The 60,948-nt window shown below is 51.3% G+C and overlaps 2 protein-coding genes across 2 annotated transcripts; both read left to right on the top strand.

Moving 5' to 3' along the window:
* Positions 1-10,106: 10,106 nt before the first annotated feature.
* On the top strand, positions 10,107-13,110 carry LOC120691079 (heptahelical transmembrane protein ADIPOR3). The gene is made up of 3 exons (XM_039974042.1): positions 10,107-10,517; positions 11,398-11,722; positions 12,214-13,110. The coding sequence occupies exons 1-3, from the start codon at positions 10,267-10,269 to the stop codon at positions 12,865-12,867; spliced, it is 1,230 nt and encodes a 409-aa protein (XP_039829976.1). The 5' UTR covers positions 10,107-10,266; the 3' UTR covers positions 12,868-13,110.
* Positions 13,111-15,485: 2,375 nt separating this feature from the next.
* Positions 15,486-17,580, top strand: LOC120693399 (lecithin-cholesterol acyltransferase-like 1). The gene is made up of 2 exons (XM_039976823.1): positions 15,486-16,235; positions 16,451-17,580. Exons 1-2 carry the CDS (start codon positions 15,871-15,873, stop codon positions 17,340-17,342), a joined length of 1,257 nt encoding a protein of 418 aa, XP_039832757.1. The 5' UTR covers positions 15,486-15,870; the 3' UTR covers positions 17,343-17,580.
* Positions 17,581-60,948: the final 43,368 nt, after the last annotated feature.

The raw sequence follows: 60,948 nt of genomic DNA, 5'->3' as shown, positions 1-60,948 counted from the left end.
AGTCTTCAATAGCCTCGCACATATCGTTCGCTTTGTCTTAATAGTGCTCAATGCGCTGCTGCAGCCAGTCTGCGTTAGACCGGTCTGGGGCATCGGTCTGACCGGTCGGCTTCGGCCGGTCTGACCGGTCAAAGGAAGCGGTCTGACCGGTCAGCTCTGTGTCGTTGCCCTGCTGCATCATAAAAGTAAATGTTGCCGATTCTCCATTGACTTTAGGACTGCAGAGACAAAACCCTCCTTGGTGCAACTGATCAAGTCGTAATCGGTCAAATCCACTTGATGTTATCATGTGCACCAACAAACTCAGAATCGGCGGTACCAATGAAGGAAGAGTCATCACCATGCACAACCTCAACCTCATCGCCGATTCACTGAATAAAAAACTGGTGCAAGAAAGATGGTACACACTGATTGGCATGAATCCAATCACATCCAAGTATAAGGTTGAAGTTACCTTGAACCTCGGAGATGAAGAACGCCATGGCAACCGTCTTGCTCCCAATGGTCAACTCCATCGAAGTAACCCCCTTGGCTCCGCCTACCCTCGAGAGCGAAGATTGACTCCGCCTCGCTCGAGGCAACCCCTCGACGGAAAGGACAAGCGGCCCTTCCACTCGCCCGCCCGCCCGCCGTACGGAGGCCTTAAATGCCAACCACTCCTCCGCAGCGCCTGGGTCAGACGATGTCAGGCCTATATTCCCTACAGTGGCAGTGATCGGAGTCCCGTCCGCTAACTCCGGTCACTGCTCCGCCATTCCGGACGCTGTGGCGCCACTGTGGGAACCTGCGATGCTGTGCGAGACGTGCTCGGCACTGCTCCAACCACTGTGCTGCCAACTCCCCGTACTTCCCTCGTGCTTTCCCCTCCGCAGAACCCTCGAACGGCATGGGCACGGCCCTCGGAAGGGGCCCCGACCTTGACCAGGGCAGGACCCCCGCCTGCAGGACCATCGGAGCGCCGCCACGCCATGCCTGGAGGACGGTACCCTCCACAGCAACCACCACGCCACCCGCTGGAGCTGGTAGGACGCTGGCGCGATCTCCTCAAGGCCAAGGACGACGCCAAGGATGACTGCCATGCCAGACGCCATACCCCACAGTGTACTTTCTACATTGCTCGACCACTGCACCCCCGCGATTCGGGGAGAAGACGACGACTTCCGCGATCTCCCCGTACATGTACACCGCCCCTCCTTGTGTCTATAAAAGGGGGAGGCGGGCTATATCTTATCCATCTGGGCAGAACACTCCACTCAGCACCACTCACAGAGCACACACGCTCTTGAGCCCCGATATTGGCACTCGCCTCAATCAACTTCTCCTCTAGTAGAGACTTGGGAGCTTCCCTCCTTCTCTCGCCTCGCTTGTACCCCCTATTACAGGCACTCCGGTGCAAGATAGTACAATGCACTCGTACACTCCTTTGCTGGACGTACGGCCCCGTGGCCGGAACCAGGATAAACTCGTGCGTTACTGTGTTGCCTCTTGCATCAATCATCTGGGACTAGGGACACGCAGCATCATCACTAGTTGGTGTCGGACTGGCGGGTCAAGACACCGACACCTAGGCTGGAAGTACTTCTCCTTGTCTTGCTCCTTGAGGTTGCTGCTGCTGGCCTCATGTTATTGGCCAACACAAGCTTCTGAGAAACATTGACCGGTTTCTCAACGATCACCGGTACCTCTTGTGCATCTTGAGCTTTACCTTTCCCGTCTTCAACTTGCACAACCTTGACTGGAGCCTTCTCAGAATCAACTTGCATTGGCACTGGTTCGTCCTTCTTCTCTTTGATACGGTATTCTTGGCGCACAGGACGAAATTGGGCCGGTCTCTGCAGAGACTGGTCTGACCGGTCGGGGTAGACCGGTCTGACCGGTCCGGGGTCCTGCCTCTGACCAGATTGGTGCTGACCCAATCGGTCGTGAACCGGCTGTTTCAACCTATCAAATACATGTCCTCTGGAGCTTCCCCCCTGGAAGTGTGGTGGATACGGCATCGGATAGCATTGCATCCAAAATCGCCCGTTCTCCCATGCGGGAAATTGAGAATCCGATGCCGGTGGAGCCCATGGCATTGTAGCATATATCGGATGCATTTGCTGAGGAGGGAACAAGGTAACCACATCACCCCTGCGCTTGCTTGATTCTCCCCTAGGAGATGGAGGTGCATCTTGACGCGGAGGTGATCTCGGTCTCTTTTTTATGGGCCGATCATTTCGAGCGGTCTTTGAGTACTTGTTCAACAGTTGGCCAAAGGTAGGCTTCTGATTTGCAAGCTTGCCCTGCACCTTTGGCTGATTAGTCTTCCATGTACCCACTTCCGGACGCTTCGGCTTGAACGTCCGGGGTTGACCACTAGGGCGGTCTGACCGATCGTCAGGACCGGTCTGGCCGGTCTGACCAGTCGGAGAAACCGGTCTGACCAGTCTCGGCTGAGTAGCAGAGCAGTCACCTGAAGAAGAACCTTCTTGCCCCCTGAGCGTGCGAGTCTTAAGTATGATTCTCATATTCTTCTTCCCATCAGGAGTCTTTTCCTGAATTACCACCCTGGCCAGAATCTTGTTATCAGCAGTCAACGGCCTATCATCACCAATGATCACATTCTTGTCCTTTGCCACTTCGGCTTGATCCGGCCGAATCAGCACCTTTGCATTATTGAGATCAATGGTATGAACTGAGAATGGAGCTTTATCTATCTTCATCTCTAGAAAGGCCAATCGTCCTTCATTTATGGCTGATTGTACCTGTCGATGAAATACATTACAATCATTAGTTGCATGAGATGAAGAATTATGGAATTTGTAATATACGCGCCGCTTTAACTCCTCAAGCGGTGGTATAACATGAGTAACTTTCAAATGCCCAAGACGTAATAATTCATCAAAAATGCGACCACACTTGGACACATCAAAGGTAAACTTCATCTCCTCTTGCCGATTCTTTTGAGTCGGCTTAAGAGATGTACAAGTAGATGGTTTGGCCAAGGCGGGCCAAACAAACTCAGCAGCATATATCTCTTTGTCCTCATTGTCCGATGAATCGGAATCATATTCAACAACATGGGTGTTTGAACGATGGGACTTGTAGGTATCCTTTTCTTTTTTGAATTTAGTTTTTTTGAGTCAAAGCTTTAGCCTGAAGCTGATTTATAGAATAAAAATTCGAACCATCAAGCTTCTCTCTATAACTAGAACGTAAACCCACAAGAGCCAAATCAATCAAATCCTTTTCAGAAAGCGACAAATTAAAACTCGTCTCTACCCTGTCTAACCGATGTCAAATACGTCAACTTAGTTTCCTTATCCCCATTATAAAAGTGATCATGAAACTTTTGCTCTAATTCATAACGAGAACGAATCGAGTTAGGAGCTAACGACGAAAACCAAGAAAAAGCCGTTCCAGTCAAAGATAAAGAAAACACGCGAACGCGCAAAGACTTGCTAGAACTGACTTCTCCAAGTTGAGCAATATATTGGCTAATATGCTCCCAAGTGGATCGGTTATCATCACCGCTAAATTTGACAAAATTGGGAACACGACAACCAGTGGGGTAAGGAATCAAATCAAAAACATCGACGTACGGCCTACGATATAGCCAACTCCTACCCGCAACAAAACTGAGTTTTTCTTTAAACATATCGGCCAGATCTTCTCTCATCCTAGCAAGATCGGCCTCATAGTTACCCGTAAATGTTTGGCCAAAACGATGTGTCATAGGATCAGTAGTGGACATTGTTTGTGCGGCATACTGCGGATTGGCCCTAAGCCAATCATCCCAAACATCCTTGGGCAACGGTGGAGGAAAAGGGGGTTCAACGTATGACTTTGTAGTATACGGCGGTACAAAATCCGCAATTCTCGCTCCAAGCTATAATCAGCCGAAACAGGAGGAGGCGTGACTTGTGGCTGTGATGCAGAACCGAGCACCATGGCACCGGTCTGAGTGACCGGTCTGACCGGTCCGCCCGCCGGGGCACCGGTCTGACTGGTCGGTACGACCGATCTGACCGGTTCGGCCTTGGACGGCCGAACTGAGCCCGGCGGGGGCATCTGTCCCACGAAGTAATTTGGCGGCATCCCATACTGATAATTCTCTGAAGGTGCGGCCGAAAGACTAGGATTAAGGGAAAAATTGGAATATTCATTGATAGGCTTTTTACCCTTGTTTTGCACACTCAAGTCCAAGGATATCTTGTGTAAGCTTTTGGGACTGTTCGAATCTACTCAAAAGGGTATCGGCAAACTGCTTAATAGAATCAAAGGTAAAACTTACCTTGCTTGGAGTGGAAGCAGATGAAGCAGCAGCTGTAGCCATAGTAGATGGGTTCGGCGGTGGCGATGTGAATGTGGGCATGCTGAACTCCTCCTTCTTGAACACGCCTTGCCGAGTCTTCCCGAAGCATGCAAGCAATCTATTCTTGGCATCCTCCTGTTCCTTCTGGAACGCAGCCTCGAATTGCTTGCGCGTCTCCTCAGGTATGTCTTCATACTTGATGTCGATGGGAGTTGCATCTACCTTGGGATCAACCTTCTCACCGGCCATTACGCCCGATGAACTCAAATATATCTCTAGCGGAGTCGCCAAAAAGTATGTTGAAGCAGAATTGGCCAACACATAAGCGCTAGAACGCGCAGGATCGCAACGATCAGAACCGAATGAAGCTCTCCGGCGACGCCAACCGGTCAAACCGGTCGGGCGCAGAGAAGCTTCACGAAAACCTAAAACCGCGAGCTCGGGAGGGACCCCGTCGGAGCTCGCAGATCTAGGGTTGTCTTGAGGTTGGCAGGCCACCCAAGACGCCCTTAAACGCCGTAGAGATGAGCAAAGAACAACCTCAATCGGCTATGACCTTTATATTTATAAGCTGGGGAGGACGTACCCCTTCCAAATCGAGTTATAAACGGACTCTATAAATCAAATCTAACCTGATTCGGATTACACAGGACCAGACCGGTCTGACCGGTCGGCCTTCGGCATTGCCAATTTTGACGGCCAACATACATCTTCAAAAGAGAGCAATATTAGTTTATTTTGTAAGGCAAGAGTTTGTTGTAAGGCTACTGGACTTGCACATAGGTCAGAATTCTACAAGCATTGTTGTCCCATCGTCCCACGCTACTCTGCGTGGATAATCACCAAAGAAAGCTCAATGAATCCAAGATGAGACATGTTCTTGGGATAATGGGAATCTCAAGTGAATGCGTGACGCATCAACAGCAACTTGAATAGTTGAATTCACTAGATACCGCTTGTCAAGAGACTTGGATAATATTGGCTTCATAGAGTCTCAAAGGCAGCATCGCATATGCCAGATATGTCGCACTGATATGTCCGAGCGGTATGGAAATGGAACATAGGCGACAGACACACCACCGTTTCTGAATTTTCAGAGTTTGTGGATCTGGAGGGCTGCAACTTGCATTGTGTGGATAATCACATAAGAAAGCTGAATGAATCCAGGAGGAGCTATGTTCTTGGGAGAATGCGCGATGCCTCAGATCTTGTTTAGTTCTAAAAAAATTATATAGTATCCATCACATCGAATATTCAAACACATGCATGAAGCATTAAATATAGTTGAAAAAATAACTAATTACACAAGTCAATTATAAATGACGAGACGAATCTTTTAAACCTAACTAGTTCATGATTGGACATTAATTACCAAATAATAACGAAAGTGCTACAGTAACCAAATCTAAAAAATTTCACGAACTAAACATAAACATGACCGTCACCAGAATCGGAATCCACTAAACATGACCGTCACCAGAATCGGAATCCACTAGATTCCACCTCCCGAGAAGACTTGTACAGTAGCAGCTTCTTCGAGGATTCATCACCTGTAGCAAGTAGCCGGCTGCGACGAATATGTCAGATACGTAGCACTGATCAGATCTATCCTAGCAGTATGGAAATGGAACATAGGCGACAGGCACGCCATATCTTGAATTTTCAGAGTTTTGTGGGGCCGTGTTCAGTTGGGGTGGTAAAATTTTACATGAAAACTTTTTGGTCATTTGACCACTAATTAGGAGTATTAAATGAAGTCTAATTATAAAACCAACTCCACAACTATAGTTCTGTAGCAGTTGCTGTAACTAATGAGATCTTTGACCATATGATTAGGTGATGATTAGGCGTGGTTACTGTAGCATCACTGTAGCTAATTATGATGGAACTTGACTCATTAGATTCGTCTCGAAAAGTTACTCCCATCTATGAAAAAATTTCACAAATAAACTTCGTTTAGTACTCCATGCATTCGTCTTTTTGTATAAAATTTTATCTGAACACGGTCTGGATCTGGAAGAATGCAGGTGGCACATACACGGCATCCGGTTCGTTCTGGATGCTTCATTCGCCCGCCTGAATAAAGAAGGGCACCACCACGCAGAACAAACCGAAAGGAGGAGCATACGCTGGTTGTGGCTACTCTACATCCACATCGACGTGAACAATACTAGCATTTGTTATTGTTCTTGCTCCTTCCCTGTCAAGCAGCACTAGCAGGAGATGCTTTCGCTCGCCAGATTCTGCACCTGCTGATGTCATCTGTTGCTCCTGGTCCTGCAACTGGCCGCTGAACATCCTTTTGCACTGGCTGTCAGGGACATCCAACAGAGGCATCTTCTGAAGATTGGAAAGGTAGAGGTACACTTCCTATTATACAGCGGGGATAATTCAACAAAAAATTAAGCATGGAGGCAAAGTGCACTACCAATGCACCATTGAATCATTTGTTGATATTATTGAGTGCATATATTTTTAAATATTTTCCGCATCTATGTGTTTTTTCCATCTAATATTTTTCGATGATATAATATTATCTATTATACCTTTGTATTCTTCCTCCCGACGTCCTCCTTACAATTTTATTTTATTATTACTCTTTTTTATTTTTCCTCTTTTCTTCTAATTCTGTTAATCTATTTAGTTTGTTTCCTTTTTCTATTTATTTCTTCCTCCTTTTCTTCCTACCGTCACTCCATTTTTCATTTTCAATGTTTTAAGTGTGTGAGTCATATCAATAAATTAACATTTTCTTTTTACTGATATGTTTTTATCTTTATTTTATTTAGATTTTGTTCCTATCTATTTGTTCATATTTAAAAATTGATCATGCCTAATGTATACCAATTTATTTGCATTCTAGATCATCAGTTGGTGTGTAAAACAATTTAGTATATACTAACTTGTTTAGCTTATGTTCATATTCCATTTGCATATAAGAATAATTTATCAGGTGGGTGCATTATTCTTCATATAAAATTATTTATCTGTGTGTAACTAGTTTGTTCGTAATGTCAAATTAGATGTTCGTATTATTGACTAAATTGTTCCATGATGCTAACTCGTTTGTTCGTGCTATGCATTTTTTATTACTTATCCTATATAATCAAATATTCATAATGTTTAATATTTTATTCGTCATATATTATTATTATTTGTCATGTTTAGTTTTTTGTTCAAAGCAAATAATTATTTGTTCATTTTGTGAAAATATTTGTTCCCCAGTAGCTGAAATAAATTATTTAATATTAAAATTGTTTTTAAAAAATATTGTGCAAAATAGACAAGTGTGATCTTATTTTGAAGATCTTATCATAAAAAAGATAATGATATAATTGGAATTTAATTTGAATGGATATTTTGAGATTTATACCTTTTTTTAGTTTGGAACTTTTTGCACGTGGGTGATGTCATCCACTTGGATGCATGCATCTCTTTAGGTGGTGTTTGGTTGTCAAAGGTCTCTAGACTAAAATCTTTAGCCCCTACCTATTTGGTTTTAGGGACTAAAGGTCATTAAATGAGCGCACAAAATACCATATTACCCTTAATCCGCATCCATCCAAGAGGTGGGAATCGGGGGAGAGGTGGAATATTAGATTGCATGTAGACTTTTAGTCCCAAAAAACTCCTCAAGAGGAACTTCTGATTCTTTAGCCCCAGCTAGCACTTTAGTCGAAAAAAATCCATCCCGTTTGATTCTTTAGGAATTAAAGTACCAGAAACTTTCGCATAAATCCCATGAACCAAACACCCCCTTATTCTCTTCCCTCTCATAGAGTGCTACTCGGGTTGATTGTTAATGAATGAAATAGAGGATACATATTGTTATTGGGCTAACGGTCCATTTAAACCATGGAAAAATTCTTCAGGTGATTGTTTTTCGATCGTATCGCCCTCTTGCGATGTATAATCGCGCTCGCTGCCTGCTGCAAGCGCAAGCCTTCAAGCACCGGAAGGGAAGATGGCTATCGAGATTTCGTGCCGGACACCGTTGACACTGGGAATTGACCGGGCTTATAGATGGGCGACAAGTCCATCAAGACGTCAATTGTCCCTCAAGCCAGCCCATTTCAGCATTTGTTTGGTCCAACAGCACAACGATGGCCCAGATCTACTTCTGGCAATCTGGCCGCATCGTCCTCGCCTCCTGCACTCCTCGGATCCGACGGTCAGAAATAATTGTTTGTCCTCGTATCATCAAAAATCGCTTTCACGTGTCAGGGACCTCGGCGAAGTCAAGTCGCGACACGACACCACGTCCTTTGCGTTGCGGCCACTTGGGGACTCCCGCACGCTTCCGTCTTTTCCCAAAAAAAAAAACGAGCGGCGCGCCAGATCCGTCAGGCTTGCCAGCCAGCCCTGCCCACTCTCCGTTCGCACCATCTCGGATTCACAGCAGGCGAGCACACGCGTGGGACGACACGCCTCGATGCCGACGGGCGGAGACACCGAGCGAGCCAGACGAGACGGCAGGGCACGCCGGGCACGCGGCCAACGCACCCACCGACCGCCCCGAAATCGATCAGGCCCGCACGCACGCCCGCCGCGCCGCCAAAAGCGATCCCTCCCCGCGGCCTTTCTTCTAGCGTGTGTTTGGTTGGAGAGCGGAATAGAATGTAATGTCGCCATCCTATATTTTTGGAGTGAAATGGCTCCAATAAGTGTTTGGTTGGAGGAATGGAGCCATTCCATTTTGTGTTTGGTTTGAAGAACAGAGCTATTCTATTCTTTATTTGGTTGGAGAACAAGAATGGCGACTTGTATCTGGTCACCCACTTCTCTCTTCTGGTGAGTTTACCACCAGTGCTCAACCATAACCCACATATAAACAATAAAATAATAGTATACATCACAATTACACATATATCATAGTTACATATATAATTAAGAGATCATGACATATGATATATACTTAATTAACCCACAGTGCATATACACATATTCAGATTAGATTACCTCAAGTGCTGCAGTTCTTTGGACGATGGAGAAGATGGTGTGCTGCTACTTCTATTGTCCTTCGCTGCTGGTGAATCTAGCAATATAGGGCGTCAATCTGCCGGAAAAAATAGAATATGGCCATTAACAATTGTGGTTAGAAAGGGACGATGGAAGAGGAGGCCACCAGGATCCAATTTGCTCACCTGAATCAGCGGACGGTGGTGTCTTGTAGCTGTAGGAGGAGATCGGACGGGGGGTGCTGGTGGTGGCGAGCAGGGACCTGCTTCTGAGTTTCAGAGTGGAGGGCGAGTCGGGGCCGGCACTGCTCGCAGAGGCAGGGGAAGTGCAAGGAGGAGCCTGCGCAGTAGGGTCCGGCGGCGAGCCTGCTTCCTGCGCGTTCCAGGGAGGGGGCGAGTCGGGGAACGGGATGGAGGGGCGCGGACGGCAGTGTTTCGAGGGGCAGGGGAAGTGGAGGGAGGTCCGCCGCGGCTGGATCTGGCGGCGCTGTTTCCCGCGCCCCGCGCGGGAAGAGGATGGCGCGCGCGGGAAGAGCAGGCAAGGAGGGCGCGCAGATGGAAACCAGGAGGTGGAGTGGTGAGAACAAGGGTAGGAGGTGGTGACTGAACTGATAAAGCGAGCGTGAAAGGAGCGAGACGCGCCGGAGCGGCTGCGTTCGACCGAATTGAGCGAATGGGGCGGTGCAGGATCTTTGAGGAATATTCCTATCTAGGAATACCTCCGCTCAGGATGTTCATGAACCAAATGATATAGAAATTAGTATAAAGCGGCTCCATCCACCCCATCCCTCCAACCAAACACACCCCTAAATCCGGCCGGGGCGAGAGGAGCGAGTCGTAAACCCCCCGAGGCGCGGCCCCCAGGCCGAGACCCACGGGCCGACGCAACCCAAGGAAGAAAGGAACGAAGCGAGCACCACCGACCAGCGTCCTCGCCCCACCCCCCGGCGAATATTCGACGAGGAAGCCGCATAACCCGTTCCGGCTCCCGTTCTCCCTTACCCCTGGCGATCGATGGCGGGGGAGGAGGCGGAGAGGTTAGCGGCGGCGGCGGCGGCGTGGGGGGAGGCGGAGGAGGGGGAGGGGAAGCAGCGGGGCGCGGGGGCGAAGAAGAGGAAGCGCTACGGGCTCGTGGAGTACCGGGCGCTGCCGGGCTACCTGCGGGACAACGAGTACATCCACCGGCACTACCGCTGCGAGTGGCCGCTCCCGCAGGTGCTGCTCTCCGCCTTCTCCATCCACAACGAGACCCTCAACGTCTGGACGTACGTAACCCCCTCTCCCTCCCTCTCTGCCCTCCCCACCTTCTCGATTTTGGCCGTGACCCTTGTTACGGATTCCAATGCGCGGAGTTGCTCGGTAGATTTGATTTCTGGGCGGTTCTTGTCTGCTTGTGATTAATGCTTGCTTATGTTCCTGATCAATTAGGATTGGCGAAATACCTCGCCGTGTTTCGTATTCCTGATTCCTAGTTTTGATTATCTGTTATGTATTATATGTATTTGGCAATTGTGATGGCTCATAAGAGCGTAGAATTCGTCGAGCTCTGCCAGTATGGAAAGTATGGGTAGCGTCCTTGCCCTGTTCATCTCCGGGAAAACGACATTTTCTTAAAAAATCGCATGGAGAAGGACTGGACCGCCAACTAATTAAAGAAGCCATCTTTCGGTGGGGCATGCGTTATTTGAAACTAGTTGGTGCCTTGCTGGTCGCCCCTTTTATTGATAGTGTTCCTAAAAGGAGCTAGGAAGTAGGAACTTGGATGGAAATTGACCAAAATTTATCACTGCACTCAGTCCTGACTGCACTGCACTGCACTAGCACCTGGTATCTGTTTAGCTTTGATGGGAAAGTGCGGTACTGAATTGGAGTTGTATGTTTCTGAAACTTATGAATGACAACTACAATGAGATGTTACTTTGTTGAATTACATGATGTACTGTGTTTTCCCCCTAAATCTTTCCATCTTTTTTCACAAATCCTGTATGTACGGATTTGGGTATATCAATAACCATCAGGGTTGGTGTTAATCCTCCCGCACTTCCTCTCAAATATTTTGTTTCTCATTATGCTGGAGGGTATTCATGATCTGCTATGTGTGCTTTATTACTTACTAAAGGCCCCAATTGAATCTGTACATTTCAGGCATTTGATTGGATTTTTCATCTTCCTAGCTCTGACCATATACACGGCAACTCAAGTTCCAAATGTAGTAGACATCCAGAGCCTACAGCACTTGCCAGATGTGCTGAGAAATGCTGATATTCATAAGATCCAGGCGGAGCTTCTGTCATGCCTTCCATCACTACCTCACCTTTCTGATTTACAAAAGCTGAAGGATGAGCTGAAGAGCTCATGGAATTCAATGGAAGTTCTTCCATCTCTGTCTCGTTGGCGTCTCTTGGAGTTACTCTCAAATTGCTTGCCCCAAAGATTTAGCCATACCAATGAAACAAGTTTGTCTGTTCTTGTAAGTAATCTTTTAACTTAGTTTCCTTTTTCACTTTGCTACTAGAGTACTACTGGTACTTTACTGCGTTATTCAGCATAGTTAATCTAAGTTGAAGCTGACCAACGTTTCACTTATAGACAATCATCAGTGAAAAAATAGGGAAATTAGTTATTATTAGCAGGTACCTGTAAAAGAAGTATCATCCAGGAAGTTACCTATCTTACCTGTTCCTTTTCAAAAACGAAAAGAAAAGAAAAGAAAAGAAAAGGGAAGTTGCATATCTATGAGATTGAGAACATTAATTAGTCCAGTCACTACTTACCCCCAAATTTACTGAAGTTTATGTACTAGTGTTGCGTGTTCGTGTTCAGAGAACAAGTTATGATTTGAGTCTATCCATTTTGGTCTCATTTCAATTTTTGTTTTCAATTTCACTCAGTTCCCTCAGATCTGACCTGTAGGTTGAGAACTTGAAACCTAACAAACGTTCTTGTTTTCCTTTTGTGCAGCAAAGCATGAAGGAGGAAATAGCAAACATGATTGCACCACAGCTGATTAGACCAATTGCACGATGGCCATTCTACGCCTTCTTGGGAGGAGCCATGTTTTGCCTTCTTGCCAGCAGCACTTGCCACCTTCTCTCGTGCCACTCTCGCCGCCTAGCATACATCATGCTTCGACTTGATTATGCAGGCATTGCTGCTCTTATTGCAACATCCTTCTATCCTCCAGTATACTATTCATTCATGTGTTACCCCTTCTTTTGCAACCTGTACCTGAGCTTCATAACCATCCTAGGGGTGGCAACTATCGCGTTTTCTCTGCTCCCAGTCTTCCAGAACCCAGAGTTCAGAACCATCAGAGCGTGCCTCTTCTTCGGCATGGGAGCATCAGGTGTGATCCCTGTTCTTCACAAGCTGGTCCTTTTCTGGCACCAACCAGAGGCATTGCACACGACAGGATACGAAGTTCTGATGGGGCTCTTCTATGGGCTGGGAGCACTGGTGTACGCGACCCGTGTCCCTGAGCGATGGATGCCTGGGAAGTTTGACATTGCCGGGCACAGCCACCAGCTCTTTCACGTCTTGGTTGTCGCCGGAGCATACACACACTACCATGCAGGGCTCTTGTACCTCAAGTGGAGAGACCTGCAAGGCTGCTGAAAGTTGGTGCGTCGTCAAGGCTGTGGATAGATACTAGGATCCAGGAGTTCGGACTGAAGATCGTGGTCCATTGTAAATTGAAACAGTAAACATGAATAAGTGCTGCAATGTATCGGATCAGTCAGTAATCCATTGATGATTGGTATTTATAGCTCCTGCCTAGCTGTTCCTGGTCGTGTGACCAATGTGACATCAGTCCCCGTCATTCTGGGAAGATTACAAAGTGAGGCCGTGTTTAGATAATTTTGCCAAAAACTTTTGGAAGAGAATCTTGCTAATTTGGAGTGTTAAATAAAATTTATTTATAAATTTTTTGCACGGATGGGTTGTAAATCGCAAGACGAATCTAATGGCTCTAATTAATCCATAATTAGTGGCTGGTTACTATAGCATCACTGTTGCAAATTATGGAATAAATATGTTCATTAGATTCATTTCGCGATTCACAACCCATCCGTGCAAAAAGCTTTGTGAATATATTTTATTTCATACTTTATGCATATGTTCAAACATTCCATGTGACGTTTTTGAGTGTAAAGTTTTGGAATCTAAACACAACCTGAGGCTCCTCCTTCAGTCTGTAATTCGTCGTTACATCATCGGTGTTGTCGGTCGCCTGTCAGGCAGGAGTTCTGGCAAAATTACTCGGAGAATAGGCAGAAAATACGAATAAACTTAGTATCCAAGTAATAACTGCTACAAAGAAAGGATCCGTTGGTTCAGGATGAAAACAAAACCATTCACCAGAGTTTGGAGCCACGTTCTTTTCAAAGAGTTTGGAGCCATGTTTGCTGCAGATTAGACATAAAACGCCAGGTTACAATCAAGCATGTTGGTGTTGCTATTATCGCCCGAACAAACCAGTGGGAAGCATATGCTACACAAAGTTGCAAATCTCCTTGAACTATTCTCAAGAAAGATCTGCTACCCCTAGGTTTCCAGAAATGGAGGTGAGGACTGAGAAGTCTTCAGCGGCCGGGTTACCTGGTGTGTGGCTGGCTCCGCCACCGCCTCAGCACTGCTGCCGCCATACCTGCTGCATCTACGAACCTGAACTTGCTTTTGCTAATGAAGGGAGGAACATGACAAGGATGTGGAGAGCGAACTGGAAAAATCCGGACGCACATGTAAAGGAGCGGCATCTCCGAGTCCCGCTGAACAGCTGCCCGTGAGTCGTGAAGCGTCGGAGGCGCCGGTCAAGTCCCGGCGGCGAGCGGGCGGGCGGCGGGAGGACGAGCGAGCAGCACGGGGGTTAATGTGTAAAGGAGCAGCACGAGAGAGTCAGGCGCTGGCGTCCGGGCGGCGCCGGTGTCGCGGCGGCGCGGGCGAAGCAGTGTCACGTAGTTCCGTCTCCGGCGAGCGATGGATTGGTACCTGGTTTTACGCTCCATGGGCGACCCTAATTGCGCACGGTGGCGGGTTCCTAGGCTCCTAGCGGAGACACCATGCGGCCTCGCGCTTCCCGTGATCGCGCGCATGCAGGTTCTGTTCCAGTTTTGGGGTGCATACAAGTTCATCAGATTCGCTTTCATGGCGTGCGAGAATTGAAGCTGGTGCTAATCTAATCGGATTGGAATGGTTCGTGCTGTCACTCTTGACCTGAAGAAAGTTGCAAGTCTGAAACATTGGATGGGAAATGTGCAGCTAGCTTGGCACAGGCTATCCACCTGATCCAGGGTTAACCATTTCGTTTTCGTTGCAAATCCCGGTGTTTAGCGGAAACGAAATTTCGTTCCGAAATTTCGGTAAATTTCGGCGAATTTCGGTGACTTTTGGCCGAATTTTTTTGAATTTTGAATTTTCAAACGAAATTTTCCGAAAAATACCGAATTTTTTTTCCCGGTAAGTAGCGAAAACGAAATTTTTCGCCGAATTTCGGCGAAATTTCGCCGAAATTTAAAACCCTGACCTGATCCAAGCATTGGAGTTGGAGGTTGGAGCTCAAGAGGTTCAGCTTCAGAAATTGCTGCCTGAAGGTGCACGGACGAGATGGAAGCAGTGCCAATGTCAGCCGAGCCATTTTTAAAGGGCAGCAGCTAGCTCCATCATCTAGATCAGGCATCTTGATCAGGGTCTGCTTGGACGGATTAAAGTTAGGTGCTAAACTTTTTGCGCACACATATTAGCACGCATACATATATTAAAGTTTTAAAATCTTGACTGAAGTTTAGTCTACTCTATCAGTACTCCTGTTTAGATAAATTAGTGCTAAAGTTTAGCACTTGAATCGAACCTCACTAGTCCCTAGAGCATGGCTAATAGCTGCGCTGACCGAGCCGACCACCATCATGATGGTGGACCCCACTCTCAGCCAATAGCAGCAGAGACAAGATGACTTCGCCAGCTTGTGGGTGGTTCGCGAGTGCGTCCGTCGCCTTCTCTCTTGTTCCACGTAGATTCTCAGACAGCTCTTGACTAGCCATCATACTTGCTCTTACTCGATTACCTTTTTTTCCCCTTCTTGCCTCGAAGGATTAGGTGTGCCACTGCGTCAGCGCGCACATGAGCCCATCGACACCGCGAATCATTCCAAATATCGCAAACGCGACATCCTCTGTCATATCCTGCTGACCTTCATGCGCGGCGCGCGCATCCAAATTGCAACCATTCTCCGAAAATAACAAAGCCGTGTGATCTGAATACAGCAACTACAAATAGCAAGCGATTACTTCATCCAGACTGGAGACAGAGGACGCGCGTCCGAGGATGGACACTGCGACGTCCTCGCTGCTGTCACCGTGTTGGAGAGCAGACAAGATCTCCATCGGGGCAGGTGCCGCATTGCTATCATGATTTGTGACACGCGACGCGAGGCGCATTTGTAACACTACCCGCCACGTATGAACTGCGGCAGGGCAGGACACGGTTGTTCGACGCCGATCCCACGGTGGAAGCAGCGGCGTGGCGATCTGGACGGGAGCCAGTACAACTGTCGCCGGCGGCCCAGCCGTAGAAATATCTCGAGAGACCACGCTCCCATCAGAGAGTATCAGCGTCAGACCCATGGCTCTCGTCCCTCCGCTCCCCGTCGTGGCGGCGCTGCTGCTGCTGCTGGCCCAGCCGCTCGGGAACGCCGCCGGGGACCTGCACCCGGTCGTGCTCGTGCCGGGCTACGGCTCCAACCAGCTGGAGGCGATGCTGACGGCGGCGTACGAGCCCCCGGCGCCCGCGTGCGCTGCCGCCGGCGCGGACCGGCAGGGGTGGTTCCCGCTGTGGCCCAACCACACGGCGACGCGCGACGCCAGCCAGGTCCCCTGCTTCGCCGACCAGATGAGCCTCGTCTACGACGCCGGCGCCGACGACTACCGCAACGCCGACGGCGTCGCCACCCGCGTCCCGTCCTTCGGCTCCGCGCGCGCCCTCATCGGGTACTGTTCGCTCCTCTCCAGTCCCCACCCACCGCACACTTGTCTCGCGTCACTTCCAGCCGTGCTCGTACACCGTCATCGTCGCCTCGTGCTTGCTTCTAGATTCCTACTAGTCCACTTGATGATGACTTGAATGCTTGATGCGCATAGACAAATGATTGACCTGGACTGACAGTCTGACACACGTGCGCGGTCGGTTCGTGCTCGGCTGGCAGGTGGGACCAGCTGGTGAGGCAGCTGGAGGGCATGGGCTACCGCGACGGCGAGACCCTCCTCGCCGCGCCGTACGACTTCCGCTACGCCGTCGCGCCGCGGGGCCACCCGTCGGCGGTGGGCAGCCGCTACTTCCGCGACCTCGGGCGCCTCATCCGGGCGGCTAGCCTCCGCCGGGGCCGCCCGGCCATCGTGGTCGCGCACAGCTTCGGCTGCGCGCTCACGTATCAGTTCCTCCTCTCCCGCCCGCTCCCCTGGCGCTGCCGCTACGTCAAGCACGTCGTCCTCCTGGGCTCCGCGCTCGGCGGGTTCGCGCCGGGGATGTACGGGCTCAGCGCCGGCATCGACTACGGCCTGCCGGGCGTCACGCGGCCGGCGATGCTCCGGCTGGCGCGGAGCCAGCAGAGCACCCTGTGGCGCCTGCCCACGCCGCTGGTGTTCGGGGACCGCCCGCTGGCGGTGACCAGGAGCGGGACCTACACGGCGCGCAACATGTCGGCGTTCCTCGAGGCGATCGGCTTCCCCGACGGGGTGTGGCCGTACGAGACCCGGGTGCTGCCGATGTGGGAGGCGCTGCCGCCGCCGATGGTGCCGGTGACCAGCGTCATCGGGGTCGGGATCAGGACGCCGGAGACGTACGTGTTCGGGACGGACGGGTTCGAGGGGGAACCCGAGGTGACGTACGGCGACGGGGACGGGGATATCAACCTGGTGAGCCTGGTGGCCGTCGAGGACTGGGCTGGGGTGGAGGGGCAGGCCATGGAGGTCGTCAGGCTCCCCGGCGTGAATCACAGTGGCTTCTTCAGCGTCGATTCCGCTGTCGAGAGGGTGGTCGATGAGATATGCAGGGCAGGAGGAGGAAGCACAGAGCTCGATCGGAAATTTAGTATCTGAGCGATACTACAATAGAACTTGGGGCAACTGAACAGTGCGCCGGTTATCATCGTCCGTTTGAACTGAGGATCCATCGTGATCGGCAATCGAGTGGCTCGTGTTTGTCACGTGCTGATCTTACTAGTTTGGTTTACTCACCTACTCATGTGCTATTTTCAACATATGACACTATGGAAATGACCATAGGTACGTGTTTTAAAAAATAATAGATAGGATATTTATATATATACAAAAGACACACCAAACAAACCAACTTTCATTTTATTTAAAAGACTGCAATCATTTAGTGATCTAAAATAAGATATTTATTTCTGGATGAATTGAGCTGGAATGCAGCGAACCAACAAATCCTACCACCACTAATACGCTAATCTCAGCACCATGAGGCTGTGTCATAGTGCATGATACTGATTTTATTCTGCTTTATGTTGGTATAAAATGAACTAAGATGGTGTACTTTTGTTCTAGAGATGAGTTATGTTTCATGTTCTTTCATTTGGGCTATCCGTAGCACCTTATATACATGAGATATAACATATCTAAAGGAAAGTATCAACACTTCAATTAATCAATCGCTTAATTAAATATTTCCATAAGCAACACAATAAAAAAATACATGCCCATCGCCTCAATCAGTTGTACATAAGAAAATGTTTCCTTTTTGCATGCCAACCATAGTTGTAAGAATGCTCGATCATGTACCAAAGCATTACATGAGTCAATCACTTAATTTAATATTTCCATAAGCAATACAATAAGAAATGAAATACATTATCTCTCCTAATAGTTGATTATAGCTAATCGGCTTTTCATATGACACCCATGATTATTGGCCGTGTCCTCTCTTGCTATGATCAATTAATATTAATATTTTCTAAATTAATATTGAAGTTGCTTAAATAACACATAATAAATGTGATAGGTCGGTACGCTGATACATAGGAGAGCCGTGGTGAGAAAAATTAGAGGTTTTGGGTAAAAAAATTTTACAAACTAGGTGATTCTCCGCACATTGCTGCAGGATTTGAGAGAGTTTTTTTATAAACTATGAGAGGCTGGGCGCCTTTTTATAGTTGCAGGAATGAAGCAGAGAAGTGAGACGATGAGCTGAAAAAATATCAATAGTGACACTCGAGTTATGATCATTATTATGGGTGCTGTAGTGGAGGATTATGATCATTATAGTTGATGCTAGTGGAGGATGATGGGGGATGATATATGGATGGATGGATTTAGAGGACACAGATGATCTGACGATAATAAAAGTGACGTGGCTTAATGTGATCGCAGAGAAATAGGAGTAAATGACCCTTAGTGTGTTAGGTCTATATAAGTTATACTTGTTGAATACTCCGCGCATTGCTGCGGGATTTCTGAACAAAAATATTAAAGTTGAGTTTGCTGAATAGCTAGAGTTATAAAGTTGCAGCCAATTTTAGCATTGGAGATATATATGACGTGCTTGTATATAAGATATACTTAAATAGTGAAGACGGATGAAGAGTACACATTAATTCCTTATTAATTTGAGAACATAAGTACGTACAAATTCAAATAGAATTAGTTATTACTCACATCTAATACTTCAAGCTATGCTATCGTATCAATTGGCAATTGCATCCTAGCAACATATGCAAAAGGGACATCAGATTATAAGGGAACCGAGGAAAACCAGCATCATTGTGCCAATTCATCCATCAAAAGAACATGAAACATCAATTCATATGAACCGAAAAACCTGCATAGTTACAATGAAGTGCAACAAAAAAAAATCCATCTTACTATTACTAATTGGAGGCTCTTTTGAAGTCTCCACATGAAGCCACCTAGGATCCTTGGTGGACACTCTAAAAAATTAGAGAAATCCTATAAATTCTCACAAAAATCAGAAACATCTAGCCATCAATCTAACAACTCTAATTATAACATCCATTGGATCTGTTATCCTTCATTATAAATTACCCACATTTGCCATTATAAAAATAGACTAAAGTAACCCCTAAACATGTATCTAAATTACCCACCTATGCCATTATAAATAAATCTAAAGTAACCCCCTAATCTTCGTGTAAATTACCCACATATGCCATTATAATACAAATAGCCCCCTAAATTTGCATATAAATAATCCAATTATATCATTATCAGAAGTTAAATTACTCCTAAATCTGAATTTAAATTGTATAATTATAATAAAATATTAAAGTATCAATATAAAAATCTAAATTATAATTTCTATCATTACTGATATTATTGTTTATATAAAATATTACCCACGATGTGTCACCATGTATTTATGTATGATGGAAGAGATAAGACTACCAATTCACAAACAAATAGTTCAACTAAATATATATATCGAATACTTGTGGAGGTATGATGCAAAATGAAATCTATTGTAACTAAATAGTGATAAATATATATTTTAGAGTATGTGTTAGAATATTTAATTGATGAAAAAGTGCGTGAGATACGTAATTATAATTATTGACATCATTCTTATATTAATTTTAATTAGTCCGTGTGGGAGCACGGATTGATAGGCTTGTATGCAAAATGAGTAGCCACATTAAAATATTGAGGAACCAAACATAGATCATAACACAATGAATGAACATGTAACACCGAAGAGAAGAGGTCTGTCGGGTACCACGATTAGGGGCACCCTAATCGGGGTACTAAGATCACCCTAAAAACGCAAAACACACATTAGGCAACTGGGCCCACGTGCCCCTCCAAGAGGGACGCACAGCACCTGCAGCCGGAGTCCCGGACCTGCCCCCTCGAGGGGTCCGGGACCTCCACGCAACCCTCGGACCTCCTTAGTGCGCCTGCCGGCACTTTGTCCAGGGGGGTCCGGGGTCGCCACGTGCCCCGTCAACACTGGAGCATGCAAGACCCTGGCCTGCGGGGCCCACGGAACGCCACCACGCCACATTTGTAGCACTGCACGCCCTACAGCGACGACCATGCCGCATGCTGGCATCGACAGGACGCCGGTGTGATCTCCGCGAAGTCAAGGACGATGTCCAGGATGACGGCAAGCCCGACACCATACCCCACAGTGTACTTCCCACAGTACTCGACTATTGTATTCCCACAGCTCAGGAAGAAATGACGACTTCTGCAATCCCATGTGCATGTACATATCTCTCCTTGTGTCTATAAAAGGAGAAGGCGGGCTTCCCTTAAAGGGGTCGGTCGATCGGTCGTTTGGCTCTCTAGGCATTACATCACTCACAGAGCACACACTCGCTCCTAGCCCCAACATCACTACTCGCCACGCTCAACTCCTCTTCTAGCAGAGACTTGGGAGCCTCCCTCCCTCTCTCACCTCGCTTGTACCCCCTACTACAAGCACTCAGGGTGCAAGATAATACAGTGCCCTCGCACACCCCCTTTGCTGGACGTACGGCCCCGCGGCCGGAACCAGGATAAACTTGTGCGTTACTATGTTGCCTCTTGCATCAACATCTGGTATGAGGAAACACGCAGCATTTACTAGTTGGGATCCGGACCCCTGGGTCAGGACACCGACAGTTGGCGCGCCAGGTAGGGGACGCTGCGTGACATTTTCTCTTTTGTTCCCATTTGATCTCCAGGGATGGCGAGCAGATCCAACCCATACCCCATGGGTGTTTCGGATCCGCTCTCAGCAGGATTCATGATCTGGTTCGGGATTATTGAGTTCAGAGCAACCGGCAATGGCTACCTTATGGAGCTCCTCTCGCCCAGACTCAACCCCGTCACACCGACTTCACTAGCCCGGCGTAACAGGCGCTCGGACCAGCATTCGCGACCAGCACGCGCGGAGCGGCGCCATGCGGCACGCCACAGCTCCCCGCGTGGGTTGAGGCTGGTATGTCGCAACTCAGCATCGCAACCGACGGGGCCATCGCTTCGTCATCACGTGCCTCGACGTCGGCAACGCCGGTACCATCACCGGCTGCAGCGCCAGTGCCTCCTTGGGGGGGGGGGGGCGACTGCGGCGTCGCCCTTCCCCATCGGGATGCGCAACGCTGCGTCCTACGCTTCTTCGTCCAGCACCAACTTCGCCGAATATGAGGATCTGCCGGGTCATCATCTCCTGTCAATCCGCAACCTCATCGCGTCGTCTCCTGACGAATCCTACCCCGAGACAGCGAGCTCGATCATCGACGACATCAACTTCTTCGTGAACAACTTCACGGCCGAGGAGGTCGAGGACTATTCCGGGGTCCACGACCCCGACGCTTTCCGCTCGTTCCAGCTCGTGACGGCTTATTGCCTCACCTGCTCTGAGGACTCCAGTGAGGGGGAGTACAATCCCACTCGGGAGTGCTTCATGGCCGATATTGCGGACGAGCAAAACGACAACGCCCTGAGCGGCGACGGGGACGACGGGGCGGACGCACAGGCGAACCAACCGGTGGTGCCGCCTGCGGCCCCTTCTTCTTCATCAAGCTCGGCGGCGCGGCAAGCACAGCTGGCACAGCTCAAAGAGCTTCAAGCCAAGCTCGACGAGCAACGCCGACAAACACAAGAGCTGCGCACCACGCTCGAGCAGCAGCGTACCGCGCGTGGTGCACATGCCCAGGCGGCGGCGCGCATTGCCCGGGAGCGCATCCTGGCCGACGACAACATCGACAAACCTCCGGAACTGAAGATGGCCGGCGAAAAACTCGTCGCCGTGGCCTACCTACTCCAAGCCATGCCCGAACCATCAACACCTTCGGGCCGCAACTTGCGCCGCGAGGCATAGGTGCTCATCGAGCAAGCTGCCGTGCAGCAGGCCGAGAGCTCTGCGTCTCGTATGCGCTCGAAAGCCCCGGAGCAGCCCGGTGGGACCGCGCATCAGGACCATGAGGCTTCTGTGCACACTGCACCAGCAGGAAAGGGCAAGGCAGCCGTAGCGCCCAGTGCGAAGGCACCCTCGGTGCTCGACCGCCTCGGAAAGCCTCCCGTAAGGGAGCGACTTCACGACACGCGTGGGCATGCCGGCGACGGCGACGCCCGCTACATCGTCGGTGGCAGGAAATACACCCCTCGACGGGGAGGACGTTTCGACCCCGAGCACGATAGGGGTGAGTCTCTGGAGCCTCCGGGCACCCGTGTGTTCAGCCGGGAGATTCGAACTGCTTCTTTTCCCCCGCGCTTTCGACAACCCACCACCCTCGTCAAGTACTCAGGCGAGACCAATCCTGCAGGCTGGCTCAACGATTACCGCCTAGCGTGCCAGCTAGGCGGTGCGACAGAAGACGTGGTCATCATCCGCAACCTTCCTCTTCATCTTGCTGACGCCACACGAACGTGGCTCGAGCACTTGCCCGCGGACCAGATTCACAACTGGGCCGACTTAGTCAAGATCTTCGTGGGCAACTTCCAGGGCACATACGTGCGCCCTGGGAACTCATGGGACCTCAAAGGGTGTCGCCAGAAGCCCAATGAGTGCCTGCACGACTACGTGCGGCGCTTCTCCAAGCAGTGCACCGAGCTCCCCAGCGTCACCCAAGTCGAGGTCATCAACGCTTTCCTCGAGGGTACAACGTGTAGGAACCTGGTGCACGAGCTTGCGATAAGCCGATCCGCTAACACCAACGAGTTGTTCGACGCCGCCATCAACTATGCTGCCGGCGAGGAGGCTGTTGGTGCCATCTTTGATGACAAGCCGAACAAGCGCAAGGACGACACGCCCGCGGAGGGCAGCAACGTCAAACCCAACGCCCCCGTCAAGAAACAGAAGCGGGGAAGGAAGGGAAAGAAGCCGGTCCCACCGAACTAGCGCGGATCAGGGCAGGCAGAGGACTCCGAGGAGGCCTTCGCTGCCGCCCCGGACCGCAAAGGACCTCGAGGCCCCCCTCGCGGCGGTGGTGGCCTGTTTGACGACATGCTTAAGAAGCCGTGTCCTTACCACAAGGGCTCGGTCAATCATACCCTCGAGCAGTGCGAGATGCTCCAGAAGTACTACAACCGCGTCGCGCATCGCGACGAGGATAAGAAAAAGGATGCTGGCGACAAAGGTGAAGATGACGAGTTCCCCCCGGTGGAGAACACTTTCTTCATCTTTGGAGAACCAACGACGAACATGACCTCTCGGCAGCACAAGCGTGAGCACCGGGAAGTCTTCTCCGTCACCAAGGCCACGCCATCCTACCTCGACTGGTCGAAGGACACCATATCCTTTGGCTGCGAGGACCACCCCGACTACGTCCCGCATCCGGGACGGTGCCCGCTCGTTGTCGACCCCATCATCGGCACCACTCGCTTCTCCAAGGTGCTCATGGACGGAGGCAGCAGCCTAAACATCTTGTACGCCCACACTTTGGAGCTCATGGGGATTGGATTGAACAAGCTTCGCCCCAGCAAGTCGCCATTTCATGGCGTCGCGCCGGGGAAGCGCGTCCAACCCCTCGGCCAGATCGAGCTACCTGTCTGCTTCGGCCCGACAGCCAACTTCCGCAAGGAAGTACTCACCTTTGAGGTGGTGGGGTTTCGAGGATCTTATCATGCCATCCTTGGTCGTCCCTGCTACGATGCTGGCGACAAAGGTGAAGATGACGAGTTCCCCCCGGTGGAGAACACTTCTTCATCTTTGGAGAACCAACGACGAACATGACCTCTCGGCAGCACAAGCGTGAGCACCGGGAAGTCTCTCCGTCACCAAGGCCACGCCATCCTACCTCGACTGGTCGAAGGACACCATATCCTTTGGCTGCGAGGACCACCCCGACTACGTCCCGCATCCGGGACGGTGCCCGCGTTGTCGACCCCATCATCGGCACCACTCGCTTCTCCAAGGTGCTCATGGACGGAGGCAGCAGCCTAAACATCTTGTACGCCCACACTTTGGAGCTCATGGGGATTGGATTGAACAAGCTTCGCCCCAGCAAGTCGCCATTTCATGGCGTCGCGCCGGGGAAGCGCGTCCAACCCCTCGGCCAGATCGAGCTACCTGTCTGCTTCGGCCCGACAGCCAACTTCCGCAAGGAAGTACTCACCTTTGAGGTGGTGGGGTTTCGAGGATCTTATCATGCCATCCTTGGTCGTCCCTGCTACGCCAAGTTCATGGCCATCCCCAACTACGCCTACCTCAAGCTGAAGATGCCGGGTCCAAAGGGCGTCATCACCGTCGGCTCTTCGTTCGAGCACGCCTACGAGTGCGACATCGAGTGCGTTGAGCACGCGGAGGCTCAAACGAAGGACGAGGCCCTCGCAGTCACCCTCGACAAAATGGCAAGCGAGGCCTTGGACTCCACGCACCGACACGCGGGAAGCTTCGAACCCGCCGAGGGTATCAAGATGGTGCCTCTCGACCCAAGCCACCCCGACGACAAGGCGTTGCAGATCAGCGCCACCATCGATAGCAAATAGGAAGTGGTGCTCGTCGACTTTCTCCACGCCAACGCAGACATTTTCGCGTGGAGCCCCTCGGACATGCCTGGCATATCGAGGGAGGTCGCCGAGCACTCCCTTGATATCCGACCCAACTCCAAGCCGGTGAAGCAGTGCCTGCGACGCTTTGACGAGCTCAAGCGCCGGGCGATCGGCGAGGAGTTGCAGAAACTTCTTGCGGCCGGGTTCATCAAGGAGGTATTCCATTCTGAGTGGCTAGCTAATCATGTATTAGTGAAGAAAAAGAACGGAAACTGGAGGATGTGTGTAGACTATACTAGTTTAAATAAAGTTTGTCCGAAGGTTCCCTTTCCTTTGCCACGTATTGATCAAATCGTAGATTCAACAGCAGGATGTGAACTTTTATCCTTTCTTGATGCTTACTCTGGTTACCACCAAATTAAGATGAAAGAGTCCGACCAGCTCGCGACTTCTTTTATCACATCTTTCGGCATGTACTGCTACGTTACGATGCCCTTTGGCCTCAGAAACGCCGGAACCACATACCAGCGTTGTATGCTCCATGTTTTCGGAGACCATCTCGGGCAGAACGTAGAGGCATATGTCGACGACATCGTTGTAAAATCCAGGAAGACGGATGACCTGGTTGCTGATCTCAGGATCGCATTCGATTGCCTAAGGGCCAAAGGGGTAAAACTCAACCCCGAGAGGTGCGTGTTCGGGGTGCCTCGAGGCATGCTCTTGGGCTTCATTGTCTCCTAGCGGGGCATTGAACCCAACCCTGACAAAGTCTCGGCCATCACTCGGATGGGACCGATCCGAGACCTAAAGGGGGTACAGAGGGTCATGGGATGCTTAGCGTCCCTCAGCCAGTTCATCTCGCGCCTCGGCGAGAAGGGCTTTCCCCTGTATCGACTCTTGAGGAAAACCGAGCACTTCACGTGGACCCCCGAAGCCCAAGGAGCCCTCGACAGGCTGAAGGCATCGCTCACTCACGCCCCCATTCTCACACCATCCACGGACGGCGAGCCCCTCTTTCTATACGTAGCTGCGACGACCCAAGTGGTCAGCGCGGTGGTCGTTGTCGGAAGACAAGAGGAGGGCCATGCCCTGTCCGTCCAACGGCCGGTGCACTACATCAGCGAGGTGTTGTCTGAAACTAAGACACGCTATCCGCATATTCAGAAGCTGCTCTACGCAGTGGTTTTGGCTCGGCGCAAGCTGCGCCACTACTTCGAGGCCCATCCCGTCACCGTGGTCTCGTCTTTCCCTTGGGAGAGATAGTCCGCAACCGGGAATCCGAGGGTAGAATTGCCAAATGGTCGGTGGAGCTAATGGTAGAAACTCTCACCTATGCCCCCCGTAAAGCGATCAAGTCCCAAATCTTGGCTGACTTCGTGGCTGAGTGGACGGACACTCAGCTACCCCAACCGCAAATTCAGGCCGAATGCTGGACTATGTACTTCGATGGGTCGGTGATGAAAACCGGCGCCGGCCTCCTCTTCATCTCACCCCTCGGAGACACACATGCGGTACGTGATACGCTTGCATTTCCCTACGTCTAACAATATGGCGGAGTACGAGGCCCTCCTCAGCAGCCACCGCATCGCCATCGAGCTCGGCATCAAACGCCTCGACGTGTGCGGTGACTCTCGACTCGTCATCGACCAAGTAATGAAGGAGTCTAGCTGCCATGACCCAAAGATGGAGGCATACTGCAATGCAGTGCGCCGCCTCAAAGACAAGTTCGATGGCCTAGAACTCAATCATGTCCCGCGCAAGTACAACGAGGATGCCGATGAACTAGCCAATATTGCGTCGGGGCAGACCACCGCCCCCCGAACATCTTCGCTCGTGACATCGCCAAGCCCTCCGTTGCATCCAAGGATCCAACGGAGCCGGGCCCCTCGACCGCCGGGCCCTCCAACGGGAACCCCCCGGCGAATGAGGCCAAGCCCATGGACATTGACTTCGGGACCGCCCCCGCGGACGAGGCCGAAGCAATTGAAGTCGACGAGGCCCTCACTTCACAAGATTGGCGCGTCCAGTACCTTGACTGGATGATTCGAGGGGTCCTACCCTCGAAGCGCGCTCAAGCGCGGCGCCTCGCTAGGCGGGCCAAGTCCTTTGTTCTGATCGACAGCGAGCTATACAAGCGCAGTCCCTCAGGCATCTTGCAGCGATGCATTCCCATCCCCGAGGGCAAGGAGCTGATCCGCAACATCCACGCTGGCGTCTGCGGCCACCATGCCGCACCACGTACCCTCGTGAGTAACGCGTTTCGGCAAGGTTTTTACTGGCCCACCGCAGTCGCCGACGCCACCGACGTTGTGCGGACCTGCGAGGGTTGCCAATTTTACGCTCGGAAAACACACCTCCTCACGCATGTTTTGCAGACCATCCCCATCACATGGCCGTTTGCCGTGTGGGGACTGGACCTCGTCGGTCCACTGCAGAAGGCACCCGGGGGGCTTCACCCACTTGCTGGTGGCAGTCGACAAATTCTCCAAGTGGATCGAGGCTCGACCCATCGGCAAGATCAAATCCGAGCAAGCGGTTATATTCTTCACCGACATCATCTTCAGGTTCGGGGTCCCGAACTCGATCATCACTGACAACGGCACCCAGTTCACAGGCAAGAAGTTCTTGGCGTTCTGCTACATTTTCCACATATGTGTGGACTGGTCGGCTATGGCACACCCACAGACGAACGGGCAAGTGGAGCGTGCCAATGGCATGATCCTCCAGGGTCTAAAGCCAAGAATCTTCAACAAGTTGAACAGATTTGGCTGGAGGTGGCTCACGGAGCTACCCTCGGTCATTTGGAGCCTGAGGATGACCCCAAGCAGAGCCACGTGCTTTACCCCGTTCTTCCTCGTCTATGGCGCCGAGGCCATACTCCCCACGGACTTGGAGTACGGGTCGCCAAGGCTCAAGGCATACCAAGAGCAACAAAACTAGCGAGCCCGCGAGAACTCGCTGGATCAAGTGGACGAGGCTCGAGATGTGGCGCTTCTACACTCTGCGCGCTACCAGCAGTCTTTACGAAGATATCAGGCGCAGAGAGTCCGGCGCAAAGACCTCGACAAAGGGGACTTGGTGCTGAGGCTTCGACAGGGCAACAGGGGCCGCCACAAGCTCTCACCGCCATGGGAAGAACCGTACATAATCGCAGAGGTGCTCAAACCCGGCACGTACAAGCTGGCGAACGAGGACGGCGAAGTTCTCACCAACGCTTGGAACATACAGCAGCTACGTCGCTTCTATCCTTAGAGTTCTAAGCTATTTGTATATCGTTTGTACTCGCATTTTCGATTTCCCGAAATAATAAAGAAGTACGCTTTACTTGTTTATTTTTGGGAACCTTCCGGACCCTCGAGGGCTCGGATGCGCATGAACACTGAGGTGCGCTTGGTTTTACCCTCGGCAAAGCCAAGCCTCCCTCGGGGGCTGCTACGGGGGAAACACCCGAATGTCCCCAAAAATCGCAACGTTTTTTCGAAATATTACCGTTTCATCTTTAAGCTTCTCGTATACTTGGAAAAAACGGACGCGAGGCGTAACCAACAAAGGTACGGGGCCGGCCGAGTCGTGGGGCCGCCTACGCCTCCGGGATACGGCACCCCCCTCACCACCCCACACCTACGTTGCTTATGGACGCGAAATTCCTCGCAGAAGTTTATCTAAGTCGCATACGAGAACACGGAAATAAAGTAAAGAAAACAAAGGCTCGAACGCACAAGGCCTCGATGGGCCACACAGTCGATTTAACGAAAACGAATTTCTATATTCATAGATACGATTACAATGTGTAATTGCAACGAACACTAATCTATTACATGGGCTTCGAGGCCCAGACTTCCTACAGGCTACCATCCCCCCTTGCGGGTCTTCAGCGGCGTCGAATTCGGCTATGGGAGGGATGTCAGCTTCGAGCTTCCCGGTGAGGACTGTTGCGAACTCCTCCGCGGCTGCGTCGGCGTCGTCCATAATGGCCGACGCGGCGTCCGCATCAGCGTCATCGGGAACGACGTACCCCGACGACACCCTCTGTAGATCCATGAGGTAGTGTGTCGAGGCCACGGCGAGGGCCCGCAGGACACCGAGGTGGAAGGTGCTCTTGGCGTGTTCGGCAATCCGACCGCCTAGCACTCGCAAGCGGCTGATCACCGAACTGCCCGAGATGGCACCCTCCCCCTCGAGCCCTTGGCACACGCTCACGGCGGTTTGCTCCAGCTCAGCGAATTCCACCTGCGCCGCCGTGAGTGCGGTGTGGACTGCTTCCTTCGCCGCGGACTCATCCGCCACCTTCTGCCTCAGCTCTGAGCAAAGGAAATCAACGTAAGTTGCGAAAAGAAACAAACTAACGAAAACTCGAAGGTACTTACCCAAGATGCTCTTCTGTGCCTCCTCCCTCTGGACTCGGGCGGCCTCTTCAAGTGAGGACAAGGAGTTTTCCTTCTCCTTGAGGGCGGCCTCCACATTCTGGATGGCCACCTCCTTCTCCTCGAGGTCTTCGCCCTTCTCCTGAAGGGTCCCGGTGAGCGTGACAATGGTCACCTCCTTGTGGAGAATCTCGGTCTCCTGCTGCTCAAGCATTGTTCTAAGGCACCGCAGTTCGGCGCTCTGCGCCTCGGCTTCCCGAGCCTTCTCCTCGAGCACCGTCCGAAGGCGTTGCAGCTCGGCAGTCTGCGCCTCGGCCTCCCGAGCCTTCTGCTCCGCTGCGGCCCTCTGGACGTCACACTCGCCGGTAACCCGCGCCAAACCCTCCTCTAGCGCCTACTGACGGGCTCCCAGATCCGCCATTTTAGTGTTGGCTTCAATGTTCTTGAGCACTAGCTCGGCGTTGTGCTGCCCAAGCCAGCACATCTGGGAGTACAACCGGGTCATCTCGACGCTCTTTTTGAGTGAGATTTCCCTCAGCCGCTGCAAGTGGAAGGGCGTGGGTAAAAAGCACGTTAAAGTCAAATCGAATCCGAGCAATTTTCAGGGGAAACTATTTACCTGGCTGACCTGGTAATCCGTCGTCTGATGGAGCTGGAAAGCGCGGTCGAGGGCTTGCAGGATCTCGCGACCGACGTTGACCTGCGCATTCCAGGCCTCCTCCTCCTCTTGCTCCTTGCGGAGAAACTCAGAGGGGAGCCCGGACGGGATGATCGCCCCGTGATGGGGCCCCTCGGACGTCCCCGCGTTGAGCACATCCGCGCTGGCCGACGCGAACTCGGCGATGTGTGTGGTGGTGCTTGCCGCAGCAGCAGGGTCGATGTCCATCGAATCCCCATATTCCTCACTGCTGTCCGGCAGCTGCACCACCGGCACCGTCCAACCCTGCGCCTTTTGCTCCGGCACCGCCGCGACGATACCCTCGTCCCGGGCCTCGGTGGGCTTCGAGATGGGGGCTCCTTCCATCCTCGGCGCCCTTAACGCCGTCCCCTCCTCTGCAACGCTCTCGACCTCAGCCCTCGGGGGCTCGAGGACGAGAGTCTCCGCCTCCGCATGACCGGCGGGGCGCTCCTGCGCACCCCCACCAGTTTCTTCCCCTGTAACCGGACGGGCGGCGCCAGCCACGTCGCCCTGACCGGCCTCAACTTCGATGTCTGGTCGGGCGGCGCCATCCGCGCCGCCTCGGCCGGTCCCCCTCCACGGCGTCAGCCCGAGCGACTGCTTCGGCACCGCTTTGGCCGACGTCGCCTCCGTCCTCTTGTGCTCGAGCTTGCTGGGCCGCCTGGGCCCCTCGAGCCATCGCCTCCCGCAGCTTCGCGGCCTCCGCCACGAGGTCCACGGTAGGCAGGGGCTGCGGTGCCGTATGCGGCGTGCTGCGTGCCCCGGTCTTGAGGGCCTTGATTGGGGAAAGCGGGACCGCATCCCTGGCAATGGCCCCGGGGCTGGAAATCGGGGAACAAAAGTTGATGAGACCTCTTCCTCTTTGTACCAGAGAACAACCTCTGCTTCCTCCTAGTTGTGGCTTCATCTTCAGTCGCACGAACTTGACGACAAGGAACGCCATAGAATTGGCAACACGGACAAGCTTTCTCACCATTCTTCGGGTGGTATGTTGTTTGCGAGGACTGATCTTGTACCGTTGTCGGCTGCTTCACGGAAACTGTTGCATGAACACCATCACCCATTGCACGGTCTCTATCTTATTTGGTCAACACTACCCATGCATCATTGCTGCTAACTCCAGATAGATATCACATAAACCCGAAAAAGAGAACTATAGAATAACTCTTCTGCCTCATCTGAGAGATTCTCAAATTCTCCAGTACTATCTGTAGGCCGGGGTGTCACATCCCTACCCCCTTACAGAAACCGACGTCCTCATCGGTGAATCTCTGGATATCACCTCTTCTTTGCGCTATCCTTCTTCTCAACAAGACAGAAACCAAAGGCAGGATAAGGTAGAGAGGATGGAGTGGATGGTTTTACCCCAATGATCTAACTCATTTTATTAATTAATTAACTTTAACTTAAAATTGATTTTCATTAAACAAAATTTAACTACTAAACTATGCAATCATTCAAAAATCCAAATCAAACATGTAGCATAATAACAAGCATACAATTTCACAACTTAGCCGAGTTTAACACACGACACGACTAACACAACGCGTCGTAGAACGTGCTATCATATTATTATAAAGGGGTCATCTAGCTTATACTTATGATGGTCGGTCGATTTACTTCAGGCCAAAATCTACGAAAACTAATTCTATAGAGAAGATTCAAGGCAAGACGAGTAAAAATCTTAGAATTTCAAGGAATATAATAGCAAAATAGTTTCAGCAGACAAGGCTGAGAGAAAAGAAGTCCTAAAACTCGACCAGTTCTATCTAGGCTTTCGTTCTACAGTCGATATGGCTCTGATACCACTTTGTAACACCCGGTTTATAAAAGGACATAAACCGAGCAATCATATACGTGCCAGGATCAAGTCACACGTATATACAACAGAATGAACAATATATCATAGCACATATCACGTAAAAGATATAATAAAGCGAGTACGAATGTTATTTATTATATTAATGACAAAATGTCTGGTACAGAGTATGCGGAAGCGTAGAATACATATACGAAGTCTCTCGGAAGCTGGGCGCCACAGGGACGTCGACTGGGAGGCAAACGCCTAGAAGTCCTCGTACTTCTGGTAGCTCCGGGTGAACTCCCTCGCGACGGCAGGAACTGAGCAGCAGTAGAGTATCCCCAAGAGGAAAAAGAGTAGAGTAGGCAAGAGTGAGTACACAACTTGTACTCAACAAGTATAACACAAACTATGAGGCTCTAAGGTTAGCTGACTGACTGCATTAGCTTTTAAGTCTTGGCAAAATTTTATTAAAGCTATTTACTACAAGTGGATGAATTACCATAAACCCAGTTACATAATAATTAATCAAAATTAACCATGAACTACTGAGAACCAAACCACAACCATACCAAAACCCCGAGAGGCACCCCCCTCGTCGGAAGGAGATAACCCCACTCATCAAAAGGAGGATCTGGGCCGCTCATGACCGTGAGCACGGCTAGTATACCAGTTTTACACTCTGCAGAGGTTGCACATCTTTACCCACAAGTCGTGAGCTACGCTAGTTGTTCATCACACTTCCTTAGGTGAGATGACTAGCAAACTCACTACGAGGCCGTTACAAAGGACATGTTGGTAAGGTGTAACCGCTAAGGAATCAAGCTCCGCAACGATGGTAACCACCTCGAGGGGTACGCAGACCAAGCCTCGTAGCCTGGGGACCATTGAAGCTCAACACCCCTCCTGCCCCGTCGGTAAATTACTCCCGAACCAAAATGACCTAATTAGTAAGCCAAGACCGTCCCATTCCAGTCTTGTGGTAGCGCTGTTGTCCCAGGTTGTTGATCTATGAACCGGTCCTTATGGAGAGTGGCCAATCAGGCAGTAAGCACCGTGCTGGCCCCCTAAACCATGTTTCTAACAAAACCATTTTATAACGAGACGTGAGCCCCTCAAACGGGCCACTCTCAGAATTAAGTTGCATATACCATTAATCAAATTAATTAAAAAGGACCAAGTGTGTTATAGCGCGGCACCTAGCACAACTAACCAAAATGCAACCCAAAGGATATATATAAAGGATATAAAGTGGCTAGGAAAGTCCTTATAGGCATACAGTATTAAAATGCAGTATGAAAATGTATTTAAAAGTGATAGGTGTTGTTCATGTTATACTTGCCTTCCTCAAGGTTCTTCTGCTACTCAACCTGCTCTGAAGATGGCTCCTGGTACTCCTCTGGTAGCTTGAAGTCTACTCACGTTCGCAACGCCAAAACAAGTCCACAATCATATACATACATGCAAACAAGAGAAAACACTAAGAAACAGTACAACAATACATAAAAATAGCACACTAAACTAGTCTAAAACTATTCTACGCGCTACAACAATCGCGTGGACATAAAGAACACCTAAAACGGAGTTAAAACGCGAAAACTAGAGCTAAAACAAGTTCCAGGGACCTATTTGTAAGAAAACTGGAGTTCCAGGGGTTTCTGGGCAAAACCGAGGACTAAAACGTAATTAAACATTAGTTCTAAGGTCTAACTCGCAAAAAGGCAAGGGCTGGACGGCGGGTTCAAATTCTAAGAAGTTCAGGGGGGTCCGGGAAAGATTCTGGGCCTGGTTGGAAATATTTAAACACTGAGTAGGACCGCGGGTTCATTTAAAATAAACCCAGGGTCTCTTTAGCAAGTTTGCCAGGCTGAAGCGGTACACGCGAATTAGAACCGTCAGATCTTGATCTAGGGGTTGGGAGCGAAGCGGTACGCCAATCTAATCTAGACTGCTGATTCTGGATCTAGCGGCCAAGAGGGCCCGGATGTGCGGGGCGGCGGCGCCGGTCGTCGGTGACCATCTCCCGCGGCGGAGGATCGCCGGGGTTGGCCAATCCGGCGCCCCAGGGGTCAAATCGACCAGTGCTCGGGTCGAGGAGGTTCTTTAGACCTTGAGTAGTCCACCTATGGCCTGATCAGAGCTAGGGGAGGCTCGGAGTGGCGAAACCAACCGCAGCGGCGGCTCTGTGTAGCGTGACTCACCGGAGCGGAGCGTTCTGGGCTCGTGGATGGCCTACGTGCCATGCTAGTCAGTGCAAAAGGGGTAGGAGGACGGGACGCAGCTCACCGAGGCTCGAATCGAGCTACGGGGATGTGCAGGGGCGTCGAAGTCGAAGTCTGGCGGCGGCGTGCGCGTCGGAGCTCGGGAACGGGCGCTGCAGCGGTCGAAGCGGAGGGCAGCGGCTCGGGGAAGATCCAGGCGTCGAGGTGGAGCCGGTGCGCTGCTCGGCTGGGACTCCGGTGTGGCGAATTGGCGTGGCCGCGTTGGAGCAGAGTCCTGCGTGGCAATGGCGAGGGCGGTGGCGATGGGTTTCGGGGCGGAGGCTGCGGTGTAGCGTCGTGGCTTGCAGGAGGGGGTTCACAGCCACTTAAGGAGGGGTCCGGAGATCTTGGGCGGCCGTGCCAGGCGGGGGCATTGCGGTGATTACGGCCGCGACCCGTGTGCGTGCGGCCGTGCCAGGCGGGGGCATTGCGGTGATTACGGCCGCGACCCGTGTGCGTGAGGAGCGGATTGCGCAACGGCCTGGCGGGATCCGGACTCGGTGAGGGAGCTTCTAGAAGGTGAGGCGCTCGGGTGAGGCTGGCCGGTAGGCCTTGCGGGGGCTCGGGATGGAGCGGGGCCACGGAGCAGCGAGGTCACGACGCGGGCTGTGCGGAGCACTGTAACACCCTAATTTTAAATTTCAGTATTTATTAATAAATTAATTGGCTTTATTTAATTTTCTAAGGTTTATTTTGTTTAGTTGGCATTTAATCTAATTTTTTGTTCCTTAATTAATTAAAATTTATCATAGGTTTAAATTTTTGTTGCATTCATGCTGGTGCATACTTTTGTTTGAGTGTGGTTTGAATTCAAATTCAAATTTGAATTTAAACTTTGTTTGAATTAGATTTAGAAAGGAGAGAAATAGAAATAGGAAGGAAAATAGAAAACAGACCCAAAACCCAACACCCAGCCTGGCCCGCGGCCCATCCCATCTCCCTCTTCCCACTCGGCCCAGCCCAACCCGCAACGGCCCGCTCCCGCCCCCGCCCAGCCTGAGCCGGCCCAGCCAGCAGCGCCGCTCCCCCGGCCCAGCGCGCGCTCGCGCAGTAGCCCGCTCGCACGCCACGCACGTCACCCGTCCCTCCCGTCTCGCTGACGCCTCGGCCCACCTGCCAGCGCTGGGCCCACCCGTCAGCCGCAGCCGCGTCGCCCGCACGCGTTCTCCGCCCCGTCTCGCTGCGCCCCCGGGCCCGCCTGACAGATCCGTCTCCCCCGCGCAGCGCAACTCCCGGCCGGGAATCTCGCCGTGATTCCCCGCCCGGGCGCGCACGCCAAGGGCGCTCCGCCGCCCTATAAATACCGCCCACGGACCCCCCTGCACCCATCCACCTCGCGCGCCGCCCGCAAACCCTAAGCTGCGCCACCCGTGCTCCCGGAGTCGGAGCAGAGCCCTCCTCGCCGCCGGTACGTGTTTCCGCCGCCGCAATTCCACGCCACCGGGTCCGCTCTGTGTCTCTTGACCCCCGTAGCGCCTCTGCAGGGACTCCACGCGGCGATCCAAGGGATCCAGGGACCCGGAGAGTCCCCACAACGGCCTGTCCGCGTGCAGCCCGGAGCGCCGCCGCCGGACTTCGCCGTCAACACCCTGCGCCGGTCTTTCCCCCAATTCCAACCCTCGGTGAGCACTAGCCTGGTTTTATTTTGCTTTTGCGCTAGCTGCTTTAGCCTGTAGCGCACCCCAGAGGCCGCGCGAGCTCGCTCCGGCGATGCGCCGCCGCGCCGTCCGCTCCTCGCCATGGCGAGCCTCAGCCGAGCCTACCTGAGCCCCGGAAAAACCTCCCTGTGGATCACGCATGTTGCGTAGAGTCCTCCCGACCCAAAAACCCGCCGATTCGACCCCAGGATGGCCGATTTCGGGCGTCTCCGGTGAGCCGCCGCCGCGGGAGCAGAGCTCCGGCGGTGTCCCGCCGCCGCCCGCGCGCCCAAACCCCCGGCGCCGTCCGATCCGAAGTCAGCGGCTGCGATTAGATCCCGATCCAGATAACCACGAGCCCTCAGATCTCGATCCAACGGATCAGATCCAAACTTACCGCTTCGCCCTGCCCATTTTGTTAAAGAACCCCTGATTTATCCTGAAATCAACCCGCGGTCCTAGCCCTTTCAAAAATATTTACAGTTGGACCCTGTTTTTAACAAATAAACCCCTGAGCTTCCTAGAATTTAAACCCGCAGTCCAGGCTTGAAGTTTTTGCGCGTCAGCCCTTAGAATTAATGTTTAATTACGTTTCAGCCCCTGGTTTTTGTAGAAAAGCCCCTGAAACTTCAGTTTTCTTACAAATAAGCCCCTGAACCTTGTTTTTAGCCCAGAAAATGCGTTTTAGCTCCGTTTTTAGCGTTCTTTATATCCACGCGATCGTTGTAACGCGTAGAATAGTTCTAGAGTAGTTCTGTGCGCTGTTTTTATGTATTGATGTACTGTTTCTTAGTTTTTGTTAGTATTTGCTTGTATGCTTATTGTTGTGCATTGTTTTGGCCATGTGTTCGTGAGTAGACGCTGAGCTACCTGAGGAGCCCCAGTACCAGTACCAGGAGCAGCCGTCTTCCGAGCAGTTCGAGCAGCAGCAGGAGCAGTACGAGGAAGGCAAGTATAACATTAACAACCTGTCACCTTTAAATTCAATTTCATACTGCATTTTAATACTGTATGCCTTTAAGGATTTCCTAGCCAGTTTATATCCTTTATATATATACCTTTGGTTTGCATTTTGGTTAGTTGTGCTAGGTTGCTGCGCTATAACACGCTCTGGTCCTTTTTAATTAATTTGATTAATGGTTTACTTGAACTTAATTCTGAGAGTGGCACTCTGTGTGGCTTGAGTGGCTCACTTCTCGTTAAAATTGGCTTTTGTTAGAAACATGGTTTAGGGGGCCAGCACGGTGCTTACTGCCTGGTTGGCCACTTCTCCATAAGGACCGGTTCATAGAGCGACAACCTGGGACAACAGCGCTACCACAAGGCTAGAATGGGATAGACTTGGCGTAATAACTAGATCTTTTTGGTTTGGAGTAACTTACCTGCGGGGCAAGAGTAGTAAGCTTCAATGGTCCCTGCTCCTCCGGCTTGGTCTGTGCTTGGATTGCGCTCCTGTGCTTGTACCCCCGGAGGTGGGCCCCATCGTCGCCGACCTAACTCTCGCGGTTACGCCTTACCAACGAGATTCTTTCTAAAGGCCTCGTAGTGAGTCGCTGGCCATCTCACCTAAGGAAGTGTGATGAACAACTGGCGTAGCTCACGACTTGTGGGTAAAGATGTGCAACCTCTGCAGAGTGTAAAACTGGTATACTAGCCGTGCTCACGGTTATGAGCGGCCCAGATCCTCCTTTTGATTAGTGAAGTTATCTCCTTCCGACGAGGGAGGTGCTTCTCGGGGTTTACCTTGGTGGCTTGGTTTTGGTATGGTTCTCAGTAGTAGTATAATTAATTCTGATTAATTACTATGTAACTGGGTTAATGGTAATTCATCAACTCGTAGTAAATAGTTTTAATAAAATTTTGCCAACACTTAAAAGCTAATGCAGTTGAGTCAGCCAGCCTAGAGCCTCATAGTTTGTGTTATACTTGTTGAGTACAAGTTGTGTACTCACCCTTGCCTCTTCTCTACTTTTTCCTCTTGGCTACGCTACTGCTGCTCAGTTCCTGCCGACACGAGGGAGTTCGTCCAGCGCTACCAGGACTACGAGGACTTCTAGGTGCTTCGTCTCCCAGTCGACGTCCCTGTGGCGCCCTGCTTCAGCTTCGGAGAGCTTTTGTCGTGTTTTGTACTTCGCTTCCGCTGTATCAGACATTTTGTCATTATTGTAATAAATAACATTCGTACTCGCTTTATTATGTCTTTTTACGTGATATGTGCTATGATATACTGTTCATTCTGTTGTATATACGTGTGACTTGATCCTGGCACGTATATGTTTGCTCGGTTTATGTTCTTCTATAAACCGGGTGTTACAGAGTGGTATCAGAGCCATATCGACTGTAGGACGAAGCCTAGATAGAACTGGTCGAGTTTTTAGGACTTCTTCTCACCAATCCTTGCCTGCTGAAACTATTTTACTATTATACCCCTTGACTTCTTTGACTTTTTACCCTTCTTGCCTTGATTTCTCTCTCTGAAGAATAGTTTCGTAGATTTTGGCCTGAATCAGTCATCTGACCACCATGAGTTAGCTAGGTGACCTTTTTATAATAACACGATAGCACGTTCTGCGACGCGTTGTGTTAGTCGAGTCTTTTGCTAAACTCGGCTAAGTCGTGAAAATTGTCTGCTTGTTATTATGCTACATGTTTGATTTGGATTTTTGACTGATTGCATAGCTTAGTAGGTTAAATCTGTTTAAAGAAAATCACTCAGATGTTAAAGTTAACTAATTAATAAAATGAGTTAGATCGTTGGGGGTAAAACAGTCAACTCTATCCTGTCTACTTTATCATGGCTGAGTCTTTTTCCGCAAAGAGTTATCATATCCATCTGAATTTATTCTTGCAATATCCTTACTCGTGAAATCTTTTGATCAAATCAGATGGTGAACACCAGGATGCACCGGTTCCGGTTCTGGCCAGCAGCAGGGTCAGAACAACCAGGGTACTGGGATCCCGATGCCTCCACCCTTGACTCCGGAGCAGTACTTCCAGCTCCAGATGCAGATGATGGCTACCCTGAACAACACTGTTCAGGCTCTCCAGCACGCTCACACTCAGCCTCCGCCTCCTCCACCGCCGCAGCCTCGCGACAGGCGTGCTGAGTTCCTGAGGGGTCACCCGCCGACGTTCTCTCACACGTCCGACCCCCTTCAGGCTGACGACTGGCTCCGTGCAGTGGAGCGTCAGCTGGACATCGCCCAGTGCGATGACCGTGAGCGCGTCTTGTACGCAGCAGGACAGCTGCGAGGGGCAGCTTTGGACTGGTGGGAGTCCCACCCGGTCCATGACCGCGAGTCTCTCACTTGGCTCCAGTTCAGGGAGCGATTTCGCAGCCACAACGTCCCCGCGGGCGTTATGAAGATGAAACAGAAGGAGTTCCTTGCACTGAAGCAGGTAATCTTAAACATAATCATTCAGCGGTTTCTTTTGAGCTAATGCCCCTTGTTCTATCCTTATGAATCTTGAGTTAATCTTCCGATATCTATCTGTCTTTGTGGATTCAGGGGACTATGTCGGTCACGGAGTATCGTGATCGCTTTCTTCAGCTGGCTCGCTACGCCCCTGCCGAGGTTGCGGATGACCGCAAGAAGCAGGAGCACTTCATGGAGGGTCTTGAGGACTACCTCCAGTACGCGCTGCTCAACCTCCGCTTCGACGACTTCAACCATCTGGTTGACAGTGCGCTCAACACTGAGCGTAAGCACTTGGAGATGGAGGACAAGAAGAGGAAGGTTGTTCCCGTTGCTTCCGGCAGCAACACTCGTCCACGACTCCAGCAGCCTCAACCGTACCAGCAGCAGTACCGGCCTCCTCAGCAGTACCAGCAGAGGCCACCGCAGCAGTACCCGCCTCGACAGCAGCAGGCAGGTCAGGGCCCGAGGTTACCGGCACCTCCGGCTCGTGCTACTCCACCAGCTCCACCGGCACCGCAGGCTCCACGTCCGGCAGCTCCTACCGGACAGCAGGCTCAGGGGCCTCCTCGCACCTGCTTTCACTGCGGCCAGCCGGGGCACTACGCCAACGCTTGCCCCCGGAAGGCGCAGGCGGGACAGCAGGGACGCCCAGCTCAGCCCAGGGCGCCAGCACAGGGCAGGGTGAACCACGTGACGGCCGAGTCAGCGGCCGAGGCTCCCAACGTGGTTATTGGTACGTTCATGGTTAATTCATATCCAGCTACAGTGCTTTTTGATACTGGTGCTACGCATTCCTTCATTACTCAGTCTTTTGTCGAGCATCATGGTATTCATACTAGCACATTAAAGAGGTGCATGTTAGTATCTTCACCGGGAGGACAGTTGAGGTCTCACACTTACTGCCCGAGAGTCAGTGTTTCTTTGAGGGGAGTAGAGTTCTGTACTGATCTGATGGTGCTAGACACCAAGGGCATTGATGCCATTCTGGGAATGGAGACTCTGGCCAAATGGGGAGTTCGTATAGATTGTGCTCAGAGGACAGTCTTGCTATCTGCTTCCAGTGGCCAAGAGGTTGTTATCAGTGCAGTAGAGCCTTCGGGATTTCTTCACCATATGGAGGCTAGACCCACGGACGGTATTCGCGTGGTGTCTGAATTCCCGGATGTCTTTCCGGATGATCTGCCAGGTATGCCGCCTGAACGCGCCATTGAGTTTTGTATTGATCTCTTGCCTGGCACAGCTCCTATTGCAAAGCGGCCCTACCGTATGGCACCTATAGAGCATGAAGAGGTCAAGAAAACTATTGATGAGTTGCTAGCCAAGGGCTATATCCGTCGCAGCTTCTCTCCTTGGGCTTTTCCGTTGTTGCTGGTAGATAAGAAGGATGGCTCGAAGAGGATGTGTGTGGATTATCGGGAGCTGAATGCAGTTACTATCAAGAACAAGCATCCACTGCCCCGTATTGAGGATCTCTTCGATCTGCTTCGAGGTGCTCGTATATTCTCGAAGATTGATCTTCGTTCGGGTTATTTTCAGCTGAGGATCCGTCCTGGGGATATTCCGAAGACGGCATTCACCTGCAAGTACGGGCTATATGAGTATACGGTCATGTCCTTTGGCTTGACTAATGCCCCGGCTTATTTCATGCATCTGATGAACATGGTCTTCATGGATTATCTGGATGTCTTTGTGGTGATTTTTATTGATGATATTCTGATCTTCTCCAAGACAGAAGAAGAGCACGAGGAGCATCTGAGACTCGTATTGCAGAGGCTGAGAGAGCATCAGTTGTATGCCAAGTTCAGCAAGTGCGAGTTCTGGATTGACGAGGTTCCATTCCTCGGTCATGTTATCTCTCAGGGAGGCATTGCTGTTGATCCGAGCAAGGTGAAGGATGTGCTTGAGTGGGAGACACCGCAGACAGTGAAGGAAGTCAGATCTTTCTTGGGCTTAGCTGGATATTATCGGAGGTTCATTGAGAATTTCTCCAAGATCGCGAAGCCTTTGACTTCTTTGCTAGAGAAGAATGTGGCTTTTGTATGGACTGATGAGCGTCAGATGGCCTTTGATGAGCTGAAGAAGAGGTTGACTACGGCGCCAGTCTTGACTCTGCCAGACCAGACGAAGAGGTTCACGGTGTATTGTGATGCTTCGAAGGATGGTCTTGGGTGTGTTCTGATGCAGGAGGGCAGAGTGATTGCTTATGCTTCACGGCAGCTATGCCGGCATGAGCTGAATTATCCTACTCATGATCTTGAGTTAGCCGCAGTTGTGCATGCTCTGAAGATTTGGAGGCATTACTTGTATGGGCAGCGGTGTGATATCTACACTGATCACAAGAGCCTCAAGTATATTTTCACGCAGAATGAGCTGAATATGCGGCAGAGAAGATGGCTAGAGTTGGTCAAGGACTATGATCTGGAGATTCACTATCATCCGGGCAAGGCCAATGTTGTAGCAGATGCTTTGAGCAGAAGGAGTTATGTCAACATGGCCGTTGCTTTCCAGATGCCTCCAGAGTTATGCGAGGAGTTCGAGCAGTTGAGTCTGGGCTTCTTGCATCATACCTCCAGTGCAGCATTTGAGGCAGTACCGACTCTAGAGTCAGAGATCAGGCAGCATCAGAAAGATGATGAGAAGCTGCAGGAGATTCGTGAGTTGCTCAAGAAGGGCAAGGCTCCTCATTTCAGAGAGGACGATCAGGGTACCTTGTGGTACAAGAACCGGATCTGTGTGCCAGATGTGCATGATCTCCGGAAGTTGATTCTGAGTGAGGCCCATGATACAGCGTACTCTATTCATCCGGGCAGCACGAAGATGTATTATGATCTGAAGGAACGTTTCTGGTGGTATGGGATGAAGCGTTCAGTGGCAGAGTACGTGGCTATTTGTGACACCTGTCAGCGTGTCAAGGCTGAGCATCAGAGGCCAGCAGGTCTGTTGCAGCCTTTGAAGATTCCAGAGTGGAAATGGGAGGAGATCACGATGGATTTCATAGTTGGATTGCCTCGTACTCAGAAAGGGTACAACTCCATTTGGGTAGTAGTGGATCGATTGACGAAGGTTGCTCACTTCATTCCAGTGAACACTACTTACTCCGGTGCTAGACTTGCAGAGTTGTACATCTCTCGGATTGTCTGCTTGCATGGTGTGCCGAAGAAGATCATATCTGACAGAGGGTCTCAGTTCACTTCTCGGTTCTGGGAGCAGCTCCATGATTCGTTGGATACGAAGCTGCGTTTCAGTACGGCTTATCACCCGCAGACAGATGGGCAGACAGAGAGAACCAACCAAGTGTTGGAGGATATGCTGAGAGCTTGTGCTATTCAGTATGGTACTAGTTGGGATAAGTGCCTGTCATTTGCTGAGTTTTCATATAACAACAGCTATCAGGCCAGTCTGAAGAAGTCACCCTTCGAGGCATTGTATGGCAGAAAATGCAGGACTCCTCTCTATTGGGATCAGATCGGTGAGAAGCAGCTCTTTGGCCCTGAGATCATAGATGATGCAGAGCAGATGGTTCAGGCTGTGCGAGAAAATCTGAGGATTGCACAGAGCAGACAGAAGAGCTATGCAGACGGCAAACGGAGAGACCTGACTTTCAGTGTCGGTGATTATGTATACCTGAAGGTGTCTCCGATGAGAGGAATCCGTAGATTCAATGTCAAAGGGAAGTTAGCACCTCGGTATGTGGGGCCATTCAAGGTGCTAGAGCGGAAAGGCGAAGTTGCTTATCGCCTGGAGTTACCTCTCAGTCTCTCAGGAGTTCATGATGTTTTCCTTATATCTCAGCTGAAGAGGTGTCTGCGAGTACCCGAGGAGCAGGCACCCCTGGATGGAGTCGATGTCCAGGAGGATCTGACTTATACTGAGCATCCGGTGAAGATTCTGGAAACATCAGAGAGGGTTACTCGGAACAAGCGCATCAAGATGTGCAGAGTTCAGTGGAGTCATCACAGTGAAGCTGAGGCTACATGGGAGCGAGAAGATGAGTTGAAGAAGACATACCCAGATCTCTTTGCTAGCCAGCCCAGCTAAATCTCGGGACGAGATTTCTTTAAGGGGGTAGGGTATGTAACACCCTAATTTTAAATTTCAGTATTTATTAATAAATTAATTGGCTTTATTTAATTTTCTAAGGTTTATTTTGTTTAGTTGGCATTTAATCTAATTTTTTGTTCCTTAATTAATTAAAATTTATCATAGGTTTAAATTTTTGTTGCATTCATGCTGGTGCATACTTTTGTTTGAGTGTGGTTTGAATTCAAATTCAATTTGAATTTAAACTTTGTTTGAATTAGATTTAGAAAGGAGAGAAATAGAAATAGGAAGGAAAATAGAAAACAGACCCAAAACCCAACACCCAGCCTGGCCCGCGGCCCATCCCATCTCCCTCTTCCCACTCGGCCCAGCCCAACCCGCAACGGCCCGCTCCCGCCCCCGCCCAGCCTGAGCCGGCCCAGCCAGCAGCGCCGCTCCCCCGGCCCAGCGCGCGCTCGCGCAGTAGCCCGCTCGCACGCCACGCACGTCACCCGTCCCTCCCGTCTCGCTGACGCCTCGGCCCACCTGCCAGCGCTGGGCCCACCCGTCAGCCGCAGCCGCGTCGCCCGCACGCGTTCTCCGCCCCGTCTCGCTGCGCCCCCGGGCCCGCCTGACAGATCCGTCTCCCCCGCGCAGCGCAACTCCCGGCCGGGAATCTCGCCGTGATTCCCCGCCCGGGCGCGCACGCCAAGGGCGCTCCGCCGCCCTATAAATACCGCCCACGGACCCCCCTGCACCCATCCACCTCGCGCGCCGCCCGCAAACCCTAAGCTGCGCCACCCGTGCTCCCGGAGTCGGAGCAGAGCCCTCCTCGCCGCCGGTACGTGTTTCCGCCGCCGCAATTCCACGCCACCGGGTCCGCTCTGTGTCTCTTGACCCCCGTAGCGCCTCTGCAGGGACTCCACGCGGCGATCCAAGGGATCCAGGGACCCGGAGAGTCCCCACAACGGCCTGTCCGCGTGCAGCCCGGAGCGCCGCCGCCGGACTTCGCCGTCAACACCCTGCGCCGGTCTTTCCCCCAATTCCAACCCTCGGTGAGCACTAGCCTGGTTTTATTTTGCTTTTGCGCTAGCTGCTTTAGCCTGTAGCGCACCCCAGAGGCCGCGCGAGCTCGCTCCGGCGATGCGCCGCCGCGCCGTCCGCTCCTCGCCATGGCGAGCCTCAGCCGAGCCTACCTGAGCCCCGGAAAAACCTCCCTGTGGATCACGCATGTTGCGTAGAGTCCTCCCGACCCAAAAACCCGCCGATTCGACCCCAGGATGGCCGATTTCGGGCGTCTCCGGCGAGCCGCCGCCGCGGGAGCAGAGCTCCGGCGGTGTCCCGCCGCCGCCCGCGCGCCCAAACCCCCGGCGCCGTCCGATCCGAAGTCAGCGGCTGCGATTAGATCCCGATCCAGATAACCACGAGCCCTCAGATCTCGATCCAACGGATCAGATCCAAACTTACCGCTTCGCCCTGCCCATTTTGTTAAAGAACCCCTGATTTATCCTGAAATCAACCCGCGGTCCTAGCCCTTTCAAAAATATTTACAGTTGGACCCTGTTTTTAACAAATAAACCCCTGAGCTTCCTAGAATTTAAACCCGCAGTCCAGGCTTGAAGTTTTTGCGCGTCAGCCCTTAGAATTAATGTTTAATTACGTTTCAGCCCCTGGTTTTTGTAGAAAAGCCCCTGAAACTTTAGTTTTCTTACAAATAAGCCCCTGAACCTTGTTTTTAGCCCAGAAAATGCGTTTTAGCTCCGTTTTTAGCGTTCTTTATATCCACGCGATCGTTGTAACGCGTAGAATAGTTCTAGAGTAGTTCTGTGCGCTGTTTTTATGTATTGATGTACTGTTTCTTAGTTTTTGTTAGTATTTGCTTGTATGCTTATTGTTGTGCATTGTTTTGGCCATGTGTTCGTGAGTAGACGCTGAGCTACCTGAGGAGCCCCAGTACCAGTACCAGGAGCAGCCGTCTTCCGAGCAGTTCGAGCAGCAGCAGGAGCAGTACGAGGAAGGCAAGTATAACATTAACAACCTATCACCTTTAAATTCAATTTCATACTGCATTTTAATACTGTATGCCTTTAAGGATTTCCTAGCCAGTTTATATCCTTTATATATATACCTTTGGTTTGCATTTTGGTTAGTTGTGCTAGGTTGCTGCGCTATAACACGCTCTGGTCCTTTTTAATTAATTTGATTAATGGTTTACTTGAACTTAATTCTGAGAGTGGCACTCTGTGTGGCTTGAGTGGCTCACTTCTCGTTAAAATTGGCTTTTGTTAGAAACATGGTTTAGGGGGCCAGCACGGTGCTTACTGCCTGGTTGGCCACTCTCCATAAGGACCGGTTCATAGAGCGACAACCTGGGACAACAGCGCTACCACAAGGCTAGAATGGGATAGACTTGGCGTAATAACTAGATCTTTTTGGTTTGGAGTAACTTACCTGCGGGGCAAGAGTAGTAAGCTTCAATGGTCCCTGCTCCTCCGGCTTGGTCTGTGCTTGGATTGCGCTCCTGTGCTTGTACCCCCGGAGGTGGGCCCCATCGTCGCCGACCTAACTCTCGCGGTTACGCCTTACCAACGAGATTCTTTCTAAAGGCCTCGTAGTGAGTCGCTGGCCATCTCACCTAAGGAAGTGTGATGAACAACTGGCGTAGCTCACGACTTGTGGGTAAAGATGTGCAACCTCTGCAGAGTGTAAAACTGGTATACTAGCCGTGCTCACGGTTATGAGCGGCCCAGATCCTCCTTTTGATTAGTGAAGTTATCTCCTTCCGACGAGGGAGGTGCTTCTCGGGGTTTACCTTGGTGGCTTGGTTTTGGTATGGTTCTCAGTAGTAGTATAATTAATTCTGATTAATTACTATGTAACTGGGTTAATGGTAATTCATCAACTCGTAGTAAATAGTTTTAATAAAATTTTGCCAACACTTAAAAGCTAATGCAGTTGAGTCAGCCAGCCTAGAGCCTCATAGTTTGTGTTATACTTGTTGAGTACAAGTTGTGTACTCACCCTTGCCTCTTCTCTACTTTTTCCTCTTGGCTACGCTACTGCTGCTCAGTTCCTGCCGACACGAGGGAGTTCGTCCAGCGCTACCAGGACTACGAGGACTTCTAGGTGCTTCGTCTCCCAGTCGACGTCCCTGTGGCGCCCTGCTTCAGCTTCGGAGAGCTTTTGTCGTGTTTTGTACTTCGCTTCCACTGTATCAGACATTTTTGTCATTATTGTAATAAATAACATTCGTACTTGCTTTATTATGTCTTTTTACGTGATATGAGCTATGATATACTGTTCATTCTGTTGTATATACGTGTGACTTGATCCTGGCACGTATATGTTTGCTCGGTTTATGTTCTTCTATAAACCGGGTGTTACAAGCACGCAGAGAGCTCAGCACAAGGGAGAAGAAAGGAAAGGGGGGGGGGGGGGAGATGCGCTGACAGGTGGGGCAGGCGGGCCAGTGAGGGAAAGGGGCGATGCGCAGCGCGACTGAGCTGTCGGGCGGGTGAAACGGGCCATGCAGCTCGCTGGGCCGGTGGGAGCGGGGCGACCTGGGTCGGGCGCGGGGTGGAGAACGGGCCGAGCGGGGCGAGTGTCGTGCTCCGGGGAGGGAGAGGGAGGAAATGGCCGCGAAAGGGGTTGGGCCCGGGGAAAGGGAACTGGCCACGGTGTAACACCCTAATTTTAAATTTCAGAATTTACTAATAAATTAATTGGCTTTAGTTAAATTTTCTAAGGTTTATTGTGTTTAGTTGGCATTTAATCTAATTTTTGTTCCTTAATTAATTAAAATTTATCATAAGTTTAAATTTTTGTTGCATTCATGCTGGTGCATAATTTTATTTGAGTGTGGTTTGAATTCAAATTCAACTTTGAATTCAAACTTTGTTTGGTTTAGAAATAGAAAAGGAGAAATAGAAAAGAATAAGACCCAAACCCAAATCTAGAAACCCAGCCCACCAACCCCAAACCCACCTCAGCCCAGTCCAACCCTCTCCCCCGGCCCACTCTCTCGCGCGGGCCCAGTCCGCTCTACCCGCACCGGCCCAAGCGCTCCAGCCCACCCTCACGTCAGCGCGGCCCGCTCCGCGCGTCACCCCGCTCAGCCCACGCCGCGCGCTCCGCCACCGTCACGCCTGGCCCCACCTGCCAGCGCCTCCCCGCGCTCGTCCCGCGCGCACGACCCACGCCCGCTCGCCCGCGTTCTCCCTGACAAGCCGGCCCCGCTTGTCGGCGCCACTTCCCCACCCAGCCAGCGCGCGCCCCTCCCGCCGTGTCTGACCGCCAGGGCCCACCAGTCGGGTCCTTCTTCCCCGCCGGGATGGCCGCTCGCACTCCGGCCGCGCAGCTTGGCCCCGCTCATCCGACCTCTGCCCGTGGACCGACCTCGACCCTGCGGACCCACCAGACCGTAGCCCGCACACCTGGAGCCTTCTAGAAGCTTCACCCCCAGGGCCCGGGATCACGCAGAGCTGTTGGCGCGATCCGTTTTCCCCGCGCTGCGCCCGTGATCCTCGCCGGCTTCCCTTCTGGAGCGCGCACGCCCAAATCCCGGCAGCCTTCTTTAATTGGCGCCCGCAGCCTCCTGCGCCCCAACTCGCCACGCCACCGCCACCGCTACTCCCAACGCCGCGCTCGCCTTGCCTCTGCTTGAAGCAGAGCACCCCGCCGCCGTTTCCTCACCGCCGGCGACCCTCGGATCTCCCAGACCCCTGTAGACCTTCCACCGCACCACCCCGCGTTGACTCGTGAAGCACAGGAGCCGGAGGAGCACTGCAACACCCCCCTCCACGTGCGCAGTGCCGATCTCGCCGCCGGAGACCGCCGTCCACGCCTCGCACGACCTCCCAGAGTGAAATCCGAGCCTTGGTGAGCTTCGTTCTGCCTTGCCCTTCGTTTTAGGCTAAAGTTCATAGCTTGTAGGTGCTCCAGTAAGGGAGACGCCGCCGCGCCGGCGTACCCTGCTGCGCAGACCCACCGCCGTAGTTTCACTCGCCGTTGCAGGCCTCCACCTGCCCAACTAATACCCTAGATCAATCACGCATGACGTGATGAGCATCCCAGACCCAAGCCCGGGTCAAATCGACCACTGGAGTGCCGGATTAGCGGGCTCCGTCGAGTTTTTTCCCCACGCGCCACCGCGGGAAAAGGTCCCCGGCGACCCAGCGCCGCCGGCCGTGGCCCCCTTTGCCCTGGACCGCCGGATCCACAGGCAACGGCCCTGATTAGATCAAGTTGCCGTCCAACCCGAGCCGCGCGATCGCAATCCGACGTCCCAGGATCGTGCGTACCGGTTCGCCCGCGCCCTTTTGCTAAAGAGACCCTGGGTTTATTCTAAATAAACCCGCAGTCCATCTCAGTTGAAATATATTTTCAAGTATGCCCTTCCTTTTAACACTTAGACCCCTGATCTTTTTAGATTTTGAACCCGCCGTCCAGCACCTGGCCTTTTGCACGCTAGCCCTCAGATTTAATCGTTAATTGTGTTTAAGTCCCTAGTTTTTGCAGAAAAACCCCAGAAACTTAGTTTTTATCGCATTTAAGCCCCTAGAACTTGTTTTAGGCCTAGTTTATGCGTTTTAGCTCCGTTTTTAGCGTTCTTTATGTCCACGCGATCGTTGTAACGCGTAGAATAGTTCTAGAATAGTTTTGTGCGCTGTTTTCATGTATTGATGTACTGTTTCTTAGTTTTTGTTAATGCTTGTTTGTATGCTTATTATTGTGCATTGTTTTGGCCATGTGTTCGTGAGTAGACGTTGATCCGTCTGAGGAGCCTCAGTACCAGTACCAGGAGCAGCCGTCTTCCGAGCCCTTTGAGCAACAGCCAGAGCAGTACGAGGAAGACAAGTATAACATGAACAACCTATCACTTTAATTACAATTTCATACTGCATTTTAATACTGTATGCCTTTAAGGATTTCCTAGCCAGTTTATATCCTTTATATATACCTTTGGGTTGCATTTTGGTTAGATGTGCTAGGTTGCTGCGCTATAACACACTCTGGTCCTTTTAATTTAAATTGATTAATGTTTTACTTGAACTTAATTCTGAGAGTGGCACTCTGTGTGGCTTGAGTGGCTCACTTCTCGTTAAAAGATGTTTTTTTTAGAAACATGGTTTAGGGGGCCAGCACGGTGCTTACTGCCTGGTTGGCCACTCTCCATAAGGACCGGTTCATAGAGCGACAACCTGGGACAACAGCGCTACCACAAGGCTAGAATGGGATAGACTTGGCGTAATAATTAGATCTTTTTGGTTTGGAGTAACTTACCTGCGGGGCAAGAGTAGTAAGCTTCAATGGTCCCTGCTCCTCCGGCTTGGTCTGTGCTTGGATTGCGCTCCTGTGCTTGTACCCCCGGAGGTGGGCCCCATCGTCGCCGACCTAACTCTCGCGGTTACGCCTTACCAACGAGATTCTTTTTAAAGGCCTCGTAGTGAGTCGCTGGCCATCTCACCTAAGGAAGTGTGATGAACAACTGGCGTAGCTCACGACTTGTGGGTAAAGATGTGCAACCTCTGCAGAGTGTAAAACTGGTATACTAGCCGTGCTCACGGTTATGAGCGGCCCAGATCCTCCTTTTGATTAGTGAAGTTATCTCCTTCCGACGAGGGAGGTGCTTCTCGGGGTTTACCTTGGTGGCTTGGTCGTGGTTTGGTTCTCAGTAGTAGTATAATTAATTCCGATTAATTACTATGTAACTGGGTTAATGGTAATTCATCAACTCGTAGTAAATAGCTTTAATAAAACTTTGCCAACACTTAAAAGCTAATGCAGTTGAGTCAGCCAGCCTAGAGCCTCATAGTTTGTGTTATACTTGTTGAGTACCAGTTGTGTACTCACCCTTGCCTCTTCTCTACTTTTTCCTCTTGGCTACGCTACTGCTGCTCAGTTCCTGCCGACACGAGGGAGTTCGTCCAGCGCTACCAGGACTACGAGGACTTCTAGGTGCTTCGTCTCCCAGTCGACGTCCCTGTGGCGCCCTACTTCAGCTTCGGAGAGCTTTATCGTATTTTGTACTTCGCTTCCGCTGTATCAGACATTTTGTCATTATTGTAATAAATAACATTCGTATTCGCTTTATTATATCTTTTTACGTGATATGTGCTATGATATACTGTTCATTCTGTTGTATATACGTGTGACTTGATCCTGGCACGTATATGATTGCTCGGTTTATGTTCTTTTATAAACCGGGTGTTACAGAGTGGTATCAGAGCCGTATCGACTATAGGACGAAGCCTAGATAGAACTGGTCGAGTTTTAGGACTCTTTCTCTCCAATCCTTGACTGCTGAAACTATTTTACTATTATACCCCTTGACTTCTATGACTTTTTACCCTTCTTGCCTTGATTTCTCTCTCTGAAGAATAGTTTCGTAGATTTTGGCCTGAATCAGTCATCTGACCACCATGAGTTAGCTAGGTGACCTTTTTATAATAATACGATAGCACGTTCCGCGACGCGTTGTGTTAGTCGAGTCTATTGCTAAACTCGGCTAAGTCGTGAAAAATTGTCTGCTTGTTATTATGCTACATGCTTGATTTGGATTTTTGACTGATTGCATAGTTTAGTAGTTTAAATTTGTTTAAAGAAAATCACTCTGATGTTAAAGTTAACTAATTAATAAAATGAGTTAGATCGTTGGGGGTAAAACAGTCAACTCTATCCTGTCTACTTTATCATGGCTGAGTCTTTTTCCGCAAAGAGTTATCATATCCATCTGAATTTATTCCTGCAATATCCTTACTCGTGAAATCTTTTGTTCAAATCAGATGGTGAACACCAGGAGCACCGGTTCCGGTTCTGGCCAGCAGCAGGGTCAGAACAACTAGGGTACTGGGATCCCGATGCCTCCGCCCTTGACTCCGGAGCAGTACTTCCAGCTCCAGATGCAGATGATGGCTACCCTGAACAACACCGTTCAGGCTCTTCAGCACGCTCACACTCAGCCTCCGCCTCCTCCACCGCCGCAGCCTCGCGACAGGCGTGCTGAGTTCCTGAGGGGTCACCCTCCGACGTTTTCTCACACGTCCGACCCTCTTCAGGCTGACGACTGGCTCCGTGCAGTGGAGCGTCAGCTGGACATCGCCCAGTGCGATGATCGTGAGCGTGTCTTGTACGCAGCAGGACAGCTGCGAGGGGCAGCTTTGGACTGGTGGGAGTCCCACCCAGTTCACGACCGCGAGGCTCTTACTTGGCTCCAGTTCAGGGAGCGCTTCCGCAACCACAACGTCCCCGCGGGCGTTATGAAGATGAAGCAGAAGGAGTTCCTTGCACTGAAGCAGGTAATCTTAAGTATAATCATTCAACAGTTTCTTTTGAGCTAATGCCCCTTACTCTATCCTTATGAATCTTGAGTTAATCTTCCGATATCTATCTGTCTTTGTGAATTCAGGGGACTATGTCGGTCACGGAGTATCGTGATCGCTTTCTTCAGCTGGCACGCTACGCCCCTGCCGAGGTTGCGGATGACCGCAAGAAGCAGGAGCACTTCATGGAGGGTCTTGAGGACTACCTCCAGTACGCGCTGCTCAACCTCCGCTTCGACGACTTCAACCATCTGGTTGACAGTGCGCTCAACACTGAGCGTAAGCACTTGGAGATGGAGGACAAGAAGAGGAAGGTTGTCCCCGTTGCTTCCGGCAGCAACACTCGTCCTCGACTCCAGCAGCCCCAGCAGTACCAGCCTCAGTACCGGCCTCCTCAGCAGTACCAGCAGAGGCCACCGCAGCAGTACCCGCCTCGACAGCAGCAGGCAGGTCAGGGCCCGAGGTTACCGGCACCTCCGGCTCGTGCTCCACCAGCTCCACCGGCACCACAGGCTCCACGTCCGGCAGCTCCTACCGGACAGCAGGCTCAGGGACCTCCACGCACCTGCTTTCACTGCGGCCAGCCGGGGCACTACGCCAACGCTTGCCCCCGGAAGGCGTAGTCGGGACAGCAGGGGCGCCCAGCTCAGCCCAGGGCGCCAGCACAGGGCAGGGTGAACCACGTGACGGCCGAGTCAGCGGCCGAGGCTCCCAACGTGGTTATTGGTACGTTCATGGTTAATTCATATCCAGCTACAGTGCTTTTTGATACTGGTGCTACGCATTCCTTCATTACTCAGTCTTTTGTCGAGCATCATGGTATTCATACTAGCACATTAAAGAGGTGCCTGTTAGTATCTTCACCGGGAGGACAGTTGAGGTCTCACACTTACTGCCCGAGAGTCAGTATTTCCTTGAGGGGAGTAGAGTTCTGTACTGATCTGATGGTGCTAGACACCAAGGGCATTGATGTCATTCTGGGAATGGAGACTCTGGCCAAATGGGGAGTTCGGATAGATTGTGCTCAGAGGACAGTCTTGCTATCAGCTTCCAGTGGCCAAGAGGTTGTTATCAGTGCAGTAGAGCCTTCTGGATTTCTTCATCAGATGGAGGCTAGACCCACGGACGGTATTCGCGTGGTGTCTGAATTCCCGGATGTCTTTCCGGATGATCTGCCAGGTATGCCGCCTGAACGCGCCATTGAGTTTTGTATTGATCTCTTGCCTGGCACAGCTCCTATTGCAAAGCGGCCCTACCGTATGGCACCTATAGAGCATGAAGAGGTCAAGAAAACTATTGATGAGTTGCTAGCCAAGGGCTATATCCGTCGCAGCTTCTCTCCTTGGGCTTTTCCGTTGTTGCTGGTAGATAAGAAGGATGGCTCGAAAAGGATGTGTGTCGATTATCGTGAGCTGAATGCAGTCACTATCAAGAACAAGCATCCACTGCCCCGTATTGAGGATCTCTTCGATCTGCTTCGAGGTGCTCGTATATTCTCGAAGATTGATCTTCGTTCGGGATATTTTCAGCTGAGGATCCGTCCTGGGGACATTCCGAAGACGGCATTCACCTGCAAGTACGGGCTATATGAGTATACCGTCATGTCCTTCGGCTTGACTAATGCCCCGGCTTACTTCATGCATCTGATGAACATGGTCTTCATGGATTATCTGGATGTTTTCGTGGTGATCTTTATTGATGATATTCTGATCTTCTCCAAGACAGAGGAAGAGCATGAAGAGCATCTGAGGCTCGTGTTGCAGAGATTGAGAGAGCATCAGCTGTATGCCAAGTTCAGCAAGTGCGAGTTCTGGATTGACGAGGTTCCATTCCTCGGTCATGTTATATCTCAGGGAGGCATTGCTGTTGATCCAAGCAAGGTGAAGGATGTGCTCGAGTGGGAGACACCGCAGACAGTGAAGGAAGTCAGGTCTTTCTTGGGCTTAGCTGGATATTATCGGAGGTTCATTGAGAATTTCTCCAAGATCGCGAAGCCTTTGACTTCCTTGCTGGAGAAGAATGTGGCTTTCGTATGGACTGATGAGCGTCAGATGGCCTTTGATGAGCTGAAGAAGAGGTTGACTACGGCGCCAGTCCTGACTCTGCCAGACCAGACGAAGAGGTTCACGGTATATTGTGATGCTTCGAAGGATGGTCTTGGGTGTGTTCTGATGCAGGAGGGCAGAGTGATAGCTTATGCTTCACGGCAGTTACGTCGGCATGAGCTGAATTATCCTACTCATGATCTTGAGTTAGCCGCAGTTGTGCATGCTCTGAAGATTTGGAGGCATTACTTGTATGGGCAGCGATGTGACATCTACACTGATCACAAGAGCCTCAAGTACATTTTCACGCAGAATGAGCTGAATATGCGGCAGAGAAGATGGCTAGAGTTGGTCAAGGATTATGATCTGGAGATTCACTATCATTCGGGCAAGGCCAATGTTGTAGCAGATGCTCTGAGCAGGAGAAGTTATGTCAACATGGCCGTGGCTTTCCAGATGCCTCCAGAGTTATGTGAGGAGTTCGAGCAGTTGAGTCTGGGCTTCTTGCATCATACTTCCAGTGCAGCATTCGAGGCAGTACCGACTCTAGGGTCAGAGATCAGGCAGCATCAGAAAGATGATGAGAAGCTGCAGGAGATTCGTGAGTTGCTCAAGAAGGGCAAGGCCCCACATTTCAGAGAGGATGATCAGGGTACCTTGTGGTACAAGAACCGGATCTGTGTGCCAGATGTGAAGGATCTTCGGAAGTTGATTCTGAGTGAGGCCCATGATACAGCTTACTCTATTCATCCGGGCAGCACGAAGATGTATTACGATCTGAAGGAACGTTTCTGGTGGTATGGGATGAAGCGTTCAGTGGCAGAGTACGTGGCTATTTGTGACACCTGTCAGCGTGTCAAGGCTGAGCATCAGAGGCCAGCAGGTCTGTTACAGCCTTTAAAGATTCCAGAATGGAAATGGGAGGAAATCACTATGGACTTCATCGTTGGATTGCCTCGTACTCAGAAAGGGTACAACTCCATTTGGGTAGTAGTGGATCGTCTGACGAAGGTTGCTCACTTCATTCCAGTGAACACTACTTACTCCGGTGCTAGACTTGCAGAGTTGTACATCTCTCGGATTGTCTGCTTGCATGGTGTGCCCAAGAAGATCATATCTGACAGAGGGTCTCAGTTCACTTCTCGGTTCTGGGAGCAGCTCCATGATTCGTTGGATACGAAGCTGCGGTTCAGTACGGCTTATCACCCTCAGACCGATGGGCAGACAGAGAGAACCAACCAAGTGTTGGAGGATATGCTGAGAGCTTGTGCTATTCAGTACGGTACTAGTTGGGATAAGTGCCTGTCATATGCTGAGTTTTCATATAATAACAGCTATCAGGCCAGTCTGAAGAAGTCTCCCTTTGAGGCACTGTATGGCAGAAAATGCAGGACTCCTCTCTATTGGGATCAGATTGGTGAAAAGCAGCTCTTTGGCCCTGAGATCATAGATGATGCAGAGCAGATGGTTCAGGCTGTGCGAGAAAATCTGAGGATTGCACAGAGCAGACAGAAGAGCTATGCTGATGGCAAACGGAGAGATCTGACCTTCAGTGTCGGTGATTATGTGTATCTGAAGGTGTCTCCGATGAGAGGAATCCGCAGATTTAATGTCAAAGGGAAGTTAGCACCTCGCTATGTGGGGCCATTCAAGGTGCTAGAGAGGAAAGGCGAAGTTGCTTATCGCCTGGAGTTACCTCTCAGCCTCTCAGGAGTTCATGATGTCTTCCATATATCTCAGCTGAAGAGGTGTTTGCGAGTACCCGAGGAGCAGGCACCACTGGATGGGGTCGATGTTCAGGAAGATCTGACTTATACTGAGCATCCGGTGAAGGTTCTGGAGACGTCAGAGAGGGTTACTCGGAACAAGCGCATCAAGATGTGCAGAGTTCAGTGGAGTCATCACAGTGAAGCTGAGGCTACTTGGGAGCGAGAAGATGAGTTGAAGAAGACATATCCAGATCTCTTTGCTAGCCAGCCCAGCTAAATCTCGGGACGAGATTTCTTTAAGGGGGTAGGGTATGTAACACCCTAATTTTAAATTTCAGAATTTACTAATAAATTAATTGGCTTTAGTTAAATTTTCTAAGGTTTATTGTGTTTAGTTGGCATTTAATCTAATTTTTGTTCCTTAATTAATTAAAATTTATCATAAGTTTAAATTTTTGTTGCATTCATGCTGGTGCATAATTTTATTTGAGTGTGGTTTGAATTCAAATTCAACTTTGAATTCAAACTTTGTTTGGTTTAGAAATAGAAAAGGAGAAATAGAAAAGAATAAGACCCAAACCCAAATCTAGAAACCCAGCCCACCAACCCCAAACCCACCTCAGCCCAGTCCAACCCTCTCCCCCGGCCCACTCTCTCGCGCGGGCCCAGTCCGCTCTACCCGCACCGGCCCAAGCGCTCCAGCCCACCCTCACGTCAGCGCGGCCCGCTCCGCGCGTCACCCCGCTCAGCCCACGCCGCGTGCTCCGCCACCGTCACGCCTGGCCCCACCTGCCAGCGCCTCCCCGCGCTCGTCCCGCGCACACGACCCACGCCCGCTCGCCCGCGTTCTCCCTGACAAGCCGGCCCCACTTGTCGGCGCCACTTCCCCACCCAGCCAGCGCGCGCCCCTCCCGCCGTGTCTGACCGCCAGGGCCCACCAGTCGGGTCCTTCTTCCCCGCCAGGATGGCCGCTCGCACTCTGGCCAGGCAGCTTGGCCCCGCTCATCCGGCCTCTGCCCGTGGACCGACCTCGACCCTGCGGACCCACCAGACCGTAGCCCGCACACCTGGAGCCTTCTAGAAGCTTCACCCCCAGGGCCCGGGATCACGCAGAGCTGTTGGCGCGATCCGTTTTCCCCGCGCTGCGCCCGTGATCCTCGCCGGCTTCCCTTCTGGAGCGCGCACGCCCAAATCCCGGCAGCCTTCTTTAATTGGCGCCCGCGGCCTCCTGCGCCCCAACTCGCCACGCCACCGCCACCGCTACTCCCAACGCCGCGCCCGCCTTGCCTCTGCTTGAAGCAGAGCACCCCGCCGCCGTTTCCTCACCGCCGGCGACCCTCGGATCTCCCAGACCCCTGTAGACCTTCCACCGCACCACCCCGCGTTGACTCGTGAAGCACAGGAGCCGGAGGAGCACTGCAACACCCCCCTCCACGTGCGCAGTGCCGATCTCGCCGCCGGAGACCGCCGTCCGCGCCTCGCACGACCTCCCAGAGTGAAATCCGAGCCTTGGTGAGCTTCGTTCTGCCTTGCCCTTCGTTTTAGGCTAAAGTTCATAGCTTGTAGGTGCTCCAGTAAGGGAGACGCCGCCGCGCCGGCGTACCCTGCTGCGCAGACCCACCGCCGTAGTTTCACTCGCCGTTGCAGGCCTCCACCTGCCCAACTAATACCCTAGATCAATCACGCATGACGTGATGAGCATCCCAGACCCAAGCCCGGGTCAAATCGACCACTGGAGTGCCGGATTAGCGGGCTCCGTCGAGTTTTTTCCCCACGCGCCGCCGCGGGAAAAGGTCCCCGGCGACCCAGCGCCGCCGGCCGTGGCCCCCTTTGCCCTGGACCGCCGGATCCACAGGCAACGGCCCTGATTAGATCAAGTTGCCGTCCAACCCGAGCCGCGCGATCGCAATCCGACGTCCCAGGATCGTGCGTACCGGTTCGCCCGCGCCCTTTTGCTAAAGAGACCCTGGGTTTATTCTAAATAAACCCGCAGTCCATCTCAGTTGAAATATATTTTCAAGTATGCCCTTCCTTTTAACACTTAGACCCCTGATCTTTTTAGATTTTGAACCCGCCGTCCAGCACCTGGCCTTTTGCACGCTAGCCCTCAGATTTAATCGTTAATTGTGTTTAAGTCCCTAGTTTTTGCAGAAAAACCCCAGAAACTTAGTTTTTATCGCATTTAAGCCCCTAGAACTTGTTTTAGGCCTAGTTTATGCGTTTTAGCTCCGTTTTTAGCGTTCTTTATGTCCACGCGATCGTTGTAACGCGTAGAATAGTTCTAGAATAGTTTTGTGCGCTGTTTTCATGTATTGATGTACTGTTTCTTAGTTTTTGTTAATGCTTGTTTGTATGCTTATTATTGTGCATTGTTTTGGCCATGTGTTCGTGAGTAGACGTTGATCCGTCTGAGGAGCCTCAGTACCAGTACCAGGAGCAGCCGTCTTCCGAGCCCTTTGAGCAGCAGCCAGAGCAGTACGAGGAAGGCAAGTATAACATGAACAACCTATCACTTTAATTACAATTTCATACTGCATTTTAATACTGTATGCCTTTAAGGATTTCCTAGCCAGTTTATATCCTTTATATATACCTTTGGGTTGCATTTTGGTTAGATGTGCTAGGTTGCTGCGCTATAACACACTCTGGTCCTTTTAATTTAAATTGATTAATGTTTTACTTGAACTTAATTCTGAGAGTGGCACTCTGTGTGGCTTGAGTGGCTCACTTCTCGTTAAAAGATGTTTTTTTTAGAAACATGGTTTAGGGGGCCAGCACGGTGCTTACTGCCTGGTTGGCCACTCTCCATAAGAACCGGTTCATAGAGCGACAACCTGGGACAACAGCGCTACCACAAGGCTAGAATGGGATAGACTTGGCGTAATAATTAGATCTTTTTGGTTTGGAGTAACTTACCTGCGGGGCAAGAGTAGTAAGCTTCAATGGTCCCTGCTCCTCCGGCTTGGTCTGTGCTTGGATTGCGCTCCTGTGCTTGTACCCCCGGAGGTGGGCCCCATCGTCGCCGACCTAACTCTCGCGGTTACGCCTTACCAACGAGATTCTTTTTAAAGGCCTCGTAGTGAGTCGCTGGCCATCTCACCTAAGGAAGTGTGATGAACAACTGGCGTAGCTCACGACTTGTGGGTAAAGATGTGCAACCTCTGCAGAGTGTAAAACTGGTATACTAGCCGTGCTCACGGTTATGAGCGGCCCAGATCCTCCTTTTGATTAGTGAAGTTATCTCCTTCCGACGAGGGAGGTGCTTCTCGGGGTTTACCTTGGTGGCTTGGTCGTGGTTTGGTTCTCAGTAGTAGTATAATTAATTCCGATTAATTACTATGTAACTGGGTTAATGGTAATTCATCAACTCGTAGTAAATAGCTTTAATAAAACTTTGCCAACACTTAAAAGCTAATGCAGTTGAGTCAGCCAGCCTAGAGCCTCATAGTTTGTGTTATACTTGTTGAGTACCAGTTGTGTACTCACCCTTGCCTCTTCTCTACTTTTTCCTCTTGGCTACGCTACTGCTGCTCAGTTCCTGCCGACACGAGGGAGTTCGTCCAGCGCTACCAGGACTACGAGGACTTCTAGGTGCTTCGTCTCCCAGTCGACGTCCCTGTGGCGCCCTGCTTCAGCTTCGGAGAGCTTTATCGTATTTTGTACTTCGCTTCCGCTGTATCAGACATTTTGTCATTATTGTAATAAATAACATTCGTATTCGCTTTATTATATCTTTTTACGTGATATGTGCTATGATATACTGTTCATTCTGTTGTATATACGTGTGACTTGATCCTGGCACGTATATGATTGCTCGGTTTATGTTCTTTTATAAACCGGGTGTTACACACGGGCCGTGGTTTGGGCTAGGTTGAGTTTTCTATTTCTTTTCCTCCTCTCTATTTCTAATTCAAACTAACACACAACTAGGTGAATTCAAATTTAAATTTGAATTCACAACTAGCACTCAAACAAATAAATTAATGCACCAGCATGAATGCAACACCAACAATTAAACCTATGATAAAATTTTAATTACTTGAGGAACAAAATTGGATTATATGCCATACTAAACACAATAAACCTTAGAAATCTAAATAAAGCCAATTAAATTTATTATTAAATACTGAAATTTAGATTAGGGTATTACAGGTGGTCGCTCCCAGAGTACCTTGTTGGTGAACACCGGGAGCATGCCGCTGTAGTTCCGTAGGTAGAACCACCCTCGACTCCACCCGGTGTTGTTCGTCGTCATCTTGCAAGGGATGTACAAGTTCTTCCGGTACGGGTGCACGTGGAGCGTTAGGCCGCCGGCGCGTGCGAACTGCTTCGGCTGGCCCCGCGCGTTCTCGACGAAGAGCTCGCCGCGGAACAGGTGGATCCAAAGATCCCAGTGAGCTTCGATCCCGAGGTATCCCTCGCAGACGGCGATGAAGACTGCCGCCTGCGAGATAAAGTTGGGGCTGAAGTTATGCAGCTCCGCTCCATAGTACTCGCACAACGCCCGCATGAACCTGCAGATGGGGACGCCGAAGCCTCGCTCATGAAGACGCATGAAACTCACAACGTAGCCCTGGGGGGCTTCGGCTCGGTCTCTTCTGGCCTCGGGGAGATCCACGCCGGCGCCCCCGAGATGGGGTTCAGCGGCAACAGCCGGTCGGCGACCAACTGCTCCAGAACCGCCACGGTGGCGGAGGACCTCCACCACGGCAATGGCTCCTGGACATCCGACATCTCTTCAAGTCGTGGGGGGATGTGGGAATGTGGGCTCCGGGACGGTGAAGGTGCGCTCTCACTCTCCTTCCTCTTCCTCCTTTTGCTCTTGGCTGCGGGCTCAGGATGCAGGCGAGGTGGAGAAGACAAGGTGAGACGAAGGTAGATAGCCAGGTGAGTCCAAAACAACCCCTTTCCCTTCGTTTTTATTCACCGCGATGGGCAGGTCCGCCGCCATAGTCCGAATCTACCGCATTGAATGTGGTAGATTTCGCTGTTGCTGACGGCTGGACCCCATGACCGCAAAGTCTCCCACGCGCGCACGCAGCAATAACTGAGGCCCGGTAACCGGCGGGCGCGGCACGACTGTTGCACTATCCCATCCGTCAGCCGCCGCCCACGCCGCTTCATCTGCCCGAGGCTGCCACCTGAAAAGGAGCGCCTCCACCGCACCGCACGAATCGGGCCACGTCGCCCACAACCAGCGGAAGACCCGCGCGCGTGACTCACGACTCCGCGCCATTCTCGAATCGTGACGGAATATTCCTCCCGGGGGCTCTTTACCCTCGAAGGAATTGCATTCCGAGGCCTTACTGATCAGGGGTTCGAAGCCTGGCCCGTCGGGGGTTCGACAGGTGCCCAGGTCGCCAGAGTCAGGGACTGCATGGATGTGCCATACAAGCTACCCTTGAACGCGGAATTCGAGACATCCTACGCAGTGTTCAAGGCTAGTCAAGGGAGCCTAGAAGGGGGATCCCATCGAGGGAGAGCATCGAGCCCTCGGATCCTATCGAACGGATCCGAGCCCCGCCTAGCGAACCCTCGCGAGCACTCAATGAGACGTGTCCATGGACCACGAGCCGACCCTTATCGAACGGGGCACGGACGTCCGCTTGAACTACCCGCTAACAGCTCACTAAAGCAGCCATAGCTCGCGGCCCGGGCACGGGTAGCATGGTGCGCTTCACCCCTCCTCCCTGCGGAAGGGCGACGAGGGTCGTAATCAAAGACGAGGGTTCCCCTGAATGCCTTCACGTAGGCCTAGGCTCGGGGGCTCCTCGCACGCCACGGTTCAGACTGCACCCTCGAATAAGTCGACGACCGTCGATTGTGAAGCTCCGCGTGTCTTACCAATTCCCCCACTATTAACGCGCGCCCACCTGATGGTTAAGCTGAACGCCGGGTCGCTGTACCAGTACTGAGAATGCCGAGGGCGCCTGAAAGAGTGCCGATGCCAGCTGAAAAAGACGCTGAACGGCCACCCCAGTGAAGCAACCCAGCGGG

This window comes from Panicum virgatum, chromosome 9N (genome assembly GCF_016808335.1).
Source record: "Panicum virgatum strain AP13 chromosome 9N, P.virgatum_v5, whole genome shotgun sequence".
Taxonomy (NCBI): domain Eukaryota; kingdom Viridiplantae; phylum Streptophyta; class Magnoliopsida; order Poales; family Poaceae; genus Panicum; species Panicum virgatum.
Note: the sequence above shows the minus strand (reverse complement) of the source record. Positions and strands in the feature narration are given on the sequence as shown.

Coding starts and splice junctions, on each gene's coding strand:
- LOC120691079 (XM_039974042.1), top strand. CDS start 10,267: ATGGCGGGGGAGGAGGCGGAGAGGTTAGCGGCGGCGGCGGCGGCGTGG. Junction 10,518..11,397: donor GAGACCCTCAACGTCTGGAC/GTACGTAACCCC, acceptor TGTACATTTCAG/GCATTTGATTGGATTTTTCA. Junction 11,723..12,213: donor AAACAAGTTTGTCTGTTCTT/GTAAGTAATCTT, acceptor CCTTTTGTGCAG/CAAAGCATGAAGGAGGAAAT.
- LOC120693399 (XM_039976823.1), top strand. CDS start 15,871: ATGGCTCTCGTCCCTCCGCTCCCCGTCGTGGCGGCGCTGCTGCTGCTG. Junction 16,236..16,450: donor TCCGCGCGCGCCCTCATCGG/GTACTGTTCGCT, acceptor CTCGGCTGGCAG/GTGGGACCAGCTGGTGAGGC.